Here is a 56,842-nt window from a genome sequence, read left to right on the forward strand (position 1 = left end):
ATGGTTAACGCATTACCTACAGAAACACGTTTTTTCCATAACGTCCATAGTGCTGCTACTTTATATAAAATGCCAGCACTACTTTCAATTAGGTGGGCTGCCCGATTGTTTCATTCTAATTTCATAAAAAAAAATAATGAAAAAAAGATCAAATCTGTTAGTAGAATATTAGCCATGAAGGTACACGGCACAAAAAATTATGTATAAGAATAAAGCGTTGAATTAGAAATGGCAATAAATACTTTGATGTTAGACAAAAATATTATTCTCTCTTTGGCGCTATACCTCTAATATTCTGTTAACGGAAATAACGGAAAGAATATTGTACAATGAGTTATAATTCGTTGAGACATATAAATCACGTTCCGTGTTAACGCCTGCCGTAAACACGTTAGCAATAACGTGCATACGCCTATTGTTGCTATATAGATTATTTAAAAAGCTTGTATTTTTGCAATAAAATTATTAGGAGACTACTGTTGTTTTATTTAAACTTTCCATTAGGTTATAACTATATAACTCAGTTGATTTTTGTCGAGTTTAAGTACTTCCATTCTTTGGTTTCTAGATAATAATTATCTATAGATGTTTAAAAAGACAAATAAAGTCAGTAGTTTATTGAAGTATTTTTTTTGTAAATATTGCATTTTATATTATTAAAATCAGCTTACAAACTGTATATGTGGCTTACAAATTTACAAACATTATTACGTCTCTTTAAAAAACATAATCATACATTATTATACGAAGAGATTATTAATAAACTGACTCATTAAACTTAAACCCAGATTTTTTTTAAGAATTGGAAAAAAGTAGTAATGACACAGGTATTCAAAAACAAATTAATTCTTAAAATTGATTATATGCTCACCTACATAATGAATTATTATTACATTTTGTTCAATGGTATATCCACAGTATGATATACTTAGGTAATAATATATAATAATGTTTTTCGGGGTAGCACACTGTATGTATATGTATATCTATTTATGAGGATGTATTCTCTATAAATCTGTTATTGTTTTTGTGAATATAAATTTAAAGAATTAGGATTAAATAACTCTATTCATCGTACTGGCAGCAAAGTAACACGCATACTGCCTCCATCTTAACAGGCAACATTTCTCCGAGGAATTCCTTATTAGAATTTTTATATCTGCCTCGTGTTATAAATGAGCTGCTTTTGTATGTATACAGCAAAAACAATGGTAAACCGCCATAATGTTGTTAAGACGAGCAGTGATTAACTTTACCTCGTTACTTGGCTCGGAAAATTGGCGGAAATTTCATATATAATATTTTTATTTTTTATAGAATATGGCTTTTTGAAATTTTTCGACGGAATTTTATCACTCACTACGCTGTATGTTGTATAAGGTGTATAACTGTTTGTTTTTACACCTAGTAGATGTTACGTCAAATATAAAAACAAAATTAGTGATCCGCCCTGGCTTCGCATTTATGAAAAAATTAAAAATGATAAAGGTACCAATAATGTGGCTTACTTTGTACCGGGGTTGCTATTGCATATTTTAACATGAAAAAGTACTTATTTTGACATAACTGTAATATTTACTACAGTACTAATGTATATGAACAAAACTGTCTACAAGTATTTATGTTCACAAGTTATTATATTATATTTTTAAGGTTTTTGATTTTAGGTTCTTAGTTGTACAATTAAGTTATGTAAATAACCTGTTGAAATAATATATCTTTATTTAAATTTTAATTATAAATAATTAGAAGTTATTTTTAATAACATCAATAATTTAACAGAAAAATTTATGTGTTTATAATACATACATAATTAAGCACATATTACAATATCACACGCACGAAAATCGTTTAACATTACCTTTCTGTATAATTTTCACACTATAAACTTGTACACTTCTATATTCCAGTTATGCCGTACTATTTGTCAACCCAGCTAATCCCACCTATGGGAATAACATAGCCTCGCAAACAGCAAAAGTTACTTCAGTTCCGCAACTCTAGTAAGTCCTAAAATAAAAACATACTAAACAAACTACCTACTGTTTGCGTGATATATTATCTATATTTTACGCGTATATATCTACAAACAGTAATACGGTCAAAGTAAATGGATTCGTTATGTATTAGTTTGATGTGCGAAGTACGACTACGAAAACTGTAGAGCTGAGTCGATTTAATTAGCATTAAAAACACCAGAAAGATCACACAGCGCCATTTAGTCTAAAACTTAGCAGAGCTTGTAGGTGACAAACAAGCAAACGGCCCATCTGATGGTAAACAATTAACGCAGCCTATGGACGCCTGAAACAGCAGGGGTGGTCCGTGCGCGTTGCCAACCCTTAAGAAACTTAATATACCGTTCTTGAAAAACCTCATGCTGTAGTCTCTTGAGAAAACCTCGGCATGTAGTTCATTTCACAATCTAAGTGTACGTGGGAGGAAACCGCACTGTCCGAGACCACTTAGGTTTCAGCGTGTGGGGATGAATTCCCTGTCGATGTTTTACATGAACAAAGATAATTCACATTATAACTATCCTAAATTCAATCTAAATTTAGGATAAAACTATCCTAAATTATCCTAACTTCCTGAGAATATAGCAATTTAATTTACTATATCGAGAGTACATGGCACGATTCTCACGACTGTCGCAAACCAATCGCACATCCTACATTTATATCTCGACACGGCAACACAACGAAATTACGATGGCTTGAGCCGAGGTTCGAACCCCAGTGGTGCCCCTAGACTAAAGTCGTATCCGTCCATAAGTCCTATCACGGGTTTGAGCCATCTGCTCCTGCCCTCTATTATACGGGAAGCTGTAAAGGTCATTTGTGGCAAACAGCATTAGAATAGTTCGAATAAAAAGCTCTAATACGTCCTCTTAATGTGTTATTTATATTACCAATTGTAGCACAACTCACAAGTTTTAGTGGTCTAACAAATTTACGAGCTTTCTACAAATTTGACTTACGTTAGGTCTTAGGGTGCGCTAACAAATTTATTTGTGACAGAAAAGGATTTTATTGTTCCCTCGCTCGTTGGGATATTGTTTTTATTTGATTATTCCAATAAAATGACGGTAATAATGTTTTGATTGATTAATCGTTAATTTATTCATGTTTACATATAATAAAATCGTGACAAGGTTTGACTGTTAATCACGTAAAAGTAACTGGAAGAATTATTATGAAATGTTCACAGAATATGCTAATAAATATGGGTCAATACAGATTAAAGAAAGTTGGGGTATTTTTAAGGTATTTTATTAAAAATGGAGCAAAAAGTAATCTACAAAATAACACTCTACACATACACTACACTCCTACTAGATATTGGTTTTATAATATACTAGCTGTACCCGCAACTTCGTCCGTGTGGAATTTAACTTTATTTTTCTAAAATAAAATTAGCCTAAGATACTCCTTATTACATCAGCTACTGGAGATTAACCGGAACAAACAGATAGACAGACAAAAATTTAAAAAAATGTTATTCGTAAACAACGGTTATATCAATATTACAAACAGACACTTCAATTTTATTTATATGTATATATATAGTTAGAGATAGGATTATATAGAGACGGTGTTGTGTCATAGTAGTTTGTTACCTGTTACTCCACTTCATTATGATGGGCTAAAGCGCAATAAAATGGAGACATAGAAACTTTACACACTTGGAAACACAATTTTTTTTTATTTCCGTTAGTTTAAGAGGGTAAAATAAAATAAGGGATGACAGTTTGTATGGAGAATCATTTTTGAAGGTAGAACGATAAAACATTTCTCTCCTGTTTTTAGGTTAGATTATTGAATATTTTTTCTTTATTTGGCCAAGGCAATAGCACTATAAGACGCGGACGAAATCGCGGGCACAGGTAATACGTAATAAACCACGTCACAACGCCTTCTCTGTATAAATCCATTAATCTGTAACTATCATATATCTATGATAAAACGGATATCTCGTCAAAAACAATAAATCCATAACGCGAGATGTGACGCGAACAAAACAAACGCCATTCACCAGACCGGAACTGGTATTACAATGGCGAATCATTAGCGGGGAGAACAAAGTTCCCTATATTTACAATAATTTACGGAGATTGCCAGTGGAAACGTAATATTTCCATCTCCCAGGATGTGAACAGGCGATAACGTGCGATAATGACGTGTCAGCCGCTCCAAGGAGTCCGTGTTAAGTTACAAGAGTTACACCTAAGTATCCTAAGGAAATAAAAACCATCGCTCCTAAGAATATCCTTCAATACTTGCCCCGAGTTCTTGACGGATATAGGTATCGAACTCTGAAAAAGGCCGAACACAATATATCTATGTAGGTCGTAATGCTAAAGATCTAAGCACCTGTATATATCCCAAACCCCTCAATAATAATAAAATAGACCTAAGTATACCATATATTATGAGAACCACAGGAGAAATGGGATGTTGTTATTAAATATTAGTAAACAGAAAAACATTTTTTTATACCATAGAGGTGCTTGCGCAAATGAGCTTGCGGTTCACCTTATGTTAAGTGATTAGTTACTACCGCCCATGAGCATCCGTAACACCAGGGGAATTGGAAGTGCGCTGCCAGCCTTTTAATGTACACGCTCTATTCTTGAATGTTTCAATATTTCCATCCGAAACACATCATATAGAGTTAACTGATTACCATTTAGAATAAGCCCTTTCTCAATCATTGGTGTAGTACCAGGGATTGAGGTTTTATGCTTATTATATCCAAACATTTACATGTATGGATATATCTTCTTACGCAGAGCTGTCCAAACTATGATTCGCGGGTTACATGCGGCCCACAGCTTGAATTGATCCGGCGCGCCAAATAATTTGATGAGCAAATTATTTTCTAACCTGCTTTTATAAACACTGCACTGCGTCTAACTACAACCAATATTGACGTTGCTATTGACAGAATTGTAAAAGATAATTTTTTACAAATATTTTGCGGTCCCTCATTAGTTTTAGATATTTTTATTGCCCCTAGAGATCCTATCAAGTTTCTTACCTGATAGAATGCACCGTGTTAGGACATGAATCCGCGACCATCGAGGCTGTCAAAATCGCCAACAATGATAGATCGCTGTCCGCTTAACATTTGTACCTCGTAGTTCCCGCCTTTATGGCTCAAGTTTCTTTATGAAAACAAATTACTATATTCGACCTAGTGCGTTCTTCCCCAAACCGGTGACAAATGTTGTTGCGAATAATAGTGCCAACATTAGATAAAGCCTGCTGGGTAAATATTTATGAAGCGATACGTATTATATAGGTATTACGTTAACTGATCCCTTATTCTAACACAAAGATAAATGTACTGAATGATCTGAATATATTTATATATTACATTTCCACAGGTATTTTATGTAATACAATAGTGTACCTTAAAAGTATTTTCCTTATATTAATTATATAAATAAGGTTATCTTAGTGAATTCATATAGAGAAGAAGAAAACAGATAAAAAATAGAAGAGTAATTAAATTAGATAAAATATTGGACGCATTCCACTTTTTTGTTTTATTTTTTTATCAAATCAATATACTTAAGTATTAGGAAATTTAAAAAGAAAAATATAAATTATTTTATTTTATTAATTAAGTAGCGTTATTTCAACAATTTCTTTTCTAAAAAATCATACGCTACTGCGTAGTAAATAATGTTTTATTTTGTGTGTGTGGAATATTCTAGAAAAATTTACACAAATATAAAAAACAAGATTGATTTCAATCGGTTAACACAAATAATAATGTATTCCTTCTTATAGTGTCTTATTATTGTCTTATTATTATATATACGACAATATCTTATGTGTATGTCCTCTTTTCTTGTTTTCTCTTACATATGTATGGCTGAACACATTATCTTATAACATTTTCTAGGTTTGCTGGAAGAAATCTCTTTTTAGAGATAAGCTCGCCCGTGTACATTACAATTACCTTATTACTGTTCTTTTTCCCTATGTGTATGTACAAGAAAGAATAAAGAATAAATTTACCTAGATATAAAACCTATTCTATTCCCAAATATCACGCACGATGACTTTGAAAGGGTCAGATGACAGATTAACCGGCATCGCTTTATGACACGTACAGAATTTAATTTTAAATGTAAAGAATTACCCGAAAAGAAGCTTTAAAATGGTTTAGATATTTCAAATATTTCACAACTATAGGATACCGAGCCCTGAACGCTGCCAGTGTTGCTCAAACTATTCAAAATGAGATGTTACCCACCAAATCATTTCTAGTTTACAACTCTCAAAGTTTATGAAACTTGTGAATTGTTTACGAAATTAAATCTTCTCTATCACTTTCGAAATTATGCCATTAAGCAATAACATCATATTTATTAGGATTATATAACTATCATTTTATATGTCACCTTAAGATTGTGTTGTTCGTTAGATAGTAGTATAGTAGTAGTACCTTTTTGCAGTAGTTGCATATAGCCCATTTTGTAAATGGTCACAGTAGCCATAGTATGCCTGAAACACCGAGCGTCATCGATGACAAGGTTGTAGACTGTCGGCAAATTATGAACTGAGACGACTTGCATTCCATGGATTCACAGTGTCAACCACACATCTATTTATCGAGGAAGGTCAAGCATTACAGGCTACGACCAATAGGAGTGGAGCTACATTGAAAAATGTTTCAAAAACGAAGAAAATATAGAGCATAACGCACAAAATATTATAATACTGTTTATTCATTTTAAGTATATTTTTTAAGCGGGACAAGAGCTGCAACTTAGATGTCATCCGACTGTTGCGCCTGACAGGATATATCCTGGTTCTGCTCTGACTGGATTGTTAGGGAACGGGAATTATCTACATGCCAAGTCCACGATATAAAGTGACAACTGTCGTCTATATAGTACATGAACAGCACCATAGGAATAATATCGTCTGGTGACGTCAGTGGTAAATACCCAAGTATTTCATTTTTCATGATTAAGATGTCACGCCTGCATATCCTAATATTTCATAGGCTTCAACCGAAACTGAACTTACCAAGCAAATTGCTTGGAAGAAATGGGTTGAGATAGAGGTACTCACGCAGACGATTGTTAACAAATTTTATTTCTGTACCAATTTACACAAATAAGTCCAACATTACACTTGTTTCTATTGGAGTCCTTTTCACTTGCCCTATTTCATCTTCTATGGTCTGCAATGTCTTATCTTTAGTTTCTGGTAGTATATAATACAATATTAATATACAAAATAATGTACATAGACCACAAATCAAATACATGTTATGCAGTCCTATTCTTAATATTGCAACAGGCGCCAACTTTAATGCAATGAAATAAAATATCATAAAAGATACACCTGAAGCACAAGATCCCAATCCTCTATGCTCCAAAGAGAAAATTTCACCAATTATAATATAACTAACTGGAATCAGTCCTAAATTTGATATAAAATTCTGTACGAAAAGAATAAATAGTATAGACCATGTCAAACGGATGCCTAAATCATATTTAGATTTTAAAAAGAGTAATATGCTTATAAGTAACATTAACAAAGCAGATGTAGTTCCCGTAGATAACACTACCGTCCGTCTTTTAAAACGGTGTATAAAGAAACACGATGAGAATAATCCAACTGCTATCACCGATTCTGCAATTATCGAGCAATATATTGCAGTATGCTTATCGTTAACTAATTCTTTCATGATTTGTATAACGTAAGAGAAAAAATAAAACTTGCCTGATGCGTCACTAGATAAAGTCAACACCGTTGCTGTAAACAGTGAATTTAAAAAGTTCCTTTGCGATAAAGCTTGAAATAACACATTCAATACATTTGCTTGTTTCCGTTTCTTTTTCTCTATTCTCTGACTTTGCGATGCTATCAAAACAGTCAACTCATTTTCTTTTTCCACCGAATTCCCATTTATCCAATAGAAAGATTCCTTGCAATCTTCAAATCTTCCCTTTAATGCCAAAAAAGAGGGACTTTCTGGCCAGAACCAGGTCAAAATTATGACAATTAAAGCTGGAAGTATAGCAAATATAGATATTTGTTTCCAAGTCCAACAGAGTGCTAAGGAATGACAGCACAGAACACCTAATGATACAGAAAACTTCTTAATGGCACCGAAATAACCTCTTCTCTTTGCGTCGGTGTATTCACTGATCATTATAGCATTAATGTGGACAGCACCGAAACAGATCCCGTGAATTAATCTTCCAATGAATAATGTGGTAATGCTGGTGGCAAAGGAAAATGTTATCCAACCTGCAGCGACAATAATGTTGACAAGGATATTGGTCGATTTTCGCCCAAATTTCTGCATTATAGGAGAGAGGACAAAGAATCCTATTAACCCTGTGATTGCATTACATGCACCTGAAAAATAATATATAGACACGTGTTTTATTAAACTAGTAGGGCAAACAAGCAATAAATAGCACCAGAAGTACTAGTTTCAAATATTAAATTTTGATATCAGAGGAGAAGTTGAGTCTATGCACTCTGTAATTTCAATGCTATATCTCACTCCGATTTGAGTGAGACAGAAATATGCAGTCGACTTTGTAGAAAGTCTACCTCTAGTAATAATCCAGATAATGTAAATACATACAGAATATACATTACGAAGGATTATTCTCATGAATACAAATGTTTGCATCGTAGGAATCGAACCCGTGACGATCAGATGTAAGGCGGTGCTACCACTAGACCATCGAGGGCGTGAATATTATGGAAGATTATGTTTGTTTTATATAAAAGTTAACTAGTTCTCAGAACCTGGGACATTATAAATATACCGTTAACGAACTATCCACTAACCTAGCCAGGATGCATCGTCTTGTGTTCCCTTAATATCTGCAGTGGTTGACAGTATAGATAAGATGAGTACAGATGGAAATGCCATTGTCATACCTCCGGAGAAAGAGTATATAAACAGAGAGGAGGCAATGAAAGACTGAAACAGAAGAGGAATGAATACAGTTATAAACGCTTAAATACTTAGGTATATGTTAAAATCCATTGGTACATTTCATTGAATGGAAAGTATAAAATTAAAATATAACAATAAAAAAAAACAAAATGAACTAACATTTGTATATGTTTCATTCCACGGAAAGTACAAAAAACAACATCATTAAAAAGTAATCAATTACAATTAGTATCAGAGTTAATACACAGACGTAGTACTAGGAAAAAATGGCATAACAATCAAATAACCATTCGAATGCTTTTGAGCCATTTGAAATCTAATGTAGAACAATTATAAATAATTTATTTATCTCTTTACGGACGTAGATTAATACCACAGGATTCAAAATAATTTTGCTTTTCGATCCATAATATATATAGCATAACTATTTACTTGGATTTCTATATACAACGATGGTAACATTAAAGCCTACACTAGGTAACCAGCCAGAAACACCATGAGTATCGCGTGCGTGCTCCGACTCTTAAAAACCTTAAAATGCCCTTCTTAAAAACCCCCATGCCTCTAAAAAAAACCTCGGCAGGTAGATCATTAAAGTTAAAATCATATGTAATTTAATATTTTGTGTAATCATGTTTCGTAAATGAAACATAATAACCTTTTTACAAGACCTCAGTAACGACATGTATTTTCATACATTTTACACTTTTGCATGTTCTTATAATTCTGAAACGTTTAATAAATAAATTTAACTTACCTGTCTAAAAAAATATTTATCAGGCATTGTTGCAAATGTCTTAAATACTGTCGTTATAATTTTTATTCAATAAAAAATAATTCAACACATTATTCAGGAAGTATATACGCCATGTAAAATGTACAATACCACCACACTTACCACATTTCGACTGTAACTAAACGTTTAAATTGTACATTGTTTTTAATTCACAAAAATATATTTTACGCAAGTATTATCTGGTCGACGTGAATAACATGTTGCTTAAAGAATGTTAACACAAGTGTTCCAATTTATTTTTTAATCGCTTTAAAATTGATCAGCATAATACAAAAGACATTCTAAATTATTCAAGGAAATTTAAAATTACGTATTCATCTGTTCGAGAGCGTAGTTGCCTAGTGGCTTTCTACCAAAACCTCACATGGGTTACATTTTGCTGGATATGCGATCACACATACCGACAAATTACAGCAAAAGAAAAGTGAAGTGGTACTCAAAAGTTTATATTGAATAAACCATAAAATTAATCTCGTTTTATAGCTTAGAGATAACATATTAAGTAGAATATTAAGTACTAAACGCAATTTAATGAACAACATTAAAATTGCCAAGTAGCCATAACGAATTAATATAATTGCTTAACTGCTAATCAACTTTTAATATTAACTATTTTAGTATAAGATACAGTATTTTATGTATAAACCCTTATCTGTTATTTGGATTAGTCATAAATCACAAATTGGTTATTAACATTTGGTGACAGGGTTTCTCATGTTTAATATACATTATTTAAATTATTAACCGGGTCTTAACACGAAATAATTTTATGGCAAATAAAGGTATTTACCTCTCATGACCACGGCTAGTGCAACCGAATCGAAACGTCAAGAGAGGTAAATACCTTTATTTGCCATAAAATGATTCGTGTTAAGACCCGATTAATAATTAAAATAAGGGTTTCTCATACTTTTTGACATTCCTTCTAAATTTATAGTTTTAGAACAGTTCTTTTTATACGTCATGTTTTTTATATATTTCTTTGCTGTTTTACTGTAGTTCATATTTGCACATTGCAATATAAAATAATGTAATCTACGTGTTTTTATAATTTAGACACTTATATAGTCCACCGATTTGTTCCAATCATCAAGTAACAAATGAGGAATAAATTTACAATGCCATCTATTCTACTACACATGTACAACATTTACACTTATATTTATATAAATTGAATTAGTTCAAGAGTTATAAAATTTATTTTTGCATGTTTTAACATTTGCTTACTTCAACAGTTGTTCTCTTTATTCCTCTGATTTCGTCTTCTATATCTTGCAATGTTTTATCTTTGGTTTCTGGTAATATATAATATAATACAAATATACAAAGTAGTAAGCATAATCCGTACATAAAGTACATTCCTTGTAATCCTATTTCTTCTATTATAACAGGTGTAAATTTCAGGCTTATGAAATAAAACGCCATAAATGATATTCCTGAAACAGAGGGCCCCGAACCTTTGTATTCTAAAGGAAATATTTCCCCAATAATGTTGTAACTAATAGGTATCAGTCCAATGCACGTTATAAAGTTTTGTATCATTATAACACTAAGTGCAATCCAAGATAAATATGATAGTGTCACAAATTGTGATTTTAAATATATCAAAATACTTATTATTATCATTAACAAACCTGACGTAAATCCTGAACAAAAAACTACGGTGCGTCTTTTAAATTTGTGTATAACAAAAAGAGATGCAAATATTGCGACTATTGTTATTACATCGAAAAACATCGTACAATATGCTGCAGACGATTCGTTCCCAACGATTTCTTTCATTATTTGTGTAACATATATAAGAAAATAAAATCTACCAGATGCGTCCACAGCTAGCAACAATAGCGTGGTTACAAAAAAAGGCTTGAGAAATGCTTTGTCACGGCACAAGTGTAACAATTGTATTACCATATTAGATTTATTTAATTTATTCTTTAGTCTCGTTTCTGTCTGGGCCGCAATTAAAATTCTCAATTCGTACTCTTTTTCTTCTGACTTTCCGTGCAACCAATAGAAGGAATGTCTGCATTCATCAATTTTTCCTTTTAAAGCTAAATAAGATGGACTTTCTGGCCAATACCAATTGATAATCATTGCTATCATAGCAGGAAATATAGAAAATATAGATATTTGTCTCCAAGTCCAACAAAGAGCCAAAGTATGACTTGCTAAAACTCCGAATGATACAGATAATTTCTTAATAGCTACCATATAGCTTCTTCTTTTAGGATCAGAATATTCACATGCGATAATACTATTAATAAAAATGGATCCTAAATAAAGTCCGTGGATTAATCTAGCGATGAAAAGCATAACCATGTTCTTGGCTAGTGCAAGTACTAATAGACCTATTGCAACTGTTACACTTACGCTAAAATGTGTCATTTTTCGGCCAATTTTTTGCATCATTGGTGAAAGTACAAAATAGCCAACTAAACCCGTGATACTATTGCAAGCAGCTGAAACAAGCACAGTAATGTTAATAATAACTAGCTGACCCACGCAGCTTCATCTGCATGACACTCACTTAACATTTATTACTATACAAGCTGTGCCCGCGGTTTCACCCGCGTGAAATTTATAGCCTATGTGTTATTCTGATGTATAAGCTAAATCACTGTAAAGTTTCAACAAAACCCGTTCTATAGTTTCTGCATGAAAGAGTACCAAACATCTATCCATACTCACAAACTTTCGCATTTGCAATATTAATAAATAGATTTCGCACAATTTACATAACATCTTGTTAAATTATACCCTATGTAATTCTGATGAATATGCTATATTTCTGTAAAGTTTTATCAAAATTCATTCAGTAGTTTAACACTAAAATAAATTAGTTAACATTCTTCATACGCACAGCGCCAAGCTAAGCAGGCCTTGTGTTATGGGGACTAAACAGCTAAATACTTTATTACATTTTTTAAAAATACATACATAATACGTGTACATAGAAAACATACAGACGAATACAAATAATCATACTCATGAGCAAATGTTCCAATACGGTTCGTAAGACGGTGTGCTAACCCGCTAGGCCATCGAGGTTTCATGGTGACAAATCTTCTTAAATGGCTGATGCATTCATCATTAGAACAGTTATGAAAAATAATGCAGCAAGAGTACAGTCTGAACTGTATATATAGAAAACTGCATAAGATAGCTGGAGTGAAGATGGTAAATAATAAAATTACATGAATCTTGAATTATGCAGATATCACTGAAAATATTTAGTAGATCTTTTCAGTAATAGAATCAACAAAGTTATAATTTTCGTCTGTCTGTTTGTTTCTACAATAGTTTGGTATAAATAACTTACCCAACCAGGAAACCTCATACGGCGTAGCCTTAATGTCTGATGTATTTGGTGATAGTAGTATCGGATTCAATACTGATGGTAGTATTACACTCATGGACCCGCAAAAAAGCTTGAAATATGATGCCGGATGCAATAAAACACTGTAACAGAATAGTTATAGCATGTTAAGTATTATTATTAACTAGCGGCACGGATATATAACAAAAAACATACATTTTAATACACACACACACACCCTTTTTTGTATCGATGATTACTAAAAAAGATTAGATTATGAAGAATTCAAAATATCTTAGTCTATTACAGACTGTTATGCTATGAGTCTGTAATAGACTCTTTTTAGGTCTATTATGATATGTCAAATCTACCGTCAGTTCGGAATGATTTTGAGGTGAGAATAACTGGCTTCTTGTCAGTTATTCTCTCACACTCACTCAGCTCGTATTCTTTTCAAATAAATGTCGGTAACAAAAATACAGATTCATTTCTTAATTTAAAGAGAGATAGAAAGAAGGAAGTTTGAGTGCTATTATTTAATGGATTAAAAGTAGTTATTTTGAACCAACTGTAACAGTTCAACAAATGGTATTATGAACAGAAAATTACATTCCGAACTTACCATACCTGAAGTATCTATAACTGAACATACCTACATTAAAAATATATTTTGAATTAATTTGATATAAATGTATGTCTTCCGGGCTGCGATGATGAGATGATGAAATGTATGTAATGAATAAAAATAAAAATTACTCACCTGTCTAAGAAAGTACTTATCATACATTTTTGCTTGAAACCAATGATTGTTGGACATTAGCGAACACATGACGTTTGCATTCATATATCCACACACTTATACTACCAGGTGACATATGCATTGATATACATTTAGACATGTCCACTTACTCATCACAAAATAAAACTTTTGTAAAATATGTTTTAAAATATTGGCTACAGTTACGCAGTTTTGTAATTTGTAAATTCGTATTGTTATTATGTTGTATGTGTAACCGATGACGACTACGCTTTTATCAATTTCTAACGCACAATTCACATCTAACGGTTATCATTTACCGCGCCTCAGAGCGTACGATATTAAATAAATTTAGTTATTTATTAATTAATTTAAAGTAATCTATTTTTTTTATGTTGTGAGAAGTAGCTTTCGCGAGTAGTTTGTGATACACAGAGTACTATGGGCGCATTTTATGAAATGAATAAGGATTCGCTTGAATTCTATGGAATAATTAACTCTGCATTACGTTCAGCTCACCGCATTCTTTCGACGAATGCGGTGAGGCAACACTATTAAATTCTAACACCCTTATAGACGTAAAATAATCATCATCATCATCGTCATCCTTCCACCGTGTTCCGCCTTCCGCCTACTACAGGCCACCTTTTTAATGTAGTAAACTAATAACATATAATATTTCTAATAATTTATACAAGTTCAGACGCCGTAATTACATAGAACTGTCAAATTCAATTTTAGTTTAAAATACCAACTCTATGTATTGTGTGATGATTTGAACAATTTAAGATTATTACCGTGAATTAATTTTAAAGATACGAAATTCATGTTTATCTAAGATTTATATTTAACTGAAATTATATCACGAATAAGAAAATAGTAGTAGTCTCACATAATCAAAATCAATCAGTTATCAGAATTCCTAGAATGCAGTCGACTATGTGCGCATTCTGTGAAGCCAAAAATCATGTGGAATGCAGACGGCTACTACGCGGTTATTTTTTTTATTTATGCCATAATGGTTGCTATCCGTCATACATCCATTCTGATGCTAAACAGTTACCGTACCAAAGCCGCCAAATACATAGTTCATTGACATATGTCATGCGCCGACAACCTGTGCTTAAGTTAATTTATGTAACAAACGATTCCTGATTAGTTGGGTTTATATGGATTTTTAATGCTTCTACGATTTTATCTCCATATTGAATATTTTAAATGAGTTACATCAAACTGCATCACAACGCGGAGGCGAGGAATACATATTTGTCAATCGTCTAAAGTAGTCTAAATAAATGCACGTAGCTGTCATGTTGGTGTAGGTTTGTTACCGGTGTGTTGTTTACACAGCAGGTTACAAGTTGAGCGAAGCGCGTTTATTCTTAAAAATTCGACCTTGACCGATCGGATTTTTGAGTGGTACACGATGGAGGCCCAAAAGTCGACCACTTTCAATGAAATTTTGGTCTCGATCGGTCTAGCCGTTTCCGAGCAATATCGTTACAAAGAGACGTTACGTTGCATATTTGAACTCTAAGATAGCTCCACGCTTCGCACTCCGCTCTCGCTCACTAGACTGACTATTGATTGGATCGAATTAATGTTTCTGGTGATGATAAATTAAATATTTATTAAATTTTAAATACTTTATTTTTAGAACTTTATATAAATAAATTATAACATAATAAGGAACCTATTAAAAGTTTAAATATATTTGATACTGGTGATGTTAATGAATTATACACCTAAACCTTCCACAGCCATTACTCTGTTGATAAATGAGAACGTTATAAAAATCTGTTCAGAATTGTTTTATGAGATTATAGCAAATAAATAGACAGACCTCCACATTATAAAATAAAATCAACCACTTTGATTTATAACAAGTGTAGTGTTTCAGTTAAACGGTGAAGGCAGTGAAATTACAGAATAAAAGGCATAAGATGCCCATATTGGCTTCGCATGAGTAATCACGGTTGAAACATGATAATACCTGTAGTACTGTTCATGTATATGGTCAGTGGTTACTATAAGCCATGAGACGGCCTGTCAACTTATATATCGTTGTTATTACATAAAAAAAGGAAAAAGTCATTATTTCGCACATTCTTCCATTGTTTCATCTAACATTGGTTTTACTTCTGTTGCTGTCCTATTCACCCCTTTCATTTCATCTTCAATGTCTTGTAAGGTCCTATCCTTAGTTTCTGGTAATATAAAATATAAGACAAGTATACATAATAACAAGCACAACCCATATATTAAATACATCCCATGTAATCCTGTTCCATCTATAATAGCAGGAGTATATTTCATAGTTGTAAAATAAAATGTCATAAAAGATAATCCCGATACAGAAGGTCCGATACCTCTGTATTCAACAGGAAAGATTTCCCCACTAATATTATAAGACACTGGTATTAATCCTACATACAATACAAAATTAAGTAATATAACAATACAAATTGATGACCACCTTACAGACGAGTAGGAATCTAGTTGGTATTGTTGTTTTAAAAACAGTATTAAACTTAATATTAACATGAGTGTACCTGAAAAGATTCCTGAAGAGAAAAGTACAGTACGCCTTTTGAGATTGTGTATAAGAAAAATTGATAAAAAAGACGCGAGTATTGTTAATAAATCGACAACTATAGTACAATATCCTGCAGTCACTTCATCCGATACAATTTCTCTTATAATCTGTATAACATAAGTTAGGAGATAAAACCTTCCAGACACATCAATAGCTAATATCAATAATGTGGTTAATATAAAAGATTTTAAAAATATCTTGTCACGGAAGCTATACAATATTTCTATTATAATATTACTCTTTTTTCTTTTATTCTTCAGCATAGTTTCTGTCTGTGCGGCCATTAATATCTTCAATTCGTTTTGTTTCTCCGTTGACTTTCCGTGTAGCCAGTAGAAGGAATATTTGCACTCCTCGAACTTTCCTTTCATAGCCAAATACGAGGGACTTTCTGGCCAGTACAAACCATTAATAATTATCATTATATATGGAAATATAGCAAATATCGCTATCTGTTTCCAAGTACAAGAAAGCGATAGCGCATGACATGTTAAAACTCCTACAGTTCCCATCATTTTCTTAATTGCTACCAGATAACCTCTTCGTTTGGGATCACTATATTCGCTTGCAATTACACAATGAAGGTAAACGGAGCCTAGACATAGTCCATGAGTTAGTCTGGCGACGTAGAGAGTCGCTACACTATTAGTGAATATGTAAAGTAACCAACCCATTAACTGAGTTACTGCTGTACCGATGTTTATCACTTTTCGGCCATACTTTTGCATTATTGGTGGTAGAGTGAAAAGCCCGATCAGACCAGTAATGGTATTGCAAGAAGCTGAAACAAGTACTTCAATGTTTAAATAGATTTTTTACTCACTGTTACCCGCAACATCGTCTACTTTTTAAATATCCCATATTCGTCCAAATCACCTTAATTTTCATTGAGCTCCATTCAACCGTTTAGTCACGAAAAGTTTGCAAGTAGAGAGACAGACGGACAGACTAGTTGTTATATTATGATTAAGTGCCTAATATCTATTTAAAACAGGAATTTTTAGTCTGTCCAAACTGAAGATAGGTTTGATTTATCGTTTGAAATAGATCTACATAGTGCTTTTGATGATTTGATACAAAGTTACAATGTCATCTTATTAATATAATTAATTACATAGTTTATAATTAATCACATAGTCATTGAAAACTAATATATAAAATGTGAAACGGTGTTTGTTTCTATATATGTTTTCTGTGCCATCTTGGTGCATTACCTGCACAAATAACAATTACTATGCAATCCGCCAACTATATCATATTTGAGACTTCGTTTTATCCAGATATTTATTTCTCCTGATCAGATACGCATTCGCTTTTAAAAATTACTATAGAACTAATTATATTAATCAACGCAACATCTTTTACATCACACTTTCTTGACATTTATATTACACTAGCTACTCGCCCCGGGTACTTGTATTATACATATAAACCTTCCTCTAGAATAACTTGCGTAGTTTTAAAGATTTAAACATACATAGGGATACACAGCGACAGCGACTTTGTTTTGTAATGATTTCACCCAATTGACATATTGTCTTTTTAAATCATAGCCTATGTGTTATTCTGATGTATAAGCTATATTACTATAAAGTTTCATCAAAATTCGTTCTGTAGTTTTGACGTGAAAGAGTTGTTTGAACGTGTTTCGTATTTATAATATTAGAAAGATTAAATTACCCAGCCAAGAAGCCTCGTCAGGTGTTATTCTGAACTCTTTGGCATTTGAAGACAGCAGTATTGGGATTAAGATTGAAGGAAATGCTAAAGATATGTTTACGCTAAAACATTGCAAAATGAAGCCAGTTGCAACCAAACACTGAAAGGAAATAAAAATAATATGTAGTAACTTAGTACAATTTACACAACACAATCTAGTCCTAAGCTAAGCAGAGCTTATATTGTAGATACTAGACAACTGATAGACATACTTAAATACCATATATATAATATACTATTATTTTATATGTATGTTAGTCTACAATGTATTTATAGTATGGGACATTGATAGTTTGAATTAAATAAAACAAATAAAAACATAGTAGACACCTAGACCAATATAAATAATCATACTCATGAATAGAAATGTTTATATCAAACGAGGAATGGTTCTTGCGACCATTGGAAGTGAGGCGGAGTATTAAATCGCTGGACTGGTCTCGGTGAGACCATCAATACGTTATAATTATATACATCAAAATGTATAGAGATTGTCTAAAACTTGGAGGGACATATGATATATTTTGTCACAAAAGACGCGTCAAGTAAGTAAAGGTAAGTTTTGGTTAGATATCATAAACTTTCTATATTTCGGACCCACCTGTCTTAAAAAGTACTTATTGATCATTGTTGCTATTTCGCAATAAAATACCAGATAACATTAATGACGTCTGATGATGTTTCGTACTGAAAGAAATAAAGAAATGATTAAATTCAACAGCGTTATAATAATTTGTAACAAAATGTACTAGCAGTGGTTTTTTAAGAATATTTTCATGATAATCTGCGGCACTGTTTGCGCGTCTGTGGGTGCAAAAGTGGGTGAGACTTCTTCAAACAAAACTCAGAAAGGGTAAAGAGTTTGTAATCAATGGGGACAAGTAGTCCCATTGCAGGCAATACTTTTTGCGGCCTCCACGCGGTCTGTCCTGGAAACCATTTTTGCTAATTCCTGGTGAATTCACCACGAAGTGCTGACTGACTTGACTTGAGCCGATTATGTCTCTCTCTCCACCAGCGTTCCTAGTCCGGGCAAGTGCATCATCCCAAATTCATCGACTGTCCTTTTGTAATACCACAGATAAGATAATGTAAAAAAATAATCTATAAACTTTTTATATATTTTTTGACATAAATTCAAAATCTGTTCAATCATTTCAAAGCTTACGTTCTTTCTAACATGTTGTTAGTAATGTGGACTAGTAATCCCATTGCTACGCGGTTCCCTCTAGAAACCGTTGTCACCGATTTCTGGCACATTTGTCACAATGGACTAACTGACTTCACTTCATGGTCATCTTATCATCCTCCACTGGTGACCCGCCAGCGTAAGCTGTTAGCGCAGGATGGAAAAAAAAAAAAAAAAGGATGGAGCACCATTCCATTATCATCCATTAAAAAAAATATAAACAACTTACAACTACGAATTGTCGCCAGCATGACCTAATGTTGTCCTAAATTCATATATTTGATGTTATTCACAAGAGCTTCTAGATTGAACACAAACTCAACACAATCTATAATTGTATCAAAGTATAATTATTCTACTCCAACGCGAAACAGAAATATCTCGTCAATATTTAATAATACGTGAATTAAATATAATATAAACTATGTACACAGATGTCTATAGGAAATAATGTGAATTATTAGTGTTCCTTTCTCCAAAAACTTTATTCATTTTAATAACGTTATAAATGATCCAAAATTATGTTTCTCTATTTTTCTTCTTAAATAATCGTCAGTGTATATTTTATAAGGTATGATATTTTTTTATCAATTGCAACAAAAAAGAATCTTTACTTATTTTACATAATATAGAATTAAAATTAATATTAATCTTATACAAAGCATGTCGTATGGATACTCAAAAAACAAATATAGTAAATTTAATTATAAATATGCTATACCTAGACAATATATTCATAAATACAAATATTTGTATTACACGGGGATTCAACCCATGATTGTTAGTGGGCATGGCTAATATACTAGAATGATTACTATTTGTATTATCGTATATTTAGTAGGTTACATTATCAATCAGGTTCAAAGTTATGAAACTGATGAGGTTTTCAAGCATCTGCTGGAATTCTGATGGGCTTTAATTTTTGCAAACGTAAATGCAAATGTAGTATATAAAATTATAATTATGTTGGTTATATTGACCAACGTATATTGGTTATATTGAAACGTAAATACAGTATGTACAATATAAAATTATAACTATGTTGGTCAATGCTGGATCTATTCTTATCTCATGTATCTTCAATTTAATCGGTACGGAACCCGCGTCGTAAGTTCTACTCGCAATTATCTTTTTTCCCAAGGTAAGGTTACCTTTTGTGACGTTTTGACTTTGTAAAGCGAAATTTGTTACCTAACTAATTAATAATTTTGTATGAAATAAATTGTAGTGTATAATATTGTAGTTCGTACAAAATATTTTTTTTTTATTTATGTACAGACTGTTTATATATCTGCTTCAAAAAATAAGAAGCTCCCACTGTTTCCTAGTTTCTTGATCGAACTTAAAAGATACGATATGAATGATGATCAAATCCCCAGTACTCATATCAATATTCAAATTTTTTAATGCAGAAAAAAATGCTAGATACAACTTCTGAGTGCCTGGGCACTCAGTAGTTTATAGCATTTATTTCAAAGCCAATGCTGATTCTGTTATAATCCATTTTTGACCGAAAAACCGTTTTAGAATACAATTGGCTAGATATTTTTTATTATTATATCTATTTTCTAATGTGTCCCAACATTACTGTACATGTCTTACAAGCTGTTAGGCTTCACCAGTGAGATGGCCCTTTAAGTAAAGCATTTTAAAAGATCTTTAGATTTTTCATAAGATAAGTTTTGGTGCCATTTAACACACAACAGCTTACATTTGTAGTAGGATAAGGGATATATGTTCAATTCTTTATTTAACTTATTATACAAAATAGAACTTATGTGGTTATAATGGCGACTAGCTATTGCAGTACGACAAGGATTTAATTTACATATTTTATAAGTTCTGCGTCTTAAATTTGTATCATTTGAAACATATGGAAGCTGAGAATGTTTATGAAGCGTAATGTTTAGTACAAATAGTTGAAGGACAGTTAAAACCTGGCAAATTGAATACAAATCTTCAGTTGGAAAAAGAATTGGTTTTTTGTCATTACCTTCAATACAGATCTTTGTGCTCGTTCAAGTCTCAGCAATATAGTTTTAACTGCTCCTCCCCAGGAGGTAATACGGTATGTAATAATTGACTGTACTAGTGCATAGTATACAGTTTTAAGGCAATTAAAGTCAACGACACTTCTCAAGTTCTTAAAAACATATATCAATTTCCTTACGCGGGACACAGTTGCATCAATATGTTGTTTCCATGCCATTGCATAGTCAAGTGTAACACCAGGGTACTTAAGGGAAGAAACGCGTTCTACTGATATGCACTTACACATTGTAGGATTTAATGTCGTACAAATATGTGGGCAAAAAGATAAAGACGAAGGTGGTTGGGTGGCGTGATTGATTGAAAACGGTATAAATTTTGTTTTTGAAATGTTAAAAGTAAGATAGTTTGATTGAAGCCAATTCATAACAGTTTTTAAGGCATTTTCTGATTGTACTTGAGTTTCCATCCAATTCTGTCCACTAATAAGGAGAACTGTATCGTCAGCACAGGTAATAGTTTTGCAATTTTGAATATTCATATTACAAAGATCATTAATATAAATTAAAAATAAGCTAGGCCCAAGGACACTACCCTGTGGAACACCATAGCTGATATATTCGTCACTGCTCTCCAAACCGTCAATTTTTACAAATTGAGTACGATTTTCAAGGTAACTTCGGAACATATTAAGAGACACGCCTCTATCACCAATAGATTCCAGTTTGTTAAGCAAAATGGGAATAGAGACAGTATCAAAAGCCCTAGAGAGATCCAGAAAGATACCAATTGTTTTTTTCTTATTGTCAAAGTTTAATGGCATAATCGGTAAGTTCAAGGACAGCGTCTTCCGTTGATTTATTATTTCTAAAGCCGAATTTATTATCTGATAGTATATTACGACTATTGATAAATTTGATAAGTCTACTATTTAGAATTTTTTCAAAAATCTTTCCAAATATAGAAAGCACAGAAATAGGTCTATAATTTGAGATACTATCTCTATCCCCACCTTTAAAAATTGGATGTACTACTGCTTTTTTAAAGACATTAGGGAAAATACCCAAATTGAGAGCATAATGAAACACGTAGGTCAGTACAGGTATCAGTATATGGCTCGCAGATTTAATTGCTGACGTGGAGATACCATCCCATCCGACAGCACAGTTACATCTTAAATTGGTAATTATATTTTCAATTCCCTATCATCCACAGGAAAAAGTGCCATAGAACTGAGAATTGACTAGTTGAGTCAGGGATATATTGTAAGTTTGTAATATGTTGAACGTTTATGCTGCCGTGTAACTGAGACTGAATAGCGGATGCTAGATTTTTACCAACATTAGCGAAAAACTTATTAACTGTATTAATAGAAGACAGGGGATTATTACTAATTTTTAATAATGAACCAGCATCAGTTTTTGTGTTTTGAAGATTTATATATATTATTTGCTATTAGCTTGATAACATTCCACGTCTTTTTGGGATTTCCTTTAGCTTTTGTGATCTCACTTTCTTCAATTTCCTTTTAAACCTTTTTAAAAGATTGTTACAAAAGGTACGATATCGAATATATATAATTTTATGTATTTCATGACGTATACATTTCAGAAGACCTGGTGTGATCCAGGGCTTAATAATGCGTTTTCTACTAGGAATTGTTATACTGTTGCTATGAACTGTAACGATATTGGATATCAGTTCAACGAAAAGATTCGCAGACATTAAAATAAATATAATTTTTTACATACACTGAATTTTCTAATTTATCGGAATCTGAAGTCTCAATCAATTTAGTATTATTTTTACGAAAGAGCATCCAATCATTATCTACATTCTCTGATCTAGTTTATGTATTCTTTAGTAATTCTGTCCTTAGGGGACTTTTTAAAATTAAATAAGGCTCTTTCAATATAACGTTGTAAATCTAACTGAACATTTAAATTAAAGCATTAAAGCATTAAAACTTCCATGTTTATTTTTTTTATTAGAAACTCAAACCGAAATAAACAATAAAAGGAAGTAAAGTTACTTTCAAAATAATCAATTAAAGATTATATCTAAATTGTTTATAAATCAGTGATAACACTACGAAACTTTTTATAAAGTTGAAGAAATTATCAAAATTAAAACATAAAATTTTCTTAGTTAATATCCCATTTAAAGTTAAGAAAAATATACTAAGTCTAAGAGAAATCATAAAATTAAAAGTTAATATGCCATACAGAAATTATTCTAAGTCCATGGAAAATCCTAAAAATTTTACAAGTGTTTTGACAATTTTCAACTGGGCTGAAACCGGAAATAGATTCCTCGTTCCGTCGTTTATTCTTAAATTATTCTAAGTGTCTATTAAATTACATGCGAATGATTCTATGTCTAAAACTGCTTGAAATTTTTGATTTCTAATTAATATAGTTCAATTTTGCTTGGCAAATAAATAACAACAAATGTACTCACAATTGCACTTCACCAACACACACATGTATACTTGACTGATGTTTCACTGAAGATGATGCCCTGATGACGTCATGTATGACCAGCTCGTACATCCGTTGTACTTCCTCAGTGATGTCCTCGGTGTGGTGCGGGGGCTGCGGGGCTGGCTTCGCTGCAAAAGTCGGCGGGGGGAAACACTTCCCGCTGAGGACCTATGGTATCCCTTGAATAGCGATCCACTGCCCGTCGGGTACGAATAAACCAAAAACTTGACCAAGCCGTATCAATCCGGCTGCGAAGAACCATGTAGAAAACCGAGGTTCTGGAGATCAGGAGCGTACAAACGTACTTATATTGAATGAAATACAGTTATGAGGTTACAACCGCATATATTGATCTAAGCGTTTATATAAAAAAAATTACGTATCTATATAAGGTATGACAATAAATCTCAACAGCGTGTTTTAGAAATTATGTATGCAAAAATACAGCGCCATTTAGTTGTACTAGTATAAAACTATTTTGACTCGAACATAGCCATAACGAATTAATATAATTGCTTTTAATCAATCGAAACTTTTAATCTTAATTATTTGAGTATAAGATACAGTTTTTTATGTGTTAACCCTTATCTGTTATTTGGATTTTGATTAATCATAAATCACAAATTGGTTATTAATATTTGGTGACAGACTGTCTCATACTTTTTGACATTCCTTCTAAATTTATAGTTTTAGAACAGTTCTCTTTATACGTCATGTTTTTTATATATTTCTTTGCTGTTTTACCGTAGTTCATATTTGCACGTTGCAATATAAAACAATGTAATCTACGTGTTTTTATAATTTAGACACTCATATAGTCCACCGATTCGTTCCAATCATCAAGTAACAGATCAGGAATAAATTTACAATGCCATCTATTCTACTATACATGTACAACATCTATACTTATATTTATATAAATTGAATTAGTTCAAGAGTTATAAAATTGATTTTTGCATGTTTTAACATTTGCTTACTTCAACAGTTGTTCTCTTTATTCCTCTGATTTCGTCTTTTATATCTTGCAATGTTTTATCTTTGGTTTCTGGTAATATATAATATAATACAAATATACAAAGTAGTAAGCATAATCCGTACATAAAGTACATTCATTGTAATCCTATTTCTTCTATGATAACAGGTGTAAATTTCAGGCTTATGAAATAAAACGCCATAAATGATATTCCTGAAACAGAGGGCCCCGAACCTTTGTATTCTAAAGGAAATATTTCCCCAACAATATTGTAACTAATAGGTATCAGTCCAATGCACGTTACAAAGAATAGAATAGAATAGAAAATCGTTTATTCAAATAAACTTCATTTAAGCACTTTTGAATAGTCATACCAATTTTTTTTATAGTACCGGTCGTTCGGATAGCTGTCTCATCACAAGAAGAACGAGCAAGAAACTTGTGTGTTGCTCTTTTAAATAATCCTTGTAAGTTTACATTTACAAGTCGAAATGTGTGAATACAAACTACCAACCAGCACGATTTTTTTTGGGTCAAATATAAATATACAATAAGATTAAATCAGTCGTAGTGATAAGAGCAGACCAGTCCCTACAAGCAGCACTCGTTCACGAGTATGACGGATGAGCCAGCCATCACTGCGCTCGACCATATTTTAGGGAGCCCAATGACCCGGCCCATCACGCCGCCACATGTCTGGACATTTTAGTGAGCATGACTACTCATTCCACTCGATCACGTCACAGCTACTTAAAATTACTATATGGTAGTTACAGTATTCGCACTTTACATGAGGATGCATGCGGCAATCAATACAAAAGCCGCTACGCTATCATATATCAAGAAAGCAGTATGAAAAACAAATTATAACATTGTCCGCAAATAAACTTATTCTTGCTAGATATTGCTATCATCTATAAATTCATCTATCCTATAATAGGCTTTTTTACATAACATTTGTTTAATATAAAATTTGAATTGCCTCTCTGTCAGATTTAGCGTAGATTCTGGTAGTTTATAAAGTTTTGTGTCATTATAACACTAAGTGCAATCCAAGATAAAGTGCTATAAATTGTGACTTTAAATTTATCAAAACACTTATTATTATCATTAACAAACCTGACGTAAATCCTGAACAAAAAACTACAGTGCGTCTTTTAAATTTGTGTATAACAAAAAGAGATGCAAATATTGCGACTATTGTTATTATATCGAAAAATATCGTACAATATGCTGCAGATGATTCGTTCCCAATGATTTCTTTTATTATTTGTGTAACATATATAAGAAAATAAAATCTATCAGAGCGTCCACAGCTAGGAACTATTGTTCCTAGCTTCTTGTTTTAGGATCAGAATATTCACATGCGATAAATACTATTAATAAAAATCGATCCTAAATAGAGTCCGTAGATTAATCTAGCGATGAAAAGCATAACCATGTTCTTGGCTAGTGCAAGTACTAATAGACCTATAGCAACTGTTACACTTACGCTAAAATGTGTCGTTTTTTGCCCAATTTTTTGCATCATTGGTGACAGTACAAAATAGCCAACTAAACCCGTGATACTATTGCAAGCAGCTGAAACAAGCACAGTAATGTTAATAATAACTAGCTGACCCACGCAGCTTCATCTGCATGACACTCACTTGATATTTATTATTATGTTAGCTGTACCCGCGGTTTCACCCGCGTAAAATTTATAGCCTATGTGTTATTCTGATGTATAAGTTAAATCACTGTAAAGTTTCAACAAAACCCGTTCAGTAGTTTTTGCGTGAAAGAGTAATAAACATCTATACTCACAAACTTTCGCATTCACCATATTAATAAGATTTCGCACAATTTACATAACATCTTTTTAAACTATATCCTATGTAATTCTGATGAATATATATGTATATGCTATATTACTGTAAAGTTTCATCAAAATTAATTCAGTAGTTTTTGCGTGAAAGAGTAAAAAACATCCATCCATGCTCACAAACGTTTGCGTTTACAATATTAGTAACATAATAATCGTAGATAATATGTTACTAAATTCGCACAGTGCTATCTAGTCCTAAGCTAAGCAGGGCTTGTGTTATGGGGTCTAGACAACTAAATACTTGGTTACATTTTTTAAAAATTCATATATAATACATACAGACGAATACAAATAATCATACTCATGAGCAAATGTTCGAATTCGGCTCGTAAGACGGTGTGCTAGCCCGCTAGACCATCGAGATTTCAAGTGACAAATCTTTTTAAATGGCTGATGTATACATCATTAGAACTATTATGAAAAATAAAGCAGCAAGAATACAGTCTGAAATCTATATATAGAAAACTGCATAAGATCGCAGGAGTGAAGATGACAAATAATTAGTACCTAATAAAGTGACATGAATCTTGAATTATGCAGATATTATAGAAAATACTTGGTAACTCTCTTCAGTAATAGTATCAACAAAGTTATTATTTTCGTCTGTCTGTTTGTTTCTACAATAGTTTGGTATAAATAACTTACCCAACCAGGAAACCTCATACGGCGTAGCCTTAATGTCTGATGTATTTGGTGATAGTAGTATGGGATTCAATACTGATGGTAGTGTTACACTCATGGACCCGCAAAAAGCTTGAAATATGATGCCGGATGCAATAAAACACTGTAACAGAATAGTTATAGCATGTTAAGTATTATTATTAACTAGCGGCACGGATATATAACAAAAAACATACATTTTAATACACACACACATACACCCTTTTTTGTATCGATGATTACTAAAAAAGATTATATTATGAAGAATTCAAATTCAAAATATCTTTATAGTCTATTACAGACTGTTATGATATATCAAAGCTACCGTCAGTTCGGAATGATTTCGAGGTAAGAAACTGACAAAAATAATTATATAAGATATAATTATAAACTGACTAATATACCTCCTCCTATAAAAGATTCTTTAACTGTGCAGATCTTTAAAAATAAATTTAAATAAATACTCCTCCTCACTCAGAAAACTGCGCCGTGATGTGTCTGCACTCCAAAAGCGGGGTAATGCAAGGTAATACTAGTGTCACCAGAATTTGTGTTTATTTTATGTTTCAGTGTGTAGTTTATGTTTGATGTTTATTTATATATGGTAGTATGTCGTAAATGTTTGCTTTGTGTTGTCCGCCTGGATTTATGTATGTATGTGTATTATATTTATTATGTTTATTGTATATGAAGGTGTCCGCTGAAAACCAGCGTCGTGGCACCCCGTCACGACATATGCTGAGCGGAGACCTAGTTGGTACTGTAATTATTAATATAAAATGTAAATTAAATTTTAAAAATTATTTTCAGTGTACCAAATAAACAATTTTCTTTCTTTCTTTCTTTCTTTCTTTCTTTCTTTCTTTCTTTCTTTCTTTCTTTCTTTCTTTCTTTCTTCCTTCCTTTCTTTCTTTCTTTCTTTCTTTCTTTCTTTCTTTCTAAAAAACTCAGCTCGTATTCTTTTCAAATAAATGTTGTTAAGAAATATACGGATTCATTTTTTATTTCAAAGAGAGATAGAAAGAAGAAAGTTTGAGTGCTATTATTTAATGGATTAAAAGTAGTTATTTTGACCCAACTGTAATAGTTCAACAATAGGTATTATGAACTCAAATTACATTCTGAACTGGTAGACTTACCATATCTGAAGTATCTATAATTGAACAACATTAAAAATATATTTTGATTTAATTTGATATACTGTTTAATATAAACGTATGTAATGAATAAAAATAAAAATTACTCACCTGTCTAAGAAAGTATTTATCATACATTGAAAGTATTTATCATACTTGAAACCAATGATTTATAGTTGGACATTAGCGAACACATGAGGTTGGCATTCATATATAATAATAATTATTATTTTTATTTTGCATCCAATATTTACAATTTAAATTGTTCCCTGGTACCTAAACTACGTAGAAACTTATATTTTAGGTGCCAGTTCCCTCCTCTTACAATTCACAATGGTTGGAATTACAATTTATAAAAAGACAATCAAATAAGGTAATTAACTCAAGCTTATCATTATTTACTTGCAAAGTGTGTGTGTATGTGTGTGTTGTGTGTGTGTGTGTGTGTAAGATAAGAAGAAGGAGAGATAAATATTAATACGGGGACACTAGTGTTTCACAGTTTTCATATTCAAGTGGTTTTAACTATTTCATAATAATCTTTTTTATATCATGATTAGATTTATCCTTTAATTTATCATTATCCTTGCCAGTAAATGTATTGTATAACCGAGGTGCTATATAATTAAATTGCTTCTTTGCAAATGTTGCTTTCACAGATGGAATTGGATATTTAAATTTTCCAATAATACGTTTTGGTTCACATGTTATTGCTGGCACAGTTACACGATGATATCGTCTTAAACACTGATATATGAACATTTTACAAAACATCAGCCTGTTCGTATACCAGCATTGTAGGATGTCTATATGGTAGCGAAAACATAACTTTAATTACTGTCCTTTGGGCTCCCTCAAGTTCAATTAAATATGATTTTGAGGCACATCCCTATGTCCAGATGCAGTAGTAATACATTGACATAACGCCTTAAAAGTTTGCAGAAGCAGGTCCTTGTCAGCAACTTCCCTTTTTTCCTTCCTTCCTTTTTTAGCAAAGTTTTGTAACCTAGTTAGTAGGAACGGTATATACACTGTATCAAATGCTTTTTGTAAATCAAGGAACATATCCAAACTGTAGTTTCCTGAGTCAAGGTAAGAAGATATTTTGTATGTAAGATTAAGCACTGCATCTTCGGTAGATCTTTTTTTCGAAATCCATATTGATTTGATGCTATTTTTTTTATTTTATTGTAATTAATCAGTCATCTGTTAACAATTTTTGCTATAATTTTTGATATTGTATAAAGGAGTGAGATTGGTCTATAATTTGCTGGTATCAATTTATGTATAGCTTGTTAAAATTATTTGGAAAGATCCCCGTTTCAAAACTCAGGTTGCATAAAAAAGCTATTGGTGATGCTACCTCGTGTTCTAAGATCGCTTTGCACTCCGCTCGAGTACTCGAGTGAGCGATCACTCGACTGACTCTATTGTTTGATTCGCATTAGTGTATAGATATGACTTCGAATAGATCATTCAATGCTAAATTATATTTCTGACTTTCTGGTGATGACAAATTAAATATTTATTTAATTTTAAACACTTTATTTTTACAACTTTATAATTTATTTTAAATAAATTATAACATATTTATTAATAAGTAACCTATTAAAAGTTTAAATATATTTGATACTGGCGACGTTAATGAATTATATATCTAAATCTTCCTCAGCTATTGCTATGTTGATAAATGAGAACGTTATAAAAATCTGTTCAGAATTTTTTTATGGATTATAGCAAATAAATAGGCAGACGCGACAAAATCACCCACTTTGATTTATAACATGTGTAGTATTTCAGTTAAAGGGTGAAGGCAATGACATTACAGAATAAAACGCATATCTTACTCCATACTGGCATCGCATGAGTATCACGTTGGTTATATGATAACGTGATGCCTGTAATGCTGTTCATGTATATAGGCGATGGTTATTGCAAGCCATGAGGCGGCCCGTTAACTTATTTCTCATGTTAAATTACTTAAAAATAAGATTAAGTCATTATTTCGCACATTCTTCCATTGTTCCATCTAACATCGGTTTCACTTCCATTGCTGTCCTATTCACCCCTTTCATTTCATCTTCAATGTCTTGTAAGGTCCTATCCTTAGTTTCTGGTAATATAAAATATAAGACAAGTATACATAATAACAAGCACAAACCATATATTAAATACATCCCATGTAATCCTGTACCATCTATAATAGCAGGAGTATATTTCATAGTTATAAAATAAAATGTCATAAAAGATAATCCCGATACAGAAGGTCCGATACCTCTGTATTCAACAGGAAAGATTTCCCCACTAATATTATAAGACACTGGTATTAATCCTACATACAATACAAAATTAAGTAATATAACAATACAAATTGATGACCACCTTACAGACGAGTAGGAATCTAGTTGGTATTGTTGTTTTAGAAACAGTATTAAACTTAATATTAACATGAGTGTACCTGAAAAGATTCCTGAAGAGAAAAGTACAGTACGCCTTTTGAGTTTGTGTATAAGAAAAATTGATGTAAAAGACGCGAGTATTGTTAATAAATCGACAGCTATAGTACAATATCCTGCAGTCACTTCATCCGATACAATTTCTCTTATAATCTGTATAACATAAGTTAGGAGATAAAACCTTCCAGACACATCAATAGCTAATATCAATAATGTGGTTAATATAAAAGATTTTAAAAATATCTTGTCACGGAAGCTATACAATATTTCTATTATAATATTACTCTTTTTTCTTTTATTCTTCAGCATAGTTTCTGTCTGTGCGGCCATTAATATCTTCAATTCGTTTTGTTTCTCCATTGACTTTCCGTGTAGCCAGTAGAAGGAATATTTGCACTCCTCGAACTTTCCTTTCATAGCCAAATATGAGGGACTTTCTGGCCAGTACAAACCATTAATAATTATTATTATACATGGAAATATAGCAAAAATCGCTACCTGTTTCCAAGTACAAGAAAGCGATAGCGCATGACATGTTAAAACTCCTACAGCTCCCATCATCTTCTTAATTGCTATCAGATAACCTCTTCGTTTGGGATCACTATATTCGCTTGCAATTACACAATGAAGGTAAACGGAGCCTAGACATAGTCCATGAGTTAGTCTGGCGACGTAGAGAGCCGCTACACTATTAGTGAATATGTAAAGTAACCAACCCATTAACTGAATTACTGCTGTACCGATGTTTATCACTTTTCGGCCATACTTTTGCATTATTGGTGGTAGAGTGAAAAGCCCGATCAGACCAGTAATGGTATTGCAAGAAGCTGAAACAACAAACGTGGTACTTGAATGTTTAAATAGATTATTTACTAGTTGTTAGCCGCAATATCGTTTACTTTTTAAATAAAAGTATTTTATCCTACTTTTCGATGATGTAAGGGATGTAAGGGAGCGCAAACACCACCTCAGTGCTCCATGTCGACCTCATCTGCTCGCGGTACCTCAGACGAGGCTCTGACGACCGATAAGTGGCGGTATAACCATTCTATCCACACACAATTTCCAATTCTACAGACTGATGATGGGCAGCAGCGTCTTAGGTGCGAGAAATTATGTACTGCGATCGCTAACCTGCATCCCCAGTGTGGTGATCATGAGCAAATTCCTGCCATAAAGTGAAGGGCTGAAAATCGTACCCAGTGGCGTACCTTGGGAAAGGCCTATGTCCAGCAGTGAACTGCAGTAGGCTGATGATGATGATCCTAATTTTCATTGCGCTCCATTCACCCGTTTAGTCATGAAAAGGTTGCAAGTAGAGAGACAACCGGACAGACTGATCGTTATATTATAATTAAATGCTTAATATCTATTTAAAACAAGAATTTTTGTCAGTCGTCTCGTCTATATACTGTCCAAACTGAAGATAGATTTGAGATATCGTTATAGTGTTTGAAATAGATGTACCTCCTTTCATGGTTTAATACAAAGCTCCAGTTTCAAGTTATTAATATAATTAATTATATCGTTATTCTTATACACATTGAAAATTATTATATATAATATGTGAAACGGTGTTTGTTTCTATATATATTTTCTGTGCCATCTTGGCGCATTACCTGCACATATAACCATTATTAAATTCGACAACTATTATATATCGTATTTGAGACTTTGTTTATTTATTTCTGCCCAAACAGAAACGCATTCGCTTCAACTAATTAAATATGAATAACAAGCTATCCTAATCAACATCGTATACATCACACTTTTTTGACATTTATCATTATGTTTCACCCAATTGCCATATTGTCTTTTTAAATTATAGTCTATGTGTTATTTTGTTATATAAGCTATGTTCTTGTAAAGTTTCATCAAAATTCATTTAGTAGTTTTTGCGCGAAAGAGTAATAAACATCCATCCATCCATCTCACAAACTTTCGCGTTTATAATATTAGGAAGTACAAGTATAAATTACCCAGCCAAGAAGCCTCGTCAGGTGTTATTCTGAAGTCTTTGGCATTTGAAGACAGCAGTGTTGAAATTAAGATTGAAGGAAATGCCAAATATATGCTTACGCTAAAAGAGTGCAAAATGAAGCCAGATGCAACAAAACACTGAAAGAAAATAAAAATATTTACAATATGTAGTAACTTAGTATAACTTACACAACACCATCTAGTCCCGAGTTAAATAGAGCTTGTATTGTAGATGCTAGTCAACTGATAGAAATACTTAAATACCATAATATAGTATACTATTATTTTATATGTATGTTACTCTACAATGTATTTATAATATGGGACATTGATAGTCTGAATTAAATAAAACAAATAAATACATAGTAGACACCTAGACCAATACAAATAATCATACTCATGAATAGAAATGTTTAAATCATACGAGGTCTGGTACCCGCGACCATTGGAAGTGAGGCGGAGTATTAAATCGGTGGACCACCGAGACAAAAACTTAAATGAAATGAGAATTGAAAGTTTATAGAGGAGAGGCTATTCTAGTGTATAGAAACGCGTAAAGTAAGTAAAGGTAAGTTTTGGTTAGATAACGTAAACTTTCTAGATTTCGGTACCCACCTGTCTTAAAAAGTACTTATTGATCATTGTTGCTATTTTGTAATAAAATACCAGATAACATTAATGACGTTTGATGATGTTTCGTACTGGAAGAAATAAAGAAATGATTAAATTCAACAGCGTTATAATAATTTGTAACAAAATATACTAGCAGTAGTTATTTAAGAATATTTTCATGATAATCTGCGGCACTGTTTGCGCGTTAGTGGGTGCAACAGTGTGGGTGAGATTTCTTCAAACAAAACTCAGAAAGGGAAAGGAGTTTGTAATCAATGGGGACAAGTAGTCCCATTGCAGGCAATGTTTTATGCGGCCTCCACGCGGTCTGTCCTGGAAACCATTATTGCTAACTTCTGGTGAATTCACCATGATGTGCTGACTGACTTAACTTGAGCCTATTATCTGTCTTTCTCTCCACTAGTGTTCCTGGTCCGGGCAAGTGCTTTATCCTAAATTCATTATTGATTCTTTCATCTAAATATCTTACACTAGTGCTCCTACCATGATAGGCAAGTGCATCATCCCAAATTTAAATACCACAGATAAAATAATGTAATACTAAAAACTTTTTATATATTTGACATAAATTCAAAATTGTCTGTTCAATCATTTCAATGCTTACGATTTTTCTAACAGGTTGTTAGTAATATGGACCAGTAATCTCATTGCTATGCGGTTCCCTCTAGAAACTGTTGTCATAGATTCCTGGTGAATTTGCCACAATGGGCTAACTGACCTGACCTCATGTTCATCTTATCATCCTCTACTGATGCCCCGCCAGCGTAAGCTGTTAGCGCACGAAGGAGCACCATTCCATTATCATCATATCAAAAATGTAAACAACTTACAACTACAAATTGTCGCCAGCATGACCTACATTAATGTTGTCCTAAATCCATGTATTTGATGTTAGTCACAAGAGCTTCTAGATTAAACGCAAACTCAACACAATCTAATCAAAGTATAATTGTTCTACTCCGACGCGAAACAGAAAGATCTCTTCAACAATATGTAATGATATGTGAATTAAACATAATGTAAACTATGTACACAGATGTCTATAGAAAATAAAGTGAATTATTAGTGTTCCTTTCTTCAAAAATTTTATTCAAAAAGTTATAAGAAAGTTACGAATTATAAGTTTCTATTTTTCTTTTTAAATAATCGTCAGCGTTCATTTTTCAAGGTATGATATTTTTTTATTAATTGCAATTAATAAAAAAATATCATACCTTGAAAAATGAACAAAAAAGAATCTTTACTTACATAATATAGAATTAAAATTAATATTAATCTTATACAAAGCATGTCGTATGGATACTCAAAAAACAAATATAGTAAATTTAATTATAAATATGCTATACCTAGACAACATATTCATAAATACAAATATTTGTATTACACGGGGATTGAACCCATGATTATTAGTAGGGATGGCCAACATACTAGAATTATTACTATTTGTGTTATCATATATTTTGTAGGTTACATTATCAATCTGGTTCAAAGTCAAAAAACTAATGAGGTTTTCAAGCATTTGCTGGAATTCTGATGGGCTTTAGTTCTTGCAAAAGTAGGATATAAAATTATAATTATGTTGGTCAATATAGGATCTATTCTTATCTCATATGTTTTCGGAGCTTTCATTTAATCGGTACGGAACCAGCGTCGTAAGTCCTACTCGCAATTGTCTCATTTCCCAAGGTGACCTAACAAATTTCTCTTTACAATGTCAGCGATTACAATGTGTATTAATCAAATTAATAATTTTGTATAAAATAACTTATATAATTTATTGTAGTTCGTACAAAATCGTTGTTTTTCTATTTGGGTACAGACTATTTATATTATCTGCTTCTAAAAATAGGCATTCGATTTTTTATTAAGAGAGATTGTATTCCTATAATAGGACCGGTTACATTTTTTCTTTTACCTATTGTTATACTTCTATGTTAGTATTACAAAGAGGTAATTTTTTATTTTTATTTGTAACTAGCTGGTCCCGTGACTTCGTCTGCGTAGGATTTTACTTTATTTTTCTAAAATAAAAGTAGCCTAAGTTACTCCTTATTACATCAGCTACCTGCCAAAAAAAGTCCCGTGAAAATCGGTCCAGCCATTTCAGAGATTAGCCTGAACAAACAGACAGACAGACAAAAATTGTAAAATATGTTATTTTGGTGTATGTACCGTATTTATATTCATATGCATGTAGTAAAAACCGGTTATTTTAAATGTTACAAACAGACACTCCAATTTTATTTATATGATGATGATGATGATGATGATGATAGATGCATGCATTTGTATGAAAAAAACCTTTTTTAATTGAATATCATGTCATCAGCATGGCATGGCATACATAGACATTTTAAATAAAAATAAAAATGGCGGTCCTCCACAAAGCGGTTTTCTAGAAAATGTTATCACGCACAACCACATTGTGGAATCACCTTCTAGCAATGGTATTTCCGAACCGATACGATATTGCTTTCAGTATCGTATCAGTTCGGATATAATATATTAAAAATTACATAAAGGCCAGCAATGCACTTTCAATTACCCTGGTGTTCCCACGGGTGCTCATGGGCGGCGGTAATCACTTACCATCAGGTGAGCCGCAAGCTGGTTTGTCCTCGGTGCTATAAAAAAAATACTACACTTACAATTAAAAAGATCTTCAGAAAAACTTCGGTTGTGTTCATGGATTAATTTTTCGAACACTAACCACTTCATTCACATTTTAAAATCAACTCCCACAAACAGATGAGTGGCGTCCTTTTTATAGTCATAACCAGTCATTTAACAACTTATTCTGTTTAACTACTTACTTAAACTTATTTTACAATACTAATAAAGTTTTATTAAAATCTAGAAATTAGAATTTATAATAAACAGGTTTTCCATAAACGTACTACAAACAATTATTTCATAACAAGTATTGTAAAAGTCAATTACGAATTATAGGTCATATTAGATACTAAATTACAGTTTAAAAATGACTTCGGCCTTCCTGACACTATCGTTTGCCTCAAATGTTGATATTATTATGTAATAAATACTAGCTGTGTCCGCGGTTTCACTCGCGTTAAATTTTAATATAAAATATAGCCCATATGTTATTATGATGCTCAAGCCATATTACTGTAAAGATTCATCAAAATCCGTTCAGTAGTTTTTGCGTGATAGAGTAACAAACATCCATACTTACAGATTTTCGCGTTTAATAATAATAATATAATAATAATAATAAATTTTATTAAGCCACAATCATGTACAGGTATAAATTCATTTTTTATAAACAATATGTTGTGATTGTATGAGCCTGGGAACTGAACTAGGCACGAGGCCTGTATCTCAGTAGACCAGTACTCACCCCTCGGTTGTGCGGTTCTACTTAGTACTTTATTTACACAAATAAATATTTCTGGGACAACAGTGAGGTATTAAATAGATGCATTCTTCCTGGAGTAATCTTCAGGTAACTAAATAAATATTCCTGGTACTTCTTCAGGGGGATTAATCATTTTCAATAAATTTATATTAGCTTCTTTTAGATCGCTAACCTGGGGCAACAATCAGATATTAAACAGATGCATCACCTGGAGTAATCTTCAGGTAACTAAATAAATATTCCTGGTACTTCTTCAGGGGGATTAATCATTTTCAATAAATTTATATTAGCTTCTTTTAGATCGCTAACCTGGGGCAACAATCAGATATTAAACAGATGCATCACCTGGAGCAATGTTCAGGTAACTAAATAAATATTCCTGGTACTTCTTCAGGGGGATTAATCATTTTCAATAAATTTATATTAGCTTCTTTTAGATCGCTAACCTGGGGCAACAATCAGATATTAAACAGATGCATCACCTGGAGCAATGTTCAGGTAACTAAATAAATATTCCTGGTACTTCTTCAGGGGGATTAATCATTTTCAATAAATTTATATTAGCTTCTTTTAGATCGCTAACCTGGGGCAACAATCAGATATTAAACAGATGCATCACCTGGAGCAATGTTCAGGTAACTAAATAAATATTCCTGGTACTTCTTCAGGGGGATTAATCATTTTCAATAAATTTATATTAGCTTCTTTTAGATCGCTAACCTGGGGCAACAATCAGATATTAAACAGATGCATCACCTGGAGCAATCTTCAGGTAACTAAATAAATATTCCTGGTACTTCTTCAGGAAGATTAATCAATTTCAGTAAATTTATTATCGGCTTACCTTAAGCCGCTTAACTTGGACAACAACAGATGTATTACCTGAAACAATCTTAATTATTTTATCTATTTTTACCCATATATTTTTAAATAACAATATTTAATTAATATCAATAATAATATATTTATTTGTCATAATATGGTATGTACAATGATGGTAATTATATATAATATAAGTTTCATCATATTCTGCTGTTTCCAGTGGACAAATATTAATTCCGTAATCCTCATTATAAATCAATAAAGTCATTATAAATTCTAAATGTTAGTCATTCACCATAACTTCTTACTTTAAAAACATTATGGAATACAATAGAATGTCAATATTTCATTAATTGTCAATATTTTATTTTAATTCTAAGTAATACAATTGTATAATCCGTATTTATTATAAATACGGATCGCCATGCAATATACATTATTTGAATAAATGGTCAATTTCTGTCTAGGATTTTTAATTTTATAAATATTAGTGCTCCTTTTGCTCAGTGTCGTGCTTTTCTGAAATGAATTTATATTAGTATGAACAAAAACACATATGTGATAAATATATAGACTGGGTAGCGGTAATATCTTATTTGCTATGCGCAATGGCTTGCAACTATCCCGCGTCTTGGCACAACAAAGAGATCTGATGCATTTCTTTTGTGTTTTAAATGCCCTATGCATTTCTACTGAGTTGCCCCATAAAATTATTCCATATCGCAGATTAGATTCTACGTAGCCTCAATACGCTGAAAGGGCTGCTGAATTTGTTACTGTCTTTTTAATACGATTTAGAACGTATACAACAAATTTGTCTAACTTTTTGCATATTGTATTAATATGTTCATTCCACCAACAGTATTTATCCACTACTATTCCTAAAAATCCTGTGGAGCCAACTGATTCAATTTTGTTTTTTTTTATAGGATATATTCAAATCTATATCAGTTTTTGTTTTTAGTTTGAAATTGAATTATCTTTGTTTTATTCATATTAATGTTCAAACTGTTTGTTTCTAGCCAGTCTATTACCGACATTAGTTGGTTGTTAATTTTTTTTTTCATAAGATATTTCGTTTTTATTCTGAATAAGTATAGTAATGTCATCTGCATACAATACACATTCGCAGTTAACAATGTTAGACAAATCATTAATATATGCAGTAAACAAAAGAGGGCCCAATATGCTACCTTGAGGTATATCAAACCTATTCACTGCGTATTTGGATCTATATGTTATATTGGGTTTGTTTACGCGAATTCAATGTTTTCGTCACTTCTGTACACTGTCTTCTTTCACATAAAAAACTTTCTAGCCATTTATTAGCTTTTCCTCGTATACCATATCTATCAAGTTTATCCAATAAAATGTCATGACGAACATAATCAAAAGCCTTTGAAAGGTCTAAAAAAATAGCTGTTATTGGTGTGTGGTCAGGTCATTAAGGCTTTCTGTTATCTTTTTTATCAAAGTAAAACCAGCTAGTGAGGTTGATTTGTTCTTTCTAAAACCAAATTGCTTTTCAGTCAATACATTGTATTGACTGAAAAGCAAACTTTATTGTACATTGCCCTTTCTATTATTTTGGCTAATATAGTTACAAGTGCAATTGGTCTATAATTATCGATGTCTGTTTTATTGCCTTTACTTTCGTACAAAGGCTTAATAACTGAGTATTTCAATCGTGTTGGAAATTGGTTTAAATATGTCATTTATATATCCAGAAATAGTATAGTAACATTTTGTAATTTATGATCTCTTAAAACCCACCCAAAATAAGGAATAAAGGCAAGACAATGATGGATTTCTTAAAATCAGGTATGAATTATTTTTATAATTTTCCTCACCTGTATATAAATATAGTACGTAAATCGGCATATTTTGTCACCTCTGATATATGGTTTTATTTTTAGTAACACAATGGCTAAATAAAAAATTACTGATAAGTTTCATATTTCAAAAACCATAAAATATTTACGGCTCCGTGCCTTTACATTTATGTGATGTCTATTTTTATTACAACTAACCCATCGTAATAGAGACAAATTATGTAATTTTTCAGTTTGCTGCTTTGCTTGTTATCTGGTTTTTGCTTGTCATTTAGGAATGAGACCTAAAATATATAATATGGAGTATATTATATATTTTAGGTCTCAGTCCTAATTTTCTAAGCATATAAAATCACGATTTAAAACTGCTCTCTTAATTATCCTCATAGAAAAAATACAGTTTCTACAAATAAACTATAAATAGTTATTTCACAACACTTATTGCAAAAGACAAACACTTACAATATAAATCATATTAGACACTCAATTACATTGATATTTAAAAATAACAGTTCATATTCAACAGTTCATTTGTAAAAAGATTCAAATGTCATATAAAAAACTGCCTTTGTAAAAAGCTTATTAAAAAACTGAAGAGTTCGTAAACGATAATAATATTTTTTAGTAATACTTAGGTAACTTAAAGTACATAGTGCTGACAATATTACCAGATTGCACTAAGAATGAGTGCGTAGCGGTTTCTATGTTGATTATCGAATTCCTCTTACTTGTTATTGTGTAATTATTTTAAATAACATCTATTCAAAAGAGTAATACACAAGTTTCTTGCTCATTCTTCTTGTGATGAGTCTGCGTTCCGAATGAGTAGTAGAATAAAAAAATATGACTATTCAAAAGTGCTTATATTGAGTTTATTTGAATAAAAAATATTTCTATTTCTTAATTTAGTATAAATATATTTATATTAAATTAGTATAATCTTACAATATAGACAAAACTGTTCAGCTGTCACCGTCTCTATAGAAACTTTTCACTTGGAAATTATTTCAGACGCATATAACTGCAGTTTAGTATGCTCTTTCGTCGTTTCAATAATTAATGTTCTGCCTAAAAATACTCTCAGGTATTAGAGTTCAAGCTTTATACTTTTAAATAACGTTTTATTCACACCTAATGAGGGTTGCTACCCGTATTATTAGGGGGAAAGGATTGTTAGTATTGTGTAAAATATACTATGTCAGGTTGACATCCACGCGGTTCCTCCTGGAAACCATCGTGATAAACTCTTGGTGAATTTGTCCCGATGGATTAATCTGTGTTATCATGAGAGGCGTTATCTTTAAAAAAAACCGTACAATAAAACCTTGTACTTCGTACGGAGTCATTTTTCGTCTTCAAAATCATCCACGCACAATTTTGATGGCCTCGGTGTTATGGAGGTGTAACGCTTTACTTCCGATCGTCACGGGTACCTACCTCGCACGGTATAAACATTTGTATTCATGAGTGTGATTGTTTGTATTGGTCTGGGTGCTTTCTATATATATTCTATATGTATTCACAAAAAGAAGTATTTAAGTATGTATATCAGTTGATTAATACCCATCTGCTCTGCTTAGCTTGGAACTAGATGGCGCTGTGTGAGTTATCCATGGTTATTATTATTATACGATTTGTTTAAGGACATTCATAAATATTATTTCGTTTTATATATTTTTTTAATATAGCCTATTTGATGGTATACGGATACTGTAGCCTATAGATGCATGAAACAACAGGGCTGTCACATATGCGTTGTCGACCCCTCAAAAAGTTACTTATCCTTATAAATATATATATATATATTAAATATCACTTACCCTTTGCCCCGTTACATCATTTTGAGCCAATATACGAAAAAGTTCTCCTTTTCATACGACGCAAAAAGTATTATGTTTGGCAACCCTACACCGAACGCAAATAAAAACTTTAATTTGGAAACAAAACCAGGCAAAGGTGTCGATATTGCGTTCGTTTCTGTTCTGAAATTTATATCTTATAACTTCAACTAAACTCAACCAAAAATATTTTCACACCTTTTCAAACTAAAATTTTACGATCAAAATAAAGGTCTAAGATTCTCTATTCGACCTGCTCAAACACATATTATATTAAAAAAATACTGAGATTACATTGTCTATACATATATTATAATTTTTAGTTTGTTATATATATATACTACATATTGGAAGGTATCAGGAAAGAAGAGCTAGAGATAGAGATGAGCTGATCTCAGTAAATTGTTTTATTTGATTTTAATGTATAGAAATTTAAGTTTTTATACATATATTATGTACGTTTATTTATTCGTTTAATAAATATTGTGTCTTGTGTGGGCCATCTATCTTTTCTCTGTACATATCTCCTCTCTTCTAGATTGTCTGTAAGAGATTATTTGTTGTGATAGTCTTTTGTTGTTACTACCTGTTTTTATTGTTGTATTATTTCTCTGTACACAATAAAGAGTTATCATTATTCTTGTATGAATAAGGCATATAACTTGATAGATACGATAAAAGAAAAGACAATGTAATTTTTTTTATACCTATGATGATGGCAAGCATACGGCCCACCTGATGGTAAACGGTTATCATAGCCAATGGACGTCTGTAAAACCACAGATGTCATGTGACATCTGTGGTGTGCATTGTCGTTCTTAAGCAATATTAATATGCCCTTCATGAAAAACTCCATGTTGCAGTTTCTCGAGAAAACCTCGGCAGGTAGTTCATTCCACAATATATAAGTGTACGCGGGAGGAAGCTCATCTGAAACCGCACTATCCTATACCACTAACACCTAATTTTCAAAATTAATCTAAACAAACGGCAACATACACGCTCCGGGATACAGTTTGCTCTTTATATGATTTGAACATAATCATAACGTGAACTCGGAACATAGCGATAAATTATTGTACCCCTAACTATATAGGTCTTGTGAGCGTAATACAAACGGGAAATAATATCTCTAAACAATTCACACAACGCCATCTAGTCCCAAGCTAAGCAGAGTCTGTGTTATTGTTACTAAACATCTGATATAAATACATAAATACTTTTTTTTTGTAAATACTTTAATTATATATAGAAAATAATCAGACAAACAATAATCCTTGTGGATAGAAATGTTTGTATAGTGCGAGAAATCGCACCCACGGACGTCGGAAGTAAAGCTGTGTGCTAAACCGGTAGACCACCGAAGCCATCGAATTCCAGCCCGCTAGAGAAATGAAAAGAGGATCTATTATTAAGAAAATGAGATAGAATTAGATATTGCCGATATTTAATACTTTGTATTTTGTAAGGCTGCTAATATACAGTCGAATGATCGAAGTTGCACTAATACAACTAGCGCCGCCAAACTACAATGAAAATGTGACGTAGTAATCAAAGGGTTGGTGCATTCCATAATCCCACAACCGGGACCCTTTGGAACATGAGCATTAATTTAGTATTATAACTAACCGACTGTATATCAGTCGCCTAATGCGTTTGTAAGGGTAAAAATGTTTAGATACACTAATTGTAAACAAAACCTAACATGTAGGCACATTCAATGCTATTTTTATTTTCCGCATAAAAATATTTTAAAATGCAGATACACAGCCTATATTGATATTATTTGGGCTTATCCATTACAAATAAAGGAACATAATACAAAAAATGTAATCATTCCTCTTTTCGATACTAGTTTAGATAGATACACAATGTTAGCATTTCCGTTTAATCTCATTCTTGAACAATACAGTGAGAGATCTCTCGTCGTATTTATATGGAAATTTCGACGAGGAACAATGCTCCCTAACTTTATGCACTATTTGTTGAATACTAATTTTATGTTCTCTAATTGTATATTTACTTATAGTCGTACTTCAAGTTTTCGTTTGTTCAAACTAGGACTGTTAGTGGTACGTAATCGATGTTCCCAGTTATATATTGGAATGATAATATTAACTATGAAGTGCGACTGTTATTTTTCTACGCTTTACTGCACCAATTACATTACAAAAAAGTTGTAAATATACTATATATAATTTATCTCATGTGGTATAATAATAATGATAATAATCAAAATCATTTTTCGTTCGAATTTGGTTGAGGACAGAATTTCTCTGGGTAAATCAGCATAGAGATGGACTGACATAAAAGCAGTACCAGCAGTCCATTCTACAATGTTCTCGTGCAGCCAAAAAAAAACCATACCAGATAGAGGCAAATTGGGAGGAGTTCTGTCATCAAGGAGGACAATGAAGAGATACCATCATAAAAGCCACGACCACTCTGCCAAGAGTGAATTACTGAAGATGAAGTCAAAATTATAGTTGAGTTGATTTAGAGTTGAGATTACAATTAGCGAGGTGGACCTCCACGCGGTGGCATTGGAAGCTACTTTATATAAATAACAATAATTGTGTATTACCAATTTTGGTCTAACTGACATGACTTGAAACGTACGGACCACTATTCCGTCAATCATACTTCCGGATAGAAATAATCATTAATTAAATAAACTACATATAAATTCAAATAAAATGCAAATGTCTGTCTGTGTGTTTGTTACCTTTACTAAATAAGATATTGCAATGAACAAATTGAATTGATTAAGTTCATCATTCGTTCAAATAAATATTCAGTAAAGTAAAGTTTGAATTTGTATATATATATATATGTATATGTATATTCGGTAAATTATCTAATAATAAAATTATTTTTATTACAAGATAACATTCACTACGTTCAAAAATACCATTCTGATCATCTGGATGACTGGCGTTCCTCCACAGTGTGTTATTACTGAGATTTTTTACCACTCACAACCACATTGTGAAATCACCTTCCAGCTAATATTCAATCCACTCCTAATCTGATACGATTTTGAAACCTACAAGAAAAGGGCTTATTCCTTCATAAAATGCCAACAATGCAACTGGAATTCTCCTGGTGTTGCGAGTTGATGAGCGGCGGTAATCACTTACCATCAGATGAGCCGCAAGCTCGTTTATTCCCTATGCTATAAAAAAAGTTGTGTACCGAAAAAAGTCCTGGGGCAGCGAAATAAGAGCCCTTATCAAGTCTAGTGCGAGAAACGACAAATTTTAATTGCAATTTAAGAACTCGCCGAGATGAGACGCCAAGCCAAAAAAAATGGTATAATTCAAATTAACCCAATTAACTTGTTTCCTAATGAACTTACTCGCTTTTGGCAGATATAACTTGGGGAAAAAACGAACTCGCCCGAAGTTTGGCCGCTTTAACGGGGAACGTTTAGGTTGTTTTAATCGTTGAAACAACCTAAATGTTCGCTAAATATTTCCCATATTTTTCGTTTACTAAGAGTCAATATTTTTTGGTTTTATGCAATTCAGTCAATTTAATATATCGAAATACTCAATGGTAGCATATTTACTGCTCTACCGATGGTAGCGGGTTAGATTCTTAAACGATACAAATATTTGTTTTCATGAGTATGTTTTATTAATATAGTTAAACGGATCTTAACTAAATTTTTTTTTTTGGTGTCGTCTACTAAACGCGAACGTATGTATATATAAAATATAAAATAAAATATGTAAGTATGAGTTTGTTTGTTCCTATTCACCCAGTTGTTTAATATGTACTTACTTTGCCGATGATTTGTCCGCGTTACTTAAGCTTTAAAAAATAGTTCATGTACTCTTAGAAAAAGGAACAAACAGATAGAAAGACAAACTTTCGCTTTTATATTGTCGCTGCTTTGTCCGCATTTTTTTAGGTAAGAATAGCCTATGTACCCTAAGAAAAAGGGACAAATAGACAGAGAAACAATTTTCCGCTTTTATAATAGTATAGATTACGTAGATATGTATATAAAAAAGATACAAGATTTTTGTTTCGATCTGTTATTTAGTAACTATAGGGGAGAAGCAGGCAGCTCTGAACGTAGTATGTTCTAAGCAACACTTGACCGGAACTCGCTTTTTAAACTGCCAGTAATAAACCGGGATAATTGCAATAGCTCGCATTTTATTGCTAGTTTCCTTCGTACAGGAATGTTGTAAGAATACTGTAATATTTGTAATACTTTACGCGCAAACCAGCGTTATTGCAATTATAGCGTCGATATTGTTCCATATCATATAGTAATAGAAATAGTAATATGTATTGTTATGTATAAATTAGAAACATTTTACAAAAGTTATGTTTGTTATAAGTAATATTATGTAATCTGTGGTTATAAGCTATGGAAGAGTGGAGCCTCCTGTTGTAGTAAAATCCTCCTGAATGTAGGAAAATTGTGTTACCTAAATATAGTAATTTTGAATTTTGAATGTGGAAATTTGAATTTTTAATTTTGATTTTTTATTGATGCTGGCAGCCATTCTTTTTATAAAGCTTGTATCTTTGATATCTGGTTTTTATATGTCACTTTTGACTAGTTACTTTTTCGCTGTGAGCCCTTTTGGTAAATATACACATTAATTACAATTATTAAAGATTTTTATTAGTAGTTGTTGTGTTCCTGCTCTAGTTACATGTGTACTAGCATATACTGTATTGCTGGCAATGTACCATATCAGGTTGATCTCCACGCGGTTCATAGAAACCATCATGTTAAATTCCCGGTGAACTTGTCACGATGGCCTGACTTACCTGACCTCATACTCATCACTATCATCCTCTACTGGTGACCCGCCAGCGCACACCGTTAGCGCAGCAGGCGGGTGCACCATTACATTATCATCCGTTATAAAGTTATCCGTAACAAGCTGACCCGCGCAACTGCGTTTGAATCACAGTTACTTGACATTTATATTTCGACAATTTACGTAATATCTTTTTAAATGATGGCTTATGTGTAATGTGATGTGTGATGAAACTTAAGCTAAATTACTGTAAAGTTTTATCAAAGTCCATTTAGTAGTTTTTACATAACAGACATTATTCTTTATTAAACTACAACATTCTAGGTAATATTATATAATGATAACTTTCTTTTCAAATAACTGTTTAAATGTTATAACTTACCTTCTATTTTCATCTTTTCTCTACTAACGAAACAAAAAAATAAGTGACACCCCTGTCACGGCGCCGACCGCGAAGTGTCAGCCCTGGCAGACTGATAAATGACCCTGGCGAGCGGGGGGGTTAGTAGAGGGGGAGGGAGAAACACCTGACATCATCCTGTATCTCGTGATATTGTACACTTTAATAGTTTTCGACCGACTTGAAAGACGAATTTTTCATTAGCACATTTCTTCAATGAATCCATAATATGTATAAAAATATAATCCATAATAAAAAAAATAATAATATCAGGGTTTTAGATTTCTAGAGTTGAGAATTCTCCATACTCAATTCTAGAGTTTTTAGAGATGTTCGAAAATATATATATATTAGACTCAAAAACAAAGTAGATATTAAATATAACAAACCGGTTATTAAGTATTTATTAAAAAAAAATTAAATTCACACACAAATATTAGTACTGTGCGAGGAATCGCAACCGCGACCATAAGGCGTAAGGTGTTCTAAACCGTTAGACCACTGAGGGCATCTGTCTGTTTGTTACCTTTTGACGAATAAACGGCTAAATGAATCTTAATATAATTTGATACGAATAAGATATATTATTCCCGTTCTTGTGACATCACTATGGGGCTCATAAATAAGCTCAGAGTCACTCAGATAGCAATGGACAGGGCTATGGTCGAAGCTTCTCTGCGTGATCGAATCAGTAATGAGGAGATCCGCAGAAGAACCAGAGTGACCGACATAGCCCGTGGAATTGCGAATTAGGGCAATGGGTAGGGCACATAGCTCGTAGGATTGATGGCCGTTGGAGCAGAGCAGCCCTCGAGTAGCGACCGCGAATCGGAAGACACAACGTAGGAAGGCCTCCAGCAAGATGGTCCAACGATCTGGGCAAGATAGCTGGAAGGCCTTGGATATGAGCAGCGCAAGACCGATCGTCGTGAAGATCTTTGGAGGAGGCCTTTGTTCACCAGTGGAAGTCTTCCGGGCTGATGATGATCATAATGATGACCTATATTATTCATCTAAAAAAAATTTAAGTCGCAGGTAGGTTAAAATGAGTATTAATTTGACGTTTTTACAAAAAAAGCATCATAATTTATAAAAAGAGCCAAATCAGCTGTTGGACTATTAAATACCAACTGTAGGGACGGTAATGGCGGACTAGAGGGTAATAATTCTCCCCTATCTATTGCCTAAAGATTTCTCTCACCTGCCATCCAGGGAGGGATGTTTTTCCTCCGTCCCTGTAATTAATGATAGCCCATTATTCTAAGCTTGCACTTGCCGAGTTCTACTGCATAGCAAGGGTGTAGTAAACCGTAAATAACCAGTTAAATGTATTTTCTTTCATTAACTGATGTATGTATAAGCAATTTATATAAATAGCTGACCCGGGAAAATGCAGTCCAAAGTCCAATTAAAAATAGGGCTTAAAAAGAAGAGTTTATATGATTTATGAGCAATAAACACACAAAATTTCGTAAGAATCGGTCAAACCATTGGCTTGGCTCCTTTAGGAGGAGTTTTGTTACAAACACTGTGACAAGAGATTTTTAAATATTGAATAGATAAACGACAATCATTATATTTCTATATAAATTAATCATATATCGATATTAAAAATAGGGATTAATGACATAAGGGGGTAAATATGTCAGTGTTATAGTGTCACAATATAAAAAAAACGTTCACAATAAATAAAAAAAATTGAGATGGGTCACAATTAGTCGTATAAAATATAGATAACAACCTATTCTCAGATCTACTGAATGTACATATAAAATTATATCAAAATCGATCAAGCCGTTTGGGGGTATGGAAACTAACATTGCGACATGTGAATTTTATAAGATTTTAATTATTATACGTCAGGAACGAGCTTTTTAGATTTATGAAGAAAAGACAAAAATATCTTCTATCGTATGTTACAAGTTAATCGAAGTAAAAATATACATATTACTCAAACATTGCAAATGAAATTTTTTACAAATGTTATTTTATCATGTCCTGTCACTTTCAGTTTGGCAACACTGTGATCGATATGAAGCCCGGATATTTGAGGGTAAAAATAGAAAGCAGAGGGGGAAATTGTAATAAAAACATCAAAACGAACCCTTACAGTGTCTCCAAGATAAGTTTTCTTTGTATAACTGGAATGGAAAAGAAGCTGATAGTCCCCTGGTGGTAAGTGGTAACAGTTACCTACATACATAAACAGCACTATGATATCACGTAATCACGTGACGTCTGAAGTGTCCCACATGTATTGCCACTCTTGTCGATTAAAATACCATAATATCTAATAATAATAATATCTCAGGACAACTCACACAACGTAACTAGTCCCAAAATAAGCAGAGCTTGTTTTATGGGTACTAAACTACTGATATGTGTATATACATAGATACGTTTTTTTTAACATTTGCATATCATACGTAAAAAACATCCAGATCACAACAGATACAAACTATCATACTATGAATACATCATGCGAGGAATCGAACCCGCGACCATCGAAAGTAAGGTACTCTTTTATTCTTTATTGTACACACACAGGAAAAAAAAATAGCAGTAATAAAATAAAAGTAATGTACAAGGGCGAGCTTATCTCTAAAAAGAGATTTCTTCCAGCAAACCTAGAAAATGTTATAGGATAATTTGGTCATTAGATCAGCCATACATACGTGTACGAGAAAAGAGAAGAAAAAAGGGAAAGCAAGACATTAAAATTATATAAATATTAATAAGTCACACTATAAGAAGGAATAAACATACACAAATATATAAATATATAGACCTACATAAATTGTACATAAATAATATATAAGGTTTCGGTTAATATATAATTGTAATACATATATATGTATAATAATACGTCAGCATTGTGAAAGGTAATATTTACTCTGTGGCTTTATCTCAACTTTATTTTCAATTTTCAACCGAAATACAGTTGTGTTTCGGTTGAAAGTTGAGATAAAGGCTTTCAAAACAAGCAGATTGTAACAGAAGACTGATATACCCATAGAGAACTTTGTAGAAAGTGCACCCGCTAAAAATCCAACACCTATATATACCTTCTTAAGGGGCAAGTTGAGCGAGTAACGATAATAGTTCTAACCTTTTCCTACGTAATCGAAATCCGTGATAAGAGTTGAAACGATTCTACATAAATACTATTATGTAAATCGCAGTTGCAATATGTTTACCCTTATCTTAATACCTGGGACAAACTGCTCCTGTTTCGGATATGTACGGTCAGCAGAAAATATAACTCGATATTTGTAATTTAATGACAGAAAGTACCGTAATGTTATGCTAACTGAAGTGACGTCTTTTGGCTTTATAGAAAAGACGTTGAAGATGCTTGACTGGAGTGAAAGAGAATATTAAAAATGAGTATCTATTTTTAATAGTGCCTCCCATGATCTTTATACCTTTCATTTTTGGGCCGACCTCCATGGAAGCTATCATGGTGTAATTCGAAGTGAAGTCAGTCATGTAATACGTTGGATCTGACTTGATGCTCATCATATCATCCTCCATTGGTACCCTATACTAGCACATACCTTTGGGCAGGATGGTGCAGCATTCCATTATAAGTCATTCTCGTGAACGAGTGTATTTTTGATGATTTTATTAGTTTTATAGCGATATAATCATAAGTTAATCCGTTACCAGTTAACAAGTTAAGCATAGCTTGTGTTACGGGTATTAGACTATTTGTAAGAGGTACTAATTAATGATGGCCACTTAGGCTTTGTAGCCGGCTACCGCAATGAAAACCCTAAGTAGCGCCCGTGACGTGTGACATGGGTGTAGGTTTAAAAGTGCCTTTAGAATGCATTAACACCTTCACTACTTGCAGCTTCCCCCCAGGCCCAACTAAGACCGGGATAAACCATTCCTAATACTATTCACTTTAGTATTCAAAACACAACCGGCACGCTCTGCGCTCGTCGACTGAATGCCGCGGCTCACCCAATGAAAGAGGATTATTCAACTACCAACCTCCATATTTATAGACCGAAGTCAGTTTAGTAGGTTGATCTATAAATACTAGATGGCGCTATTTACAATATTTGTAATAATCTTTATATTAGGTACTTACATTAGGTACTTCATTAGTATTAGCACAAACTACCTTCTTTTAATATCTTTTTAAAATATCGGATTTTTTTTACAATATTGAAGTGAACTCTAACATATTGATATAAATATATTAAATCTATAGATACTTTGTTTTTTTGTAAATACATACATAATATACATAGAAAACACCCAGACCGATATAAACTATCACAGTCATGAATACAAATGCTTGTACTCTGCGCAAAATCTGACCCACGAACAGTTTAAAGCATTGTTAAACCGCTGGACCACCGAGGCTATCTAATCACTGAGTAAGTTCTAATCACTGATTAAATAAACATTACATTTTATAACTGCGCACTGCCATTAATAATTCATCAATCTCATCACAATGAAGTCTAAGATTTTGTGCAAACTTCCGTAACAATGAAAAGTTATTCTAAAAATTGTTTGCGGAATTTAATTTCGTTTTAATCAGGTTTTCATTTATAGAAACCTTAAACATTAATCTATACATATAAATAAAATTGCAGTGTCTGTTTCTAATATTGAAATAACCGTTTTTTACTACATGCATATAAATGAATATAAATACGGTACATACACCAAACTAACAATTTTTACAATTTTTATCTGTCTGTCTGACTTTTTGTTCCGGCTAATCTCTGATAATGCTGGACCTAATTTGACGGGACTTTTTTTGGCAAGTAGCTGTTGTAATGAGTCACTTAGGATACCTTTATTTTTGAAATGAATTTGAAAAATAAAATTATATTCCACGCTTACGAAGTCGCGGAAATAGCTAGTCTAGCTTACCAACAATAAATTGTTGGTAAATATACAATTCTGGAAATGACACAAAAGCATATTCTTTGTGAATTTATTTCAAATGACAAAATGTTCAATTAGTTCTTTCGGTCTAATAGTTAGTTCCAGTTTATAAAGGACTTTTTGTAGAAATAACATCACTTCTTGTCATATTCGCAACCCGTTGCATTAAACTGTTGAGCATTTTGACAAATGGAACATATTAGTTTTGTTTTATTGTTTCTTAATTGACCAGTTCCGGTGTTAGTTTCAAAGATGAGACCCTAACAACTAACAAAAAATAATTAACTAAATTGTTATTTTTAGATGAAAAATATATTGTTGTAGACTGTTTTGCTGACGGTAGTTTTACATGTAGATTCATGTAACTGTTCTAATGCCTACATATAAGGCATTCCATGCACGGTTAGCTTTGGGGAATTGGCAAATGATTGATGTTTAAACTAAATACACACTCATATACATTTATATATATATATATATGAGGTACCTGTTGTCCAAGAAAAACATTCCTCTTTCATGCAAAAACTACTGATCTGATTTCGATGAAACTTTACAGTATATAAGTTCATTACAAATGAAAATTCAATGCATATTCTAACCTATTAGCTTTTTGTATATGTTCTCTATATAAAATTTTGTTATTATTACTTTCAACTCACAAACTAAGCAATAGTACAAGTGCTATGGGTACTAGACAGCAGATAGAGATACTTAAATATTTAACAAATGCCTATCATCGTTCAATATAGTATAAATATAAGGTGTTAAAGCCTGGGCGAAGATTTGAGGGATGGTTGATAGATTTATAAGAAATCGATACTTAATACATAATCTGAATTTGTTTTTTTTTAACTTTATTTTTAATTATGTACCTATACTCGGCCTATTTATGCGGTCTAATTATGTACCTATATACTATATGTACTCGCCAATGCACATATTTATAGGCTGCTAGTTACAATTTAGTTTTTATATATAATTGTACATATGACTATCGTATTCCAAAAAAATGTTACAAAAACTCTTATTTTTGTTTGTATATAATTAGTTGTTTGTTCATCCCATTTTCTGCGTTACCTACATCTTTCAACGTCTGTCACTAAAATGGAAAACACGAAAATTGTGGCCGCCGAGTGGCTGTCCAAAGAACCTTTCCTTTGCCGCGAAACAAAAATATTGTCTATTTCCTTGAGGGGTGCGGTCATTTATTATCTGTGAGGTGGACGAAGGCGTTGACACCTGGATACCCACAGATAATGTTAAATGAATAGCACTTCCGAATTAGATACGACAGTTTTGCGAAACGTATTTATTTTTGTTATTTTAACAACTTTAGTGGTTTGACGGTTTAACTCCTTACTTCTGATGGTCGCGGGTTCCATTCCTTGCACGAGACAAACATTTGTATTATGTTTGTTTGTATTGGCTTTATGGTTTTTCATGTAACTATAATTATATAAGTATTTACAAAAAAGTGTATTTAGTTTTGTTTGGCGGCTGTAATAGGCGACACTGAGGTATTCGATATATTAGATAGTCTGTACCGGTGATATTAATAATTATATACTCATACACAGTAGAGTAAAATTTCGTTTAAACAGAAATTGCGGGAACATTATTAAATTTGAAACTTTTTTTACTGTCTTTCTACCTTTTACACATCTTTCTGTTATTTCCCTATAGTTCTCTCTCTCTATATATATATATATTCTTACTTTTAATTTCAATTAAAGTTAAATAAATAAAAATAAATATTGAGATAAAAATATAACTTCTTATATATTTTATTGAGGCCCATACATATTAAAATACCTGTGGAAGCAAAGGAGAAAAATAACAAAAAAGAAATACTATCATAATATTTATAACTTTATTGTGCGCAGAAAATTATTTACAAAAAAGAGAACTTAATATAAATGAGCTAACAAATCGCTTAAAACAATCTTTTACAGACAACTTTATGTGAATAACAAAAACACTTTAATAGTTAACTTTTTCGTTACTAAAAAATATAATATCGTGTACCTTTTTCTTTTTTATCCTTATATAATAAGTTACAATATCACTTACATTCAAGTAGGTAATAAAAAATATATATATTTTTTTATTAATTGTCATTACGTTAATATATAATTATTTATTAAAATAACAAATAGCTATTATACCTATATATAGTGCTGAAAACGTAGTTTCTTGGGTCACCTTGTCAAAAATTTGTCAAGCGCGAAAGCCACTAATAAATTGAGAGTTCGGTCGAATAACGTAAAGGAGTTGTTATTTTATTTTATGTACAAGATATACGTTGGTATAATAATAATAATATCTCAAGACAATTCACACAGCGCCACCTGGTATCAAGTGAAGTTGTGAGAGCTTATGTTATGGGTACTAGACAACTGATATGAATACATAGATATTTTTTATAAATACATACATGATATAAATAGAAAACACCCAGACCGATACAAACAATCACACTCATGTATACAAATGTTTGTGCCGTGCGAGGAATCGAACCCGCGACCATCGGAATTAAAGCTATTCTGAATAGATATGCTATTTCCTATATCGTCTCATTCATGCTCCTCTAGTATGCTTAGTCGTAAAACGTGCTGTACCATTTAAAACTAAGATGTCCATTGAGTTTACTTGTGGATCATTCGTGTTTGTTATCTCTTGAAAAACTTTAATTACACTTGCCTATGTTTTATTATGTTGGATTACGACCGTATATAGAATAAATAAAAATAGTGAGTGGACTGTATTTTTTAATAAGAAAATAATTATTGGAAAGAAAGTGATATACGATTTCGCCCGGGAAGAACGCCTTCCACACTCCGAACACTCCAAAGTAAGCAATGCAGCACCAAACTTACTCACCTTTGCTCAGGAACGTCCCGATGTACAACACGCTTTAGTGGCCATACACTTTAGACCGTAGATTTTTATAAAAACAATGATATTGCAATAATTACAATAATTTTCTTGTTTTAAATAGTTAAAAATACGGTCCTTTTACTCCAGTTCTTATTTTCAATTTTCTTTTTTTTCTATATTTGAAATTTCCAAGTGGCCACACAGTTTTATTTATAATAGTATTACTAAGCGCCCTTATCTCCAGTAAGGTGATACAACCTGCTTGGACTAAGGAATTTCGGAATACGGATCATATTAGTATGTTACTTATAAAGAAAGGAACCACAATCATTATCCAAAATTTATATTTATAAACATCTGTGTACACATATAATGTAAATTTGATAGCGTTTGTTGATTCACGCGTCATTTTCTACTAAAGGTAATTTTGAGTTGGATAAAAAAGAAAACACAGTTGTACATTCATTAAGTTGTGGTAATTAGTAGTACATTGGTTTTTAAACAATATATTCATCACTCATTTAAATTAAGAGCTGAATTGATATTAAACTTGAAAATAAAAACTGTGAAATTTCCACTTCATAAATGAAAGAAAGCATATATTTGCAGTTTAGAGTCAGAATATTTTAAAGGCAGGTACAGTACACTAGTATTTACATTTATTTAAAATAAAAACATGCAAAGATTAAATAAAGAGTACAATCAAATTAAAACGCATAAGTAAGTTTGGTTTTTAAATATTTCTCCGAAACTGTGTTACCTAGAACACAGATAAAATAATATTACATAGCTAGAAGCGTCTTTCTATTTTCCTGTAATTTTTTAATAAGTTTTATGGATTGAAATATTTGATTTATAAAACCTTCAGAGATAGGGATGGGAAACAGTATTATGCTGCCGGTTTATTGCATGAAGTGAGGCACAGAGCGCCGGTGTTAGTTGGATGTGTTCGGTCTGATCATGTTCATTCTGTTTATGTACCTACTTACTTGTAATGTAATAACGTTTTTTTTTATGTTCAGCGCAATGTATCTCTAGTTATATCGTGGATTACTATAATTGGCTGAGATTGGTAAAATTGTAATTGTAAATTAGTAATATAAGCTGTTGTCATCCCGAAAATAAATAAATAAAAAAAAATATATACTTTAACTAGCTATTCGCCCCGGCTTCGCCCAGGTGTACTTGTATTATATATATAAATCTTCTTTTTGAATCACTATGCATTAAAAATAACCGCTTTAAAATCTGTTGCGTAGTTTTAAAGATTTAACATACATAGGGACAGCAGACAGACAGACAGCGACAGCGACTTTGTTTTATACTATGTAATAATGATGATGACAATAGAATTGCAATATATTTATTATTCACGACTAAAATTTTAAATGTTAACGTACTAACATTTTTTTATTAATAAACTATTCTTCAGATTTGTTTTAGTACATATTTACATTAATATTATAAATCTGCAAAGTATATATGTATATCTGTTTGTTTATTACCTTTCTCAAATAAATCTGTCCTCTCTTCTTTTTTACATTAAAGTGGAACGATTAGTAAAAAAATAATAATTAAAAAACATTTTTATTTCTGGAAGAGGGTCTTATGTTATTTGTATTTATATTATATTTCTACTATATCAATTTCAGCATGTAACATCAGATATCATCAATAAATATCAGCTGACCATCTTTACAAAGAATAATGGCCAACAACAATTTTGCGACAAGTACGTAATTTTCTTTATTTTTTATCTAATCTCTTTTTTCCATATATTCATAAAATTACTAGCTACCTGTATATGTACTATATATATATATATATATATATATAAACCTTTCTTTTGAATCATTTTAGCCATTGGTAAAAACTGTATTAAAATCCCTTGCGTAGTTTAAAAGATCTAAGCGAAAAGACGGTGGAAGCCTTCACTTCATTTTATACTATTTAATGATTAACATCCAATACATAAAAAAAGGTTTTATAACAGCGTTGTAAAATAGGCATGAAACTAATAACTATAAACGTGTTCCAGAGTGGAACTGCGAATTGGTAAACTTAGGCGTATGACGGCCAACGGTCAGGTAGAGCGACGGCTTACGAAGCGTAGGTAATAACTGGACGTGAAGGACTGGTAAGATCGTACTGAGTTGCGTGCCTTGGGGAAAGGACTCATGTCTAGAAGTTGACTGTAATGGACTAATGATGATGATGATGATGAATAATGATGATGTATATTTTCTGTTTTAGAGTTTTATTGCATTTGGCTTCATCACGCATGGATTTTGTGCAGGCATGGCGATAGTGTTTATTTCATCATTAAATTTAGGCACTCCCATCGCCAGATGCTACAGAGATACGAGCTACGTGCCTGATCAGACTTCTGGGTTAGGTAATTAATTCATTATATACCTAATACTATTTTTTACCTCAATGGTCAAAGATATAGCCTGCATAAATTTGGGCAATCTACAGTCACATCTAATCCCAAGCTAAGCGC

General features: G+C 32.2%; 3 protein-coding genes and 2 pseudogenes across 3 annotated transcripts; all 5 read right to left on the bottom strand.

The window, feature by feature from the left end:
• Positions 1-7,128: 7,128 nt before the first annotated feature.
• LOC131845718 (facilitated trehalose transporter Tret1-like) lies at positions 7,129-8,919 on the bottom strand. The gene is made up of 3 exons (XM_059194809.1): positions 8,835-8,919; positions 7,749-8,390; positions 7,129-7,226 (listed from the first exon to the last, which is right to left on the bottom strand). The coding sequence occupies exons 1-3, from the start codon at positions 8,917-8,919 to the stop codon at positions 7,129-7,131; spliced, it is 825 nt and encodes a 274-aa protein (XP_059050792.1).
• A 2,035-nt stretch (positions 8,920-10,954) lies between these two features.
• Positions 10,955-13,845, bottom strand: LOC131845714 (facilitated trehalose transporter Tret1-like; annotated as a pseudogene).
• Positions 13,846-15,909: 2,064 nt separating this feature from the next.
• Positions 15,910-18,758, bottom strand: LOC131845715 (facilitated trehalose transporter Tret1-like). The gene is made up of 3 exons (XM_059194807.1): positions 18,732-18,758; positions 18,092-18,230; positions 15,910-17,192 (listed from the first exon to the last, which is right to left on the bottom strand). Exons 1-3 carry the CDS (start codon positions 18,756-18,758, stop codon positions 15,910-15,912), a joined length of 1,449 nt encoding a protein of 482 aa, XP_059050790.1.
• A 5,006-nt stretch (positions 18,759-23,764) lies between these two features.
• On the bottom strand, positions 23,765-28,565 carry LOC131845716 (uncharacterized; annotated as a pseudogene).
• Positions 28,566-30,427: 1,862 nt separating this feature from the next.
• Positions 30,428-33,505, bottom strand: LOC131845717 (facilitated trehalose transporter Tret1-like). The gene is made up of 3 exons (XM_059194808.1): positions 33,479-33,505; positions 32,863-33,001; positions 30,428-31,710 (listed from the first exon to the last, which is right to left on the bottom strand). Exons 1-3 carry the CDS (start codon positions 33,503-33,505, stop codon positions 30,428-30,430), a joined length of 1,449 nt encoding a protein of 482 aa, XP_059050791.1.
• Positions 33,506-56,842: the final 23,337 nt, after the last annotated feature.

Source organism: Achroia grisella, unplaced genomic scaffold, assembly GCF_030625045.1.
Source record: "Achroia grisella isolate CSIRO2021 unplaced genomic scaffold, CSIRO_AGI_Agris_v1 utg48083, whole genome shotgun sequence".
Lineage (NCBI taxonomy): Eukaryota > Metazoa > Arthropoda > Insecta > Lepidoptera > Pyralidae > Achroia > Achroia grisella.

Coding starts and splice junctions, on each gene's coding strand:
- LOC131845715 (XM_059194807.1), bottom strand. CDS start 18,758: ATGATCAATAAGTACTTTTTAAGACAG. Junction 18,231..18,731: donor ATAAGTACTTTTTAAGACAG/GTGGGTCCGAAA, acceptor ATTTCCTTTCAG/TGTTTGGTTGCAACTGGCTT. Junction 17,193..18,091: donor TGACGAGGCTTCTTGGCTGG/GTAATTTAATCT, acceptor TACTTGTTTCAG/CTTCTTGCAATACCATTACT.
- LOC131845717 (XM_059194808.1), bottom strand. CDS start 33,505: ATGATCAATAAGTACTTTTTAAGACAG. Junction 33,002..33,478: donor ATAAGTACTTTTTAAGACAG/GTGGGTACCGAA, acceptor ATTTTCTTTCAG/TGTTTTGTTGCATCTGGCTT. Junction 31,711..32,862: donor TGACGAGGCTTCTTGGCTGG/GTAATTTATACT, acceptor TTGTTGTTTCAG/CTTCTTGCAATACCATTACT.
- LOC131845718 (XM_059194809.1), bottom strand. CDS start 8,919: ATGGCATTTCCATCTGTACTCATCTTATCTATACTGTCAACCACTGCA. Junction 8,391..8,834: donor AGACGATGCATCCTGGCTAG/GTTAGTGGATAG, acceptor ATTATTTTTCAG/GTGCATGTAATGCAATCACA. Junction 7,227..7,748: donor TTTATCTAGTGACGCATCAG/GCAAGTTTTATT, acceptor ATATACTACCAG/AAACTAAAGATAAGACATTG.